Source organism: Ziziphus jujuba, chromosome 8 (genome assembly GCF_031755915.1).
Source record: "Ziziphus jujuba cultivar Dongzao chromosome 8, ASM3175591v1".
Lineage (NCBI taxonomy): Eukaryota > Viridiplantae > Streptophyta > Magnoliopsida > Rosales > Rhamnaceae > Ziziphus > Ziziphus jujuba.
Window position 1 is genome coordinate 14,426,167 of NC_083386.1, and position 72,089 is coordinate 14,498,255.

The window sequence follows — 72,089 nt, forward strand, 5'->3', positions numbered from 1 at the left end:
AAGATTACCAAGGAGAAGTGTTACAAATGTGGTAATCTTGCCATCTTATGCAAGCCAAAGTTCTCTGAGGTTCGCATCTGTTTTTTTTTTCCTTAAAAGAAATATTTTGTTGAATGTCTATAACAAAAAGAATGATTCAAAAAGGACTTGGGAAGCCCAAGATATACAGATTGTAAGTTGGCATAACTGCTCAGATTTCTAGTAGTTAAGGCCCAAAAATTTGAGATGAATTAAGGCCCTGCCCAATTCCTTTGGACTTGGTCTTCTCTAGATTTTATCTTCAATATTTTAACATGCCACATGTAAAAAATCAAACAATTTGGATGAAGATATCCCAACCTTTCATCAAGTCAAAATAGAGAGAGGAGAGAGAAAAAGCTGAGAGAGTGAGAAACCGACCAACCACTGATCACCTTTTTTTGGCCACCTTCTCGCTACACGTGCCTGACCATCACCACTGCCCTTTCATTTTCGACCAACCATCCAAATTTCACAGCCAACCGACCACCGACGCACCCAGATCGAGGCATTTTCTGTTGGTGGTGTCTTTCCTTCCACCACCTATTTCTTCCAAACCAGCCACCCGTTTATGACATTGCCAGTCCCATTGGCATCCTCCGATCTACCTCCCCACTAAAAGTCACGACCGTTACCCAACGGACGCGCCGCTGGTGGTGAGCATTTTCGATGGGCAAGGCGACTTGCCTGTAAAACTTAGTTTCGGTGAGTTTTTGACTACACCACCTATCATTTCCTCATAATTTGACCTCCCTAAATCCATATCCGAGGTCATTTTTCTTCAATTCTTAACGGATCATGAGATTTGTGGACATTAAGTTTGAGACATTTCTAGCGAGATTCTGGCCATCATAGGTCTGGTCTCCGAAAGGTAAGACCTCATTTGTAATCCTCGTATCGTAAGCTTCATTTCAGTATATCATTTGTAATTTTTGGATATCGTTTGTGTTAGCTTCCCTGGATAACTATATATAATTTATCCGATTAAAATATTAATTTAATCGGTTTTATGTGGCATTGATAATTTAGGAGCACATGTGAGTCGTGGGATCGATCTCGTTGAGGATCTTGATTAATACGCGTGCTTGAGGTGAGTGATCCACCTTCAAATTTATTTATGGATGTTAAGTTATATATTTTCGTGATAATTAAATATTTTGATTTGATATTTTATGTGTTGAATAATTAATAAAATTTTGTTTGGAAATTTTTTATGCCAAATTTGGGGTGAAATAAATATATGTGCATAGAAATTATATTTTTGATTTTTGAGAAATTATAAATGAAATTTTTATTAAATTATTGTTAAGTAAATGTTGAAATTATGATGCATAATAAATTTGTTTATATGATTTTAATAATATATGAATTTTATGTGGTTTTAATATTATTTTTTGGTATGGATTGATTTTACAAAGAAATTATTTATTTTAAATTTATTATGCATTGATGAATTTTGGAATTTTACTATGTATAAATTTTACGTGGTTTTAAGAATATCTTTGATTTAAATTGATTTTGAAAATTTGAGAAAAATATTGTTTTAAATTATTATGATTCAAAAATATATTTATGCATTTGATTATTTGTGGATTTGATTTGACTATGGTGAAATTGATGGATTTCCATTCATAGATTTTAAGTGATGAATTTATGACGATGATTTAAAAAGAAATTTGGAATTTTATGGGTTTTAAGGTGATGTGGATTAATGGATTTGAAAAGAGATATTTATGAGATTTCAAGATTTGGAAAATATATTGATTTCATTATTTTTTATATGCACTATACAGTACTGATATTATGTACTGTATGTGTAGATATGATTAGCGTGCAGGTATATAGAGTTGTCCTGTGGGATATTGTGGACTTGAGGATTGAGAGGTATAATGCGTGGTGAGCATCAGCCGCCCTCCATAACCAAGATGACTGTTGATAGCAGTGGCGTTGTAGGACGCCGTGCAACCGTATGCCGGTTTCTCTCTTTAACTTCCCCATCAGGCAGTGTTTGGGACGCTGGGTATCATTGGACACCACTGGTATATAGTTTGGTGCATCAAGTGGTTTTTTTCGATACGATTCTCAAAATAAGGATGATATTTAAAATTAAAATGTATTTAATGGTGTTTTTATTTCAATTTGAGATTTTAACATAAATTTTATGGAATTTTATTATGTTTTTATCATCTATTCATATTAATGTTTTAAAATGCATTTTGCCATGATTTTACTATTTAAATTGATTTGGTGTTTTAAAATAAATTCTATTATATTTTTACCATTTATTTCAAATAGATGTTTAAGTTGGTTTAAATATTTCTTTTATTAATTAATTGATTTATTCTACTTATTTTAGATTGATTGTTTAAATTCACTTTTTCATGTTTTTATTATTTATTTTAATTTGAGATTTTAATATGAATTTTATTGTATTTCTTTATCTATTTCAAAATGGGGTTTAAAATTAATTAAATTATTTCTTTGATTATTTCATTGATCTAATTAATAAATTTTATAATTTATATATTAAGTTTATTTTTGTTTTTATGCCAAATTTCTCTAGTATAAGTTTATTTGTGATTTTATTTTACCTCATGATATTTTATTCTAAATTTAATAAATTGTTTTTAAATATTTCTAATGTAAATTTTAAATTCCAAATTATTTGTATTCTAGTTGCATTTTGTTTATTTATGGATTTCCATGACTTTTTTGAGATATACAAATATTGGGTTTTGTGAAAAATGTTTTAAAAGGAGAACCTTTCCAAAGGAGTGAATTGTGATGATTTTGAAGGAAAATTTTATTTTCAACTAATTATTATTATTTATTTATTTATAATTAATTAATTAAGATTATTATTATATTATTATTATTATTATTACTAATATTATATAGTAGATTGGGTCATTCACTGAGATTGTTAGCATCTCAGGTTTTTAAATTTGTTCTCCTAGGTCCAAATTAGTAGACGTGATCGTCCGGGATGAGCTTGACTTCTTAGTTCGTTGCCATCTTCTGAAGAGTCTCTTCTTTCTTTTCTTTCTTTTCTTGTAATTTTTCTTTTTATTTTTTGTTGTATTAAATTCCATACTTAGTTGTAACTTTAAAATATGCCACGTATGCTATATTGGATGTATTTATTTAATATTGCACTGGTTCCCTTTTTACTTTAGAATGCTTTAACTTATGGGAATAATTTATAGTAAAGTGGGAGAAATAAAGAAATATTGTTAGAAGTGTGTTTTCTGTACAGAGAACAATCATAGATAGTAATGAATGACAATATTGATAATGTCGTCAAGTGATGTTGGCTATTCATATTTATAATTGAAAGATTGTAAATTTAAAACATTGAGATGAAAGGTGGAAATTATTATAATAATAAAAAAACAATGTTATTAATCTCTATTTGCCTCTTACACTAAATACATAATTTGATGACTTCAAGTTCTACCTCAATATAAAAACAAATGGACATAGCCACAAAATAAAAAGAAAAAAACCCAAAAAAAAAAATCAAATGGGCATAAATTAACAAAAATTTACATACAAGAAAAATTAAATTCCAAATGCACACAATTTTTTATGAAAATAAGAACAAAATAGACGCAAATTAATAAAATTTACATAAGAAAGATATAGAATAATAAAAAGAAGGAAAAGGCACGGAGGACCTTTATTTTTCCGCCCTTAGTGGATGACTTTGAATTGATTTTAATTATCGAGTCACTATAAATTTTTTAAATTACCATAAATGACCAACCCCATACACCAAAAATGCTTTGACATTTATTATTTATAAATAGCATTATTTTTTTCACCAATTAATGTGAAATAAGCAAAACTTAGAAGCATTTGAACTAATGAAACTACTTAGCAGTTAAATAGATAAAAACAAATTTAAAAAACGAAGTTGCCAAACGCTTAGTAACCGTGCAGTGTGCACACTGTATATCCTCCTACTCTAGTGATTTTTTTTTTTTTTGGGTCATATAATTTTAATTTTAATTTTTTTTATTTTAATTTGAGTTTGCTTAATGATCAACTCCAATCGAGCTAGTCATAATTTCGGGACCTTAATTTCACTTTAATTTAAACTAAAAACAAAACTTCTGCTTACACTATCCAAATTTTTTATTTAATTTTATTTGATTGTTCAAACAGAATATTTTAAACATTTTGTTGTAGTCATAATAAGTGGTAGTTTTTTCTTTTTTCTTTTTATTTTTAAATTTTTTTTAGTGAAAATAGAGAAATTCAAATTCAGATCATTATCAACATTAGCTTTTACCATTGGACTGTTCCTATAGTAACTTTATATTCAATAATTAATGACTGAATGTATCTAAAGATTTTTTCATATGACTCCAAATAGTTTCATATTATATGGCCAACGAGAGTTGAATAAATTTTGATTGGGTAAAAAGAAAGATCGTTTAACCCAATCAGTATTTTTTTTTTAAAATTATAAGGAAAACGAAAGAAACAAACTACATCACAAGGACTGCTATCTAAAGAAAGCATGAGAGATTTCTGTGGGAGCAACTTCAAGATAATGAAATCCAAGATCATAGCTCAAGTTGAAATTGACCAGATCATCAGCCTGAGTTGCACTCACGGAAAACATGATAAATGGAAAAATCAGCCTCCTGCTTAAGAACATCATGGCAACCATGAATGATTTTTGAACAAGAATAATTACTATCCAAACCTTTTTTTTTTTTTATCCAAAGGACCACAACTGCAAACTCCAACTCAACAGCTACTTTATGAAGATGCATAGTGTCACGGTCCCACCGTTCTAAGCGTACAACGGGGCCGTGCGGTGCTTACTCGCCCCTCGCTGGTAGTAAGCCAACCGTTAATGTCCCTCGCAAGCAAATAACCCATACGATATTAGTATTGTGCATGCACCAAGCAAGCAATAAAATAAAGCATGTAATCACATACTCATTAGAAAAGGGTTCAGTAAATAAGGCAACAATACGATGAATTGGAAATGCGTTCGTTTTATTCTGTCTCGATGGAGAGAACAGCAAAGAGGTTTACAAGCATGCTATTAAAAGTTCTCACCTATGCTAGTCGTCTAGCCCAACAACTCGCCGACTAGCCACCCCCTTCCAAAGAGCTTATCAGGCCATTCTCATTCCGACAAGAATACATATCAAAATATGCGAGGAATCATAATGGCACTATTTCGAATAACAAAAGCTAGAAATCCAAGCAAGTGACCATGGGCTTGACTAATGACCCTGGATGAACTTGGCTTGGTATTTACAATCAAAATGCGGAGGTGTATGCGACTCTTACATCCTCCCACACTCATTCTATCGACGCCCTCGATGACTCTGCTGCCTTGAACTCCTCGATCTGCTGCTTGTAGGCTACCAAGTTGCCTTCCTTCTCCCAGCTGGTTTCTTCTTCTCCTAGTCCCTTCCACTTGATGAGGTACTCTCATACTGGCTGACGATGCACGCTTCTGGTTCTTTCCGCAAGGATCTCCTCCACTTCCTTGGTTGTCTTCGGCAGCTTGGTCTTGACTTCGGCTCTTGCTGGAGTGTTGCGTGCTGGATCCTCCTTGTCAGCGTAGTATGGCTTGAGGTTGCTGACGTGGAATACTGGGTGCACTCTTATCCATCCTGGGGTAACCACCTTATACGACGCCCTCCCTACTTTGGCAATGATTGGCATTGGTCCCTCATATTTCCTCATCAACCTGGGGTCTCTGTCCCTTAGCCAGCGAAATTGCTCTTGAGTTAGCTTAACCATCACCATATCCCCCGCATTGAACTCTAGGGGTCGCCGGTCTTTGTCTGCCAATTTCTTCATCCGATTTGCCGCCTTCTCCAAGTAGGCCCTGGCTATTTACATGTTGTTCTTCCATTCTTTGGTGAAGTTGAAAGCTCTTGAGTTCTTTCCTTGGTACTCATCGACTGTGTGTGGAAGTAAGGGCTTCTGGCCATTAACTATTTCGAATGGGCACTTACTTGTGGGAGATCCCTTCTGTGCATTGAAGCAGAATTGAGCTACATCAAGTAGTTGTGCCCAATTCTTCTGGTTGGCACTAACAAAGTGTCGTAGGTACTCCTCCAACATGCCATTGAATCTTTCCGTCTGCCCATCCGTTTGCAGGTGATAACTGGAGGAAATGTTGAGCTGGGACCCAAGAAGCTTGAATAGTTCTGTCCAGAAAGATCCCGTGAACTTTGCATCTCTATCGCTTACAATGTGTCGAGGCACACCCCAATATTTCACCACATACTTGAAGAATAAGCGGGCAGTTTCCTCGGCCGTACAGTACTTTGAGGCAGGGATGAATGTTTCATATTTTGAGAAACAATCCACAATAACCAAAATACTTGAAAGATCCCCAACCAAAATACTTGAAAGATCCCCGATCTTTGGAAGGTTGGTGATGAAATCGATTGATACACTCTCCCATGGGCGTGACGGGATGAATAGAGGTTCCAATAGCCCTGGTGGTTTCTGCCTCTCAACTTTGTCCTGTTGGCACACAAGACAGGTTCGGATGTAGTCCATAATATCGTCACGCATCTGTGGCCAATAATATCCCTGTTTGATTAAGGCATACATCCTTTGCCACCCTGGATGTCCAGCCCACAAAGTGTCGTGGCATTCTCTCATTAACATCTTTCTTAGGTCTCCAGCCTTCGGGACAAACAACCTATTTCCTTTTGTCCACAGTAAGTCATCTTCCTCCCAAAATTGATGAGTTTTTCCCTCCTTGCACAGTTTGAGGATATTTTGGGCACATTGATCTCCCCCTAAATGCTGCTTTATCAGCTCTCGTATTGAATTCGCGATAGTACTCGCAGCCATGTTAGCCACCACCCTTAGTGCCGCAAGCTCCATCTTGCGACTTAAGGCATCCGTCACCTGGTTCTTGGTCCCCGCTTTGTACTCGAATTGAAGGTCAAACTCCGCAATGAATTCCTGCCAACGAGCTTGTTTTGGGGTTAGTTTTGGTTGTGTAAGAAAGTGACTAACGGCTGAGTTATCAGTCTTTACTACAAAGCTTGACCCCAATAAGTAGTGCCTCCAGGTTCTTAAATAATGAATTACGGCAAGCATCTCCTTTTCTTGAGCCGTATAGTTTCTTTCTGCGGCTGATAACTTCCTGCTTTCGTAGGCGACAGGATGACCATCTTGGAGTAGGACTCCACCTAAAGCGAAGTCAGATGCATCGGTTTGGACTTCGAAGGGTCTTGTGATGTCCGACAGGGCCAACACTGGATCTTTCATCATAGCTTCCTTTAGATCCTGGAATCCGCCCTCACATTCCTTGCTCCACTCCCAAAGCACCTCCTTTTTTAGCAATTCCGTTAGGAGAATTGCTTTCTTCGAGTATCCTTTTACGAAGCACGGTAGTAATTTGCCAATCCTAGAAATGATCTAAGTTCTTTCACATTAGCGGGAGTTTTCCACTCTTGGATGGCTTTTACCTTCTCCATGTCCACACGGATCTTCCCCTCCTCGATGATGTGTCCAAGAAATTTGATTCGTCTTCTGCCAAAAGCACATTTTTCCTTCTTCACAAATAATTGATTTTCTCGGAGTCTCTAGAGTACCATTCTAATGTGTTCGACATGTTCTTCCAAGGTAGGGCTAAAGATTACAATGTCGTCAAGATACACCACCACAAATTTGTCAAGGAAGTCTCGAAATACCTGGTTCATGAGGGTGCAAAATGTTGCTGGTGCATTTGTCAACCCAAAAGGCATCACCAAGAATTCGAAGGCTCCGTATTGTGTAACGTAGGTGGTTTTCTCTTCGTCTCCTTCAGCGATTCTCACTTGGTAGTATCCCGATCTCAAATCAAATTGAGTGAAAAATTTGGCTCCGCTTAGCTGGTCGAACAAGTCAGCTATTAAAGGGATCGGGTACTTATTTTGCACTGTGACCTTGTTCAGTGCTCAATAATCTACGCACAGGCGCAAAGTTCCATCTTTCTTCTTTTGGAATAATACTGGAGCGCCATAAGGTGCCTTCGAGGGTCTCAGGAACCCTGCTTCCAAAAGTTCTCTGAGTTGATTCCGTAGCTCTGCCAGCTCAGGAGGGGCCATCCGATAAGGTACCTTTGCTGGAGGTTTTGCTCCTTGTATCAGTTCGATTTTGTGGTCAATATCTCGTCGAGGAGGTAGATTTCTTGGTAAGTTGTCCGGCATCACATCATTGAATGATTTTAAGGCATCCAGCACCATAGGAGGGGTAGTTTCATCATCTTCACCCTCCCTCGCTACCACCAATGCTATGTAGGAGGGTTCTTTACGTCTTACTCCCTTCTTAAATTGGAGGGCCGATAGAAGTTTGGGGTTGTTCAGTTGCTTCCTTTGTACGGGAACTACTCCCGTTTGTTCCCCCATCATCAGCAGGCTATTAGCGGCGAAAATAGGGATTGCCTTCTTCTTCACTAGGAAGTCCATTCCCAAGATTACATCAAAGTCATCCATTGGTACTACAATCAAATCCACCCGGTCCTCCCAAGTTCCCAACTTGAGAGGCACTTGTTTCGCCAGGCCCACCGTAGATAAGGCTTTGGAATTTACTGCTTTCATTTGCCCCGCATCCTTTTGTAAGCGTAGGCCCAACCTTCGAGCTTCAATCTCTGAACAAAAATTGTGGGTGGCACCTGTGTCCACCATCACACTCTTTGCGGCCTTTCCATTTATCGCCGCATCCACGAACATGAGACCTTTCTCGTTGGTCTTCCTGGCCTGAACGACCTGCCCATTAAGGGCATTCAAGAATCTCAGCGCTCCCACCTGTGCGCCGTCTTCTCCTTCTTCTACTACCTCCTCTCGCCCTCCTTCATGCTCTTGGGAGCGAATAGATGCTTGTAGAGCACTAAGAGCGGTCTTATGGGGGCATTCGCCCACTCTGTGGGGACCATTACATAGGAAACATGTCAGAGGTCAGGGTCTAAATCCGAATGCATTGGGGTTCCACGGTGGAGGCTCTCTCGGGTTCGGAGGTTTCCTATTGTCCCTTCCCTCAGGTCTTGGGAGATTGGCAGGCCTGAAGGGTCTACCGCTATTGGAATTCAAAGGAGACGGTTGGGGCCTTCTATTGAGGGGGCTCTCTATTGAGTAGTCCATTAGGCGCTCCGCTGCCCCTAGCGCTGAGGCTAGGTCTTGTGCTCTCTGTCGTTGAAGTTCTGTCCTAGCCCAAGGTTTCAGCCCTTCCAGGAAGTAGAAGAGCTTATCCTTCTCAGACATGTCGCGTATATCGAGCATGAGTGCCGAGAAAGCTTTCACGTAGTCCCTTACATTACCGGTCTGTCTCAATTCTTTCAAATGTCGCCGGGCAATGTAGTCCACATTCTCGGGAAGGAATTGGTTCTTGAGTTCCTTCTGTAGTTGGTCCCAAGTGTCAATGATGCATTTGTTGTTCTTGATATCTTCGTATTTAGATCGCCACCACAGTTTTGCATCATTGGTTAGGTACATTGTAGCCATGGTCACCTTTGTTTCCTCCGAATCCAGTTTTATTGCTCGAAAATATTGTTCCATATCAAACAAAAAGTTTTTGAGCTCCTTCGCATCTCGTGCCCCTCCATACGCTCGGGGCTCAGGTACTTTCATTCGTCCATAGTCCCCGCCCATTGGGACAGCAGGTCGATTTTCTACCGCTCGCATGGTGATGGCGAGCTTGGTGTTTATTTGCCCCATTTCAATCTTTAGGACTTCCACGGTGGCTCGAAAGTCTTCCGTCAGTTCGTTGACCGTAGACATCAATCTCTCTATGGCCTCTTCCATTACTCCATCTCGCTCGCCCGCAGTGGAGCTCGAAGGGCCGATATTGCCCCACGTGGTTTGATTCCTCTCGAATGCGCTCACTCGACTGGCTATGTCATCAAGTGTCTCCATCTTTTCGAAGGCGCCCTGCCAGTTGTGGCCTCTGATATGTGCATTTACAACGCCAGCAAGCTCCCCGAGCTGCTGGTCGATGTTATCGAACCGCATTTCATTTGTCAACTTCGGCATCTTATGCGAGTGACTCCAACCTTGCTCTGATACCGACTGTCACGGTCCCACCGTTCTAAGCGTACAACGGGGCCGTGCGGTGCTTACTCACCCCTCGCGGGTAGTAAGCCAACCCTTAATGTCCCTCGCAAGCAAATAACCCACATGATATTAGTATTGTGCATGCACCAAGTAAGCAATAAAATAAAGCATGTAATCACACAATCATTAGAAAATGGATAAGTAAACAAGGCAACAATACGATGAATTGGAAATGCGTTCGTTTTATTTGGTCTCGATGAAGAGAACAGTAGAGAGGTTTACAAGCACGCTATTAAAAGTTCTCACCTATGCTAGTCGTCTAGCCCAACAACTCGCCGACTAGCCACCCCCTTCCAAAGAGCTTATCGGGCCATTCTCATTCCGACAAGAATACATATCAAAATATGCGAGGAATCATAATAGCACTATTTCGAATAACAAAAGCTAAAAATCCAAGCAAGTAACCATGGGCTTGACTAATGACCCTGGATGAACTTGGCTTGGTATTTACAATCAAAATGCGGAGGTGTGTGCGACTCTAACACATAGCTTGAGCAAGCTTTAAAACATAGAAGAAGCTTTAAACTTCGGCAAGGACACAACTTGCACTTCCCAGATTAATGGTGAATTCTGCCAGCCAAGCTCCTTGACAGTTTTCGATGTCACTAGTATCACCAACCTGACAGAAGCTAGTTTTATAGCTACCATTTGTATCGAGTTTAAAGTATCCCTTAGCAGGAGGCTTCCAACTAAGCCAAACAATTAAGTGTCTTGAACTTCATTTTGAACTATATCACTAAGCATATCAACAACATAACTCATAATAATGTCATAAGGCTTGATAGGCCAAGTAAAAATGCTATCAAAAACTTTTTTACATCTCCACTTCCAAATTATCTAGCAATCCACAACAAAAAATATTACTCCATTTAATTTGGTAAAAAGCAATAGAAAGTTTGGACTTACTCTTTAAGTTTAATTTATGCTAGTCTGACTAGTCATGAGGAAAAAAAACTAGGATCTCTATCCAAGACTCCAAGAGTGAGCCAAAATCCTTTAGCAGCATGACCATCTCGAATAGCATGGATCAAAGTCTCATCCTTAACATTACAAAGAGAGCATATGGCAGAAGTACACAATCTCTTTTTAAATCTCCTCTCCTTAGTAAGAAGCTACCATGAGCTAGAAACCAATAGAAAAAAAATTCCATGGGAATGACTTGTAGTTTCCAGATACAACTTCATTTCCATTTTTTACCAGCATCTTTAATACTTTCAACAAGACAAGTAGATTTAGCTTAAACCTACCATTAGAGGAAGCATGCAAAGTAACAGTGTTTTAAGAGAATACAAATTAAAAACTAAGGCGTATTTAATTTAGAATTTAAAAGATTTTAAAAATATATAAAAGTTTAAAGATATTCAATTTATATTTTAAAAAAATTCATACAAATTCAATGATATTTAATTCAAAATTTAATGGGTTTTATTAAAGTGCAAATCTAGGTGTATTTAATTAGGATTTTATGGAATTTTTTAAAAGTTTATAAGTATTCAAAAAGTTATTAATTTTAAAATATTTTAAAAAATGATGGATTTTAATAGATTTGAAAGGTTTTTAAAAATAAAATTGTAAAAAAATTGTCAATATAAAATCTAATTTTGATTTCAAAGATTTCGTTGGATTTTTATAAATTTTTTATGAAGTATATATGATTCTATAACAATCCGTCGAATCTTTTAGAGTATATAATTCATTTTAAATCTATGAAAATTAAATACATCCCCCTAAATTTAAACACTTAAAAATGTTAGTATTTTGTTGAATAAAAAATAAATTTTTCTATAACAAATTAATGAAATAAAAAGGAAATTTAGCAAGTGACAAATAATTTTAAGAATAAAATTTTTAAAATATAGTTCATATAGATTTTTTTAAAAATTTATCTACATTTTTTTGTTTAAAAAATTATTTAAAAACTGTAGGAATTATTTAATATTTTTCCTATAATTTACTATAAAATAAATAGTTTATTATATTTAAAAAATTTTAAAAATAATTTCTACCCTGAACCTTAAAAATTAATTATTGATCTTTTTAGTGCTTTTTGCATATAGAATCCCATAATTATGTCAAATCGCGGTTCAATCCCTCTTACTGAACCGAAGTTTGGATGGGTAATGGATAAAAGCGTAAAGAGTGCAAAAGAAACAGAACTTATGGGACAAAAATGCCAAAATAATAATAGTAATAATAATACTAAGATTAAGTGCGTAAAACACGGTAAAATAAGGAACCTCAATTGCAAAGGGCTGCATTTTCTTAGAAGATACAGTCAAATATATTGAATTATGTCGGTCGAAAGAGAGAAGTTGATAAAGCCAGGAATTTAGATGTTCTACAAATTAGCCAGTAGTTTGGAATTATTTTTTATTTTACTTTAAAGACTACTTTCAAACTGGAAAGGCAAAGGACTATTTATTTTGGCCGTCGGTGCAAAACAGCTAAATTTGGATAATGACAGTCAACGCACACAAGTCAACAACGTTTGCATATATAAAGTTAGTTTTGTGATGGCAAAGCCATCTTTACCAAAATGAAAATGGTAAGGCTCTTGTCGGCAACGTTCATAACCTTCATTATTGTTTGTGTTCAATTCTATCAAACAAGCTATGCAAAGGCTGATCTTCAGTACCTCTGCCCCCCTTCTTCCTGCGGCAACATTGCAAACATTAGCTATCCTTTTCGACTAATAACCGATCCACCAAACTGCGGGGACATAAGGTACAATCTTTCATGTGAGAACAACCTTACTTTGTTAAACACATATTCAGGAAAATACCATGTTCAGGCAATCAATTACAATAATTACACAATCCGACTGGTCGATCCAAATATTAAAAGGGGTAATTGCTCCTCTCTCCCTCTTTATTCTTTAACCGATTATAACTTTCTTTATGAATTCAATTTTTCATATTTTAGCCTGATTCGTATTCAAAGTGGAAATCATTTAGAAGTCTACGAACCTTCAAGGACCATAACGTTCTTGAATTGTGAAAATGTGGCGAAATCTCCTCTTTATATACCTACTAGTTCTTGCAATGTCAGTGATTTTTCTGGTTCAAAAGGGCATTCTTATGTTATGCTTGGTAAGATAAATGATTACGAGTTGGAGAACTCTTGCCGTATAGAGCAGATGGCTAGGATGCCTTGGCTGCAGGCAACGGAAGACGAGAACATTTCCTACATAGATATCCACCATCAACTTGCATACGGTTTTGAGCTTTCATGGATGTCAGTTTATGCTAAAGATCATCAAAACCCTCTCGCATGCTATGCTGATGAATACAACATGATCCAGTGTCCATTTTATAATACTGGTATGAAAAAGTAGAGGACCAGCTATAATTGGAATATTTTTAATCTCTAATTAGGTAACAAAATTGTTTTACCTATTCAATTGTTTACCAAATAATGTGACAATTTTTTAATGGCTTCTACGTTTCGAATATCTATCTGCAAGTTTACTTATCTATATTTAGTATATATTATTATTCTTTATCATAATAATATATTGTCACATTATTTGTTAAATATATTTGGTAAACAATTTAGTACCTGTAACATTACTATTAGCTACCAGTGTGAGCTGATATTTTTGTTTATGATTGGTTGGTGTAGATTTTTGGACTATGATTGTTTATGAAATACAAGGTAATTAAGGATCCTCTCAACATCTTATTGTACTAAGTAATTTATGCATCATTTATTTAAACTTCACAACCACTACTAAAAGATCTTCATAAGCCTGTCTTTGTTCTGCTAAGAATTATATCCATTCTCTCTTAAATTATTCTGCAAGACATTGACAGATGCTATGAGTTTTCATTTTGCAGTATAGGTCTTAGATTTTAATCATGTATTGAGGCGACAACATTCTAATGCTAAATTAAAATGGGAGACATGTTCACGTGAAAAATGTTAAAAAGTTGCTAATTCATGCATAAGGTTTTAATTTTTATTAATAGTACCGTGATGACAACATTCTTATATAGTAAGATGCCTCCCGTTATAATGTATAAGATATTTCTCAAAGAAAATAAAATTATATACATATATATACACATATATGATGCAAACTACTTACATACTTCGCTTCCTATATAATTAATTTGTTATCAAATGCCAACATGCAGTTTCTATTTTAAGAATTTTATAAAGATATTTCCTATCAGCCCTTTAACATATAGTTCTATTGATTCTTGCAGGTTTCTTGGTCAAATTCCAGTACACCGGTAAATCGTTAGTTTACACTTCTCTTTTGCCTTTCCTCCTGCTCCCCTTCCTACAGAACTTAAAATGGGCTAAATTTTTCCTCCCCTATATATATATATATATATATTTAATTTTATTTTTGTTCCTTCCACTCTTACTCCAATCAAACAGTCTTAAAAAAACATTTAACGTTAATACAAGTAATATAACAATTTGGTATTATACAAATCAATAATGAGGATGCGAGAATTTGAATACAAGATATATAATTAGTGGATCCAAACTAGTTTAACCATATGGACAAATTTGAGGCCTAAAATTAAATGTCACTAAAGGAAATCCCAACAAACAAGATTTGTATATATTACAGTGACTATAATTATTTCTCTGTGTACCTAGCTTGAAAGCTTTTATGTGATGATGGCAACTGGTGTACCTAGTTTTTATATGCTAACCAAATTTCAATCATTTGGTAAAATTTTCAGTATTGCTATGGACTACTGGGAAAATCATTTTGGGGATTCCATGTGTGATTGCATTTTTAATCTACAAATGGCGAAAACGACATTTATCAATGTACAACATCATAGAAGAATTCTTGCAGGCTAACACTAATCTCATGCCTATAAGGTACTCATACTCAGAAATTAAAATAATGACCAAGCGTTTCAAACACAAGTTAGGTGAAGGAGGCTATGGTTCTGTATATAAAGGAAAGCTTCGCAGCGGTCGTCTTGTAGCAGTCAAAATGTTGGGCAAATCTAAGGCAAATGGGCAAGAGTTCATCAATGAAGTTGCTACAATTGGAAGGATTCACCATGTCAATGTGGTGCAACTAGTTGGTTTCTGTGTTGAGAGATCAAAGCGTGCTCTTGTATATGAATTTATGCCTAAAGGGTCTCTTGATAAACACATATTTTCTCAAGAAGGAATTAACTCCTTAGATTGCAAGAAAATGTGCGAAATTTCATTTGGAGTGGCCTGTGGTATTGAATATCTTCATCAAGGATGCAACATGCAAATTTTGCATTTTGACATTAAGCCCCACAACATTCTTTTGGATGAAAATTTTATTCCAAAGGTTTCAGATTTTGGGCTTGCACAATTATACCCATTAGATAAAAGCATAGTATCTCTTACTGCAGCAAGAGGAACAATGGGATATATAGCTCCGGAGTTGTTTTACAAAAATATTGGAGGAATTTCATATAAAGCTGATGTCTACAGTTATGGAATGTTATTAATGGAAATGGCAAGCAGAAGGAAAAACTTGAATGCAGTTGCAGAACATACAAGTCAAATATATTTCCCTTCATGGATTTATGATCAACTTAACAAAGGAAAAGGCTTAGAAATAGTAGATGCAACAGAGGAGGAGTCCAGGTTGAGAAAGAAGATGATAATAGTAGCATTATGGTGCATACAAATGAAGCCAAGCGATCGACCTTCAATGAATAAAGTCAGAGAGATGCTTGAAGCAGAAGTTGAAAGCTTACAAATACCTCCAAAGCCCTTTCTATGTCCACAAGAGAAGCCTTTAAAGGATGCTGGAGAGAAATCAAATTGGCAATGTTTGTCAACACCATCAAAGACTGAAGATTCAAAAAGCAAATTATGAAACATGTTTGAGAATATTTAAATTTTCAGCTGTCCACTTTGCAGATGTTTTAGCTAGTTTTGTTTTCAGTAATCACAACGGATAGTTCCTTGGAATCCTCCTAGGTATGGTTAAGTAGTTAAATTTTGAAAGATAGTATGGGGCTGGCTTGATCGTCCAGGGATGTAGTTTTGTTTTTAACAAGAAAACAGAGTTGCTCTGGATAATTTTTTATATGTAAAGGGGCATCTTTTGCAGGATTTATTTTTTATTTTTTTTCCCTCTATATATATATATATGTTCTAATTATCAAAGCATTTCTATTAACATCTCTTTTTAGATTCTTTCTCTATTGCAAAAACTCATCTGTGGAATCTTGTTTATTGATTTAAATCCTTAAAGTGCAATCTCCTTTTCTCTACAATGGGTAATTTAAAAATTTAAATATAACCCTATACGAGTCAATGTTGTAAAATGGGAATTTGAATAAAAGCAATACAGGAAGTGTATTAAGATTGATGACTGAACAGCATGGTTAACTGCGTGATATCAATTACTGCCATATGTCAGACAATTTTAATTTGTAATATTGACAACTAAAGTTCATGGTTACATGCTATTCAAATTCCACACCATTGGTAAATTTTCCTGCAGCACTGCTGTTAAAAGCAAGATCCATACATAGGATTCCATTTGTAATTGTGATCTTGATCTATAAATGACAAGGACAGCATTTATCAACATATCAACTTATTGAGGCATTCTTAAAAAGCAAAATTAACTGCGTGTCTATAAGGTACTTGCACTCAGATATTAAAAAGGTGAAAAAGGGTTTTATGGACAAACTGGGTTAAGGAGTGTATGGTTGTTTATATGAAGAAGACTTTGTAGTCCTCATCTTGTAGCAATTAAAATGTTGGAAAAGTCCAACGCTAATAACGTACAAGAATAAATCAGTGAAGTTGCTACTATAGATAGGATTCACCATGTCAATACATTGTAATTGGTTGACTTTTGTGTTAAGGGTTCAAAGCATTAGTTTATCGATAATTTAATGCCTAATGGATCACTATATTTTCTCAAGAAAGAATTACCTCTTTAGAATGCAAGAAAATGATTTAAATTTCACTTGCAGTGGCTTTAGGTATCGAAAATCTTCAATGGAATGGAACATGCATTTCATATTTTGACGTTAAGCCACACTATATTAATCTTCCCACACTATATTATATTCTGAATAAGAATTTTATTTCCGAGGTTTCTGATTTTAGGCTTGCAATATTATGCCCACTGGTTGACATAATTGTGTCATTAACTACAGCAAGAGGAACCACAGGATGCACAGCTTCAAAGTGGTTTTACAAAAATATGATTATAAAGATGATATCTATGATTCTGGAATGATTATCAATAGACATGATGGATAGAAAGTAAGAATCTAAATGGAGTAGCAGAGCATACAAGTCAACATAATGAAGGACGGAACTTTGAGATGGGAGATGAAACAGAGGAGGAATCAAAAATAAGAAAGACGAAAGAAGATTACCGTAATAGCACCGTGGCTTATATAAATGAAGCCATAACCCTGAAGAAATAAGTCTCATTCTAAATCCAAATTGAGGGATTGAATTAAGAGATTGACCATGGTTAATGGTTATAGTAAGTTTCTAAATCCAAAGGGGAAGCTTAAGATCACAAACACGAATCAATTAGTCATTTTCTATGACAAATGTGCTCCATCTTAAATTAGTCTTTCCTAAACCAAATTCTCAATGTTGATCTCATGAAATTGTGCTAAAATATTTTCCTTTTATAAATCAACTGCTATAGACAAAATAGTATTATGCAGGGGGGATATAAAAAATGATCCATAAAATGCCTGAAACACATAAGAATTAACAAAGAAAGCAACTAACACCTAACCACTTTCTATGTTATCAATATATCATATCCCAGTGAGCATAATAATTGGCTAGGACATAATCTAAATTCTTTACTCCAAAGATTACATAGTTAAACTTGAGATATGATGTATGGTTATCTAATTTCTCAGCATTCCATGAACTCAACTCAAATAGAAATCAAATGTAGCTACCTGCTAAGAATGCCCTTGCACACAAATTAAATTAAGTGTCTACTCTGATGAAGCATACCTGTGCAAACAATGCCTGTGCAATTAGTAAAATTACCCGCCATGAACTTTTGCTTTCCTTTCTCAGTACAACTTGGACAACATCATCCAAATGGATCAGCTTTTACCAGTCTTCATCATTTAAGTAGCTTTCACTCAGCATTTCTTGCATTTAAGAACCTATCATAATACAGCTTTCCATTATTACTTGTAAAATCATATGCTTCGAATGGAGATAAAAATGAACATCCGGATTTAGGGATTCAATTCAATTCAGATAGAACAGTTCGAAATCAAGCAAATGATAATGGGAGTCTAGATTCAGGATTCAATTCAACTGTCTGATCTAAAATGGAAAATAATGATAACATGACTGGAATTTCCTCCTCTTTAACAGACTCTCTATGGAATCATCGGCGAGAATCCCAAATTTGGCCATCATTGAATTGACAACAGATAAATTGTGCGTCTCTATAGCTAGTTCTAGAAAATGGATCCAACATAGCTCTGCATCAACATACAGAAATCAAAATCTACTCTACTCACAAACCACCGCAACATAAAACCAAAACCCAATCACAACAACCACGAAGAAAAAATTAGCAAATTCTTATTGAAGAAATGCAACATTGAATGAACATTACATTTGGGAAATTTTACAACCAAAACCATCAAAAAAAATCTCGTTTAAGAGAAAATAAATATATAGAATATAAAAAAAAAAAAAAATTGTTTGGCTCACCAGGGCCGATAGAATTTCGGCTGTGTAGCAAGCAAAGGAATCGGGGTTTCATACACAATTTCTCGAAGCTTTTTAACTTATGCGCCATGAATGGCGTAGTTGCTCAGTAAGCTTGGCTTGTAATGTGCGTTTTCGTCTGCTAATGATACTAACCACCACTTGATTTGGGCTTTTGACTTCTTTTACGTATTGGGCTGTAGTTTTTAACTTTCAGTCCATCACCTATATGCTTTTTTAATTGTAAATGTGGTTGTGGTTCACTTTGCCGATATTTCATTTACATTTATTTTCTAAGATTCTAGGTTTATTTGAAGGAAAAATTTATTTACTTTTTAACTTATTTTTTTAAGTATACTTTAAAACTATATTCAAAATTTTCAGCAAAATAAAATTTACAAGCATGCATACAAATATGACATATGAAACGGATTTTTGATCCTTCATAATAATTTTTTTTTTTTATCCCAATATTTTGAAATGACTTTCAAAATATAAATGAAAGTATTTTACCAATTAACCTCATTTGACATTATACGACAGATGTGAAATGCAAAATTGGACTCATTTCTTAAATCTAGTTTAATTAAACTGAACTTCCTTAAATATCTAGTTCAGTTTTGTCATTTCATACTATGACCACTTGAATCATGAAGTAAGCTTATTATTTCTTAATTTGCAAATAATATATGTATATTATTTTAAAAAAAAAAATGTCGCAACGTTGTGACATGACAAATATTGAAGGGTGAGATATGGTTAACAAATAATTAAAAAAGAAAAAAAAAAAAGTCATATGTAGTACTAGTTATTTATGACAAATGACCTTGTAGCTACCTTATACATCTGGGTTTTCTTCGAAGCACTGGGAAATTTGGATAGATGACCACATCAGAGCTTTCATAAATCATGACCACGGTTTTTTTACAAAATAGGAAAAATGATAATTAAATAGGAAATGTAAAATGCATTAAATACCTTTGATTCATATGGAAAAGAAAGAGTAATAGATGATAATGCGAGGATGGGATTTCTTTTCTATGTGAGTGTGCTTTTGACTTTTCAAAGCGAGCTAATTGTTAAAGAAAATATAAATAAAATGCAAGTTCGTTTTTCATCAGTATAAATTTTTGGAAAAAATGGCAATTTAATTTGATATTAAAGATCTAAGGGGTTTTAGGTTCAAAATTCAACAACTTAATAAAAATAAATAAATACATATGTAAGAACAAAAAAAAAAAAGAAACCAAAAGAGGTGCTCCTATAAGGATCCAAAAAGACAGTCAAAAAAAGATGAGCCTACATGTTGTAATAACTCCTGTAAGGACTCAGAAAGACAGTCTAAAAGAGACGGACCTACATGTTGTAATAACCCAAAAAGAAACCCAAAAAAGGTTTACAAAAAAAACCTAAGAGATGTAGGTCTACATGTGATAAATTGCTCCCGTAAGTACTAAGAAAGAAAGTCCAAAAGAGAGGTAGGTGTACATAGGAGAGAAAGTGTTAGAATAGCTCCTGTAAGGACTAAGAAAGAAAGTAAAGGATATGTACATGAGAGGAAAAGCATTAAAGGGAAAGTGAAAGAAAGTCAAGGATAAATATCTAAAAAATGCGGGTGTACATGGGAGGAAAAGCATTAAAGGAAAAGTGTTAGAATAGCTCCTGTAAGAATCAAAAGAGGTTTACAAAGAAAAACCTAAAAGAGGTGGACCTACATGTGATAAATAGCTCCTATAAGGGGTAAGAAAGAACGTCGCCTACATGTGATAAATGAATCCTATAAAGACTAATAAAGAAAGTCCAAAAGAGAGGTGGATGTGCATACAAGGGAAAGCATTAGAATAGCTCCTGTAAGGAGCAAGAAAGAAAGTCAAGGATAAATATCTAAAAGAGGCGACTTTACATTCGAGGGAAAGTATTAGAGGGAAAGTGTTAGAATAGCTCCTGTAAGGACCAAGGAAGAAAGTCGAAAAGAGGCAAATGTACATTCGAGGGAAAGTACTAGATTAGCTCCTGTAAAAAGCAAGAAAGAAAGTCAAGGACCAAGGAAGAAAGTCCAAAGAGGCAGGTGTCATGCGAGGGACCAAGAAAGAAAGTATAAAAAAAGAAGACTTTGTAAATTTCAGTACAGTAGGAGCGATAATATGATCATTCGAATTTACAATCGGGGTTACTTGCTCAATGATGTTCATTTGTACGTTTATCATTATACCACAAGGCTTGTGATGAAACAATAGCCGGTCCAATAGATGCTTCAGCGATTGTAATAGATATAACAAAAGTTAAGAAAATATTGCCTTTGATTGGCAACTATCAAAAAATAAGAAATTGTTAAAGAGGCGGGTGTACGTGCAAGGGAAATTGTTAGAATAGCTCCTGTAAGGACCAAGAAAGAAAGCCTAAAATAGACGCGTGTATATGCAGCTCTTGTAAGAGCCAAGAAAGAAAGTCCAAAAGAGGGGGTGTACATGAGATGGAAAATGTTAGAGAAAAATATAAATGACATGAAAGTCTTCTTGTTTTGGGCTTAAAAAAAAAAAATCCTAAAAAGGTGAGTTTACTTGTGGTAGCTTAAGAAAAATATAAATAAAATAAAAGCCCACCTCTTTTGGATTTAAAAAAAAGAAGCCCAAAAAGTTGATGGGCCTGTGTGTGAGGGGAAAACCTAAAAGAAGTAGGCCTACATGTGATAACTAGCTCCCGTAAGGATTGAGAAAGATAGTTCAAAAGAGGCAGGCCTACATGTGAGGGAAAGTATTAGAAAAAAAAATATAAACGAAATAAAAACCTACCATTTTTGGGCTTTAAAAAAAAAAAAAAAACAGATAGGCCTACATGTGAAGAGGAGGTGTTAGAAAAAAATATAAATGACTCCTGTAAGGATCTAGAAAAAGACCCAAAATAGGGGAGCCTATATGTAAGGAAAAATGTTAGAGAAAAATATAAATGAAATGAAAGTCTACCCCTTTTGGATTTATTGGAGTATTAGAGAAAAATATATTGAAATAAAAATCGGACGCAAAAAGAAAGTTTAAAAGAGATGGGCCTACATATTGTAATAACTCAAAAGAAACCCAAAAGAGATGAGCCTACATGTGATAAATAGCTTTCGTAATGACCAAAAAAGAAAGTCCAAAAGAGATGGGTGTACATGTGGGGGAAAGTGTTAGAGGAAAATATAGATGAAATGAAAGCCCATATTTTTTTGGCTTAAAAAAAAAATTGTCCAAAAAAGATGACCCTATATGTGATGGATTGAGAAAAATATAGATGAAATAAAAACTCACATTTTTTGGGTTTAAATAAAAAGCCCAAAAGAGGTGACCCTATGTATAAAGGGAAAATCCAAAAGAGGTGGTGTAACACTTCGTTCCGAAGTACAGTATAATTTTTTCACGTTGACCGAGGTTGATCAGGTTTGATCGCCGTTGACTAAGAGGGGTCAAATTTTGACTTTTTGATCCGATTAGAATTCTGCATTGACTAAGGCTCCATTGCGAAAAATGTGTTGATCTGAGTTCGTAGACTAATAGTACATAAAAAATAGAACTACGATTTGAAAGTTATGAGCAGAACAAGTTGAGGTCCGAACTGTCCAAAGGTGCTCGGAGTTGACTCATGTATGGTTGTAAAGTACTTATCGATACGAGTTCATAGACTAGTGGCATGCCTAATTTGGATATTTCGTTGAAAAGTTATGGACTTGCAAAATTTTCCGAATACCATATTATTTTAATAGTATTTTTAACGTGTAAACAGTGTGTGCCACGTGTCAATTGCTGGCCAACCCGTGAGTGCACAGTGCCACCCACGGGAGCCAATTTCATTGGTGGAAAAGAGGGGAAGGAAGAGGAGAGAGAAAGAGAGAGAAAAGGGGGGGGGGGGGGGGGGGGGAGAGGACCGGCCACCGTCCGTTGACCCATTTCCCGACCACCCCTTGCCACACGTGCCACCCCACCTTGAAGCCCACCTGAAAACCGGCAAGCCAGATCGCCAATGACGAGCCTGGATCGAGGCATTTTTGGGTGAGTGGTCGATTTTCTTCTCTAGCCGATATCTGCCAAATCAGATCTCCGTTTGTCTCACCGCTGGTCCCATTGGCTAACCAAGCATCAGATCTACCTCTCCACAAATTTTCACGGCCAATGGCCTCTGGACGCGCCGTCAGCGGTGGCGGATTTTGGTGGCCCCGGTGGCTCGCCAAAAAACCACCTTCAAAGAGTTTTCGATGACACCTCCTACCTTCTCCCCCTAATTTGACCTCCCTGAATCCAAATCAGAGGTCTTTTTTCCCCAGTTCTTAGTGGTTTGTGAGATCCAAGAACATTAAACCCGAAATCTTTCCAGTGAGATTCAGGCCACCAAGGGTTCGATCTCCAGGAGTAGCACGTGTGGATTGTGGAATCGATCCCATAGAGGATCTTGATTGAATTGTGTGCTCGAAGTGAGTGACTCACCTTCAAATTTATTTGGGGCATAAAACTATGTATATTTTGTATTAATTGATCAATTTAAAAATATGTTGTGTGTGTTGGATATTTAAGTTTGATAAAAAAAATGATTATATAAATTATACTGCCCATTTGTGATAATATTAATATATGAAATGCTATCAAATTATATTTTGGGGTTGTGAAAATATATACATACGGTATTAATTGATTCCTGAAAAAAAAAAGTGTTACTTATATTTAATATTTAATATTTAAAGAGATTATTAATTAAATTTTGATGATGATTTATGAGGACTTATGCAGCAAAATTTATATTTAAAGTTATATTTGAAATTAATTTCGGATCAAGTGTGTTTGATAAAAGTGTATATATATGAATTTATGCATATGTGAATTTTCATATGATTTCAATGCGATTTTAGTTGTACTAAATTTGGAGGATTTGAAGAAAATATTTATTTAGATTTATTACGCATTGAAACAATGGTGGGAAAATTATTTTATGATATTGGTAAGTTTTGGATATATATATATATATACCGTTGGATTTAAGATTATGGTTTAATTTTATGCCACTGAGATTTTGGTATATTTGCATGAATGAAATTATAATGGATTTTAACGTGAATTTATGGATGTGGAGAGAGATATTAAATCCAGTGGTAATGATAAGATTTTGGTATTTGAAAATGGTATATATATATATATATATATATATATATATATATATATCTATTTTTATATGTATATATATTTATATGGTTTTTTAAGACGCACTATGCAGTACCGGTGTTCTGTAGTTGTGGATGTGATTAGAGTGCAGGTGGAGTGTGATAAGTGTACAGGTTTATACTTTCCCATGGTTGCAATTGGACTTAGGGTAGGCAAGTTTGATATTGACCATAGCTGCCCCCTTACATGGCCGGGATTGAGGTTTATAGCATCGGCGTTGCTGGGATGACAGGACGGCCTGAATATAGGTTTTTCTCTTTAACCTCTCCGTCAGACGGTGCTTTGGGACACTGGGCACCCGTTGGCCATCACTGGTATATAGTGTGTGCATCAAGTTATTTTTCCGATCCGATTTTCAAAAAAATTAAAAGTTTTCAAAATTATATTTGAAATTAAAAGTATTTAATTGTGATTTTATTATTTATTTAAATTGTATCCAAAAATATATTTTTACCATGTTTTCAAGACTTACATAAATTTAAGATTTATCAAAAAAAAATTCTATGGTATCTCGTATTATTTTATTAAATTATTGAGGATAAATTTTATAAATTATTTATCGAAATCAATTTTATTTTACGTTAAATCTTTTATTACTAAATTGATTTGTTGCATATTATTTGCATTTTATTTATTAATATTCCTTGATTATTACCTTGGCTTGATTAATAAATGTCATGATTATATGTTGAATTGAATGTTGGCTTGATTAATTTACTTGTTATCATATTAATCTCGAAGTGTTAATTTTAGATTCTAAAATTATTTGTATTCTATTTGTTTTATTGGTAAATTATGTTATTGGTTTTTGGGTTATATAAAATGTTGGATTTTGTGAAAGGCTTTTTAAAAGGGGAACATTTCCAACTGAGTGAATCGTAAGGATTTTGAGGAAAAATGCTATTTCCTAATATTATTAATTAGCCAAATTTATTACATTACTATGTGACTATTATTATTATAGTAGATATGGTCGTTTACTGAGATGATTAGCATCTCATGTTTTTAAATTCGTTTTTCTAAACCCAGGTTAGTAGACGTTGATCATCAGGGGTGAGTTCGACGCCTTCGTTTGTTGCCCCAAGCTAAGAAGCTTTTCTTTCTTTTCCTTTCATCTTGTAAATTTCCTATATCGTGTTGTAAGAAATTCTATTTTTTTAATTGTAGATAATGCGATGCTCTGTGTACTATACTGGATTTATTTAATTGATATTTCACTTATTCCCTATTTGTTATTCGAAGTGCTGAAAATTGTGGAATCAAATTGTAGTAAGGTGGGAGGAATAAGGTGGTGCTTATAGGAGTGCGTTCTCTATGCTGGAAATTTTAAAGTAAGTTCAACCCTTAGGGGAGATTCTATCAGATTTTCCATAGTAAGGTCCAGTAGGATTTTTCTGAGATCAAGGTTTTTCTAGAGTTTCGGTAAGGGATATTGAACGAGTCCTGACAGATCGGTCTATGTGTAGGGGAAAAACCCAAAAGAGATAAGTCTACATGTGATAAATAGCTTCTGTAAGGACCAAGAAAGAAAATCCAAAAGAGATGGGTGTACATATGGGAGAAAGTGTTATAGAAAAATATAAATGAAATAAAAGTCCACTTGTTTTGAGCTTTAAAAAAAAAAGTCCAAAAAGGATGACTCATGTGATGGATTGAGAAAAATATAAATAAAATAACAGCACGCCTCTTTCGGTTTAAAAAAAAAAATCCTAAAGAGATGGACCTGTGTGAGAGAGAAAAACCCAAAAGAGGTGGGTTTGCATGTGATTAATAGCTTCTGTAAGGATGAAGAAAGAAAGTTCAAAAGATGTGGACCTACATGTAATGGAAAGTGTTAAAGAAAAATATAAATGAAATAAAAATCCATATTTTTTGGATTAAAAAAAAAAAAAACCCCTAAAAAAAGTGAATCTACATGTGAAAGGGAGTATTACAAAAAAATATAATATCTCCTATAAGGACCAGAAAATGGTCTAAAAAAGACTGGCCTATATGTGAGGGAAAATGTTAAATATATATATATATATATAAATGAAATAAAAGTTTACATCTTTTGGGCTTCTTAGAGTGTTAGAGAAAAATATAAACGAACTGAAAGCCCATTTCTTTTAGGCTTCTTGGAGTATTAGGGAAAAATATAAATAAAATGAAAGCTCGTTTTCCAGCCGTTTAAGCTTTTGAAGGGGAATATCAGAGAAAAATATAAATAAAATAAAAATCCACTTTAAACTCTTGTAACGATTTAGAAAAAAGATAAAAAAAAAGGCGAGTCTACATATAAGGGAGAGTGTTAAAGAAAAATATAAATGAAATGAAAGTTCACTTTAAGCTTCTATAAGGATCCAGAAAGAAGTTCAAAAGAGGCGAACTACATGTGAGGGAGAGTGTTAAAGAAAAATAAAAATGAAATGAAAATCCACCTCTTTTGGGCTTCTTGGACTGTTAGAGAAAATATAAATGAAAAATTACTTTCTATTATCTTAAACTTTTAAAATCAATGTAAAGATGAGTATTAAAGAAAAATATAAATAAAATAAAAAATTATATTTTTTGAATTTTTTAAAATATTAAAAAAATATATAAATAAAATAAAATCCATAAACTTTTGAAATTAGTACTAATTCAACTCCCATCTATCCTTTGTTATTCCAGCTGTGTTGTGAGAAGAAGTACTTTTGTTGACCTGCAGCCAGAAAAAGAAGAACCGAAGCAATTTTAATGACAGTTCAATTGTATTTCTCTTATAACTTTCATTTTTCTAAAAAAAACAAAAATAATATAAAAGTTCCATGTACATATTAGCATATTTTAATGTGAAAATAAATTTACGTTATAGGTAGTGTCGTTAATGAATAAATGAATTTGATTCATTTTTCTGCTTTATTTGAGTGAAACTTGATCTGTTAAATGAATCAAGAAAATGCAGCGTCTATCTTGCAATGTTTTTCAAATTTAACATTTCTGTAAATTACAATAAATTAATTAATTATGAAAAATGATGTGTACGGTGGACAAACAAGTCAACAACAAAAAGTCCACAAAAGGTTTGCTTCATATACATTTTATTTATTTTTTTTCCTTCTTCTTCTTTTTTAATTGCCTTCTAGTAAAATGTTTGCTTTATAGGTAAGTTATCAAGTAAAAGTCCATAAAATTCACCCAAAAAAATAAACTGAAAGTCCATAAAAAGTTTGCTGTCATAGATAATTTTATTTTATTTTCTCGGACTTTAATTGCTTTATAGACTTGGCAATTATAATTCTTAACAAAGTATATAATAAGCTGCTCGTTTAGAATAATCTAAATAATAATAATTTGGTACTAATAATTCATAAGAAAGTATATAATAAGTTGTTCATTTAAAATAGTCTAAAACATAATAATCACTAATGATAACCCTTAAATCTAATAATATATATATATATATATATATATATAATAATTTATTGATATATCATTACTAAAAATAAATTATCATATATGATATATATGTTTTATTGATGTTTAATTACCAATCATAAATGATGAAGTGAATAATTTTAATGGCTGTGCATTTATATCTATACTTATAAATTTTTTTTATAAATATTTTATAAAATAAATATTTTGTTAAAAAAAAATTACGAATCTCAAATGATCAATAATAATAAATAATATTTTTAACTTATATATAATACAAACACTGAATTAACATACAAACTACAGTAGGACAAGTCAACGTGTAGGCTCGGTAAAGCGGACATATAATGCTTTTTTTTTGGGGTAAATAGCGGACATATAAAGTTAAGAGTTACGTGGTTGCAGCAAAAGCCATCCTTTAAACCAAAAAAATAAATTGAGCACATAAAAATAAGTACTGGTCAGAGACCACCTTTTTGTTTTTTTGGTGACGCAGATACCACTTTCCTTGTTTCCATGAATGGGAGATTACTTTTTTCTTTTTCTTTTTTCTCTTCTTTAATTGCTTTATGGTAAAATGTTTACACTATGGGCAAGTCGTCAACTAAACGACCTTAAAATTCACCCACAAAAAACACTAAAGTCCATAAAACATTTGCTCTTTATAGATTCTTTCTTTCTTTTTCTTTTTTTTTCCTTTTTTTTTTTGCTTTAATTGCTTTACAAATTTCATAATTTATAGGAATAACTTGTCCCTTTAAAATAATCCAAATGGTAATAACCATTAGTGATAATTTTTAAATTCATTCACGCAAGTATATATATGATAGTCTATTAATGCATCATTAACAAAAATAAATTGTTACATATGATATTTAAATTTTGTTGATGTATAATTACCGATCACAAATGACTAATAACAACAAATAATCTTTTTTAATTTATATATAATATAAACAGTAAGTCAACATACAGACTACAGTACTATAAGTTAACAATATTATCTCTTTATAGACTTGGTAAAGTGGACATATATACAGTACTATAAGTCAACAATATTATCTGTTGTAGACTTGGTAAAGTGGACATATAAAGATAGGTAGAGTTGTGTGGTTGTGGCAAATCCTTCTGTTAAAACATCCAAAAAATAAAAAATAAAAAATAAAATGATTACATAGAAATAAGTAGTGGTTGGATACGAATTTACTTGTTTTCGTGAATGGAGATTACAGGAAGTTGAAATTTCCGCAGAGTTAATTGACTTTTTGATTTTCCCTACACGTAGGTCAGCAGAAAACAAACTCTAGAGCCTTTCTAGGTTAAAAAAATTAGAACGTGTAATTGAGAAGGAAAAAAAAGAGAAAAAAGAGAGCGAAGAAATCTCAGAGAATAAGAAAAAAGAAAGGGAAAAAGCAAGAAAAAGAAATGAAGAAAAACTTTATAAATGAATCCTAATTATTTCCATGTTATGCAAAATGCTATTGGCTATCCCAAAAAATCTGTTAATAGATTTCTTTTAAGAAATAAAAATATTAGTTTAGCTTTTAAATTTTTTTTTTTTTTTTTTGGATGAAAGGTGGCTTTTGTCATATAATCAAATAATTTTCCAAGCGAAATTATTTCAAAAAAATAAAAACATTTGACATATAACCCAATCAAAATTAATGGGTTGTCAAATAATATATAAAAAGATAATTAGAGTGTCTAATAAAATCAAATAGATTTTTTAATTTAAATATAAATTGGCTTTCAACACTTCAAAATAATGGGCAGCTAATTAAATAAAATTTGGCATATAATCAGATCAAATGCCAAATATATTAAATATCCAATTAATTTTAGAGGACTATTAATTGTCAAATATTTTAATAGTCTAATTAATTAAAAGGATATTCAAATATTTCAAATAATCCAAAAAGGACTTTCAAAATTTATAGTTATATCAAATATATGGCAATTAAATAAGTCATTTTCAAATAAAATTCAATTAATAGAAGAAAAATTGAATTAAAATTAAATAATAACTATGAAATTATTGTTTGGCAAATCAACCAAGTTAAAGGATGCCAGATAATGAATTTAGTAAATTAAAATTATTTAATTATCTGTAAAAAATCAAAAGTGGTCAAGTAAATGTTAAAAGATGTTTGCATATGATTGAGACTTCCAAAGGTGTCAACCTAGTTTGAATAATGTTTTTTTGTTCTTGTGATTCGTAAGTTTTTTAGTCTAAAGTTTAATAATTCATTTCTCCAAGCCAAATAGCCTAGACAAATATTGCTGGTTATTAAATATATCAAAAATATTTTAAGGAAATACAGTTTAGGGGAATATTTGTTTAGGCTATTTACAATTCAATAATTTTAGTTTGGGAAATTGTACTTTCAGCATTTTAAGTTTAAAATGTTACAATTTAGGTGATCAGATTTAAACTTGTTGCATTTTGGTCAAATTAATTTTTTTTCCTTATTAATGGTTAGAGATACTAAAATATAAATAGCTGAAATTAGTGGGCTAAATTGCAAAAAATTAAAATTTGGAGGGTTAAGTTGCAACTAATTGGATCAAATTGCATTTTGATTTTGGTTATTGGGATTATTGCAGTAGAGTTTCGATGGTGTAGTGAAAGTCAATGGGATTTTTTTTTATTTTTGTTAAGACAATATAAATATAATAATCACTTATCCCCTAATTGTTTTCCAACATTTTAAACTTTCGGAAGAATGACAATTAATTTAACTGGATATCGGAGAACAAACTGAATAACTCCTTTGTGCTTTAAACTTGAAAATTCCACGAAAAGCACAAATAAGAACCCAGTTAACCCCAAAAAATAGTTAAACTTACATGTCTTTTATATGTTCAAGTTTTTAATGAGAAGTTTTATCATGTTTAAACCTAATTGAGCCAAAAAGTAATTCGGCCTATATGCAGTGAAAAACCAGCAGGATCTTTAGCTTGGGGCTGCAATGTAAAGGAAAAATAAATATATGTATATACAGACATATAGATATATGTATTTTTCATAATTTATAATGTATAATAATTCAAAATATAAAATGAATAATTTTTTATTATAATAAAAAAGACAAAAATATTTTAAAAAACAATATAATTATCAAGAAAAAAATTTGATATGAAAAATAGGTACAATTTTTTTTTTAAGTATAGAGTTTGTCCTATTTTAATTAATATTAAATATTTTAACAGATTTTTTATGTAATTATTGAAGAAAAAATGTTTTTAAATAAAATTACTTTATACTACTATTAGATGAATATATGTATATATATATATATATTTGGCAACATCCTTAAAGGTATGTAAAAGCACATAAAAATTATATTAAGCTAAAATTAAAAAAAATAAATAAAACAGAATCTAATGCTAAAATTTACCTTATTTTATCACTTTATTATTAAAAAAGTACATAAAATTATTGATTGAATTTATTGTATATTCAAGATATACACTAACTTCTTTCTATTTTTAGCAAAAACAGCTGATATTTTGATTGGAAGGTTTTTCAAGTGGCAATTGATTATAGGAAAATTTATTTGGCATGTTATTAATGGGGGCCAAATTTTTATTTTCGTTTGCTTCAAATAGATTATAAAATAAACTCAAAAGGAAAATTAAAAGAAAATGGGAGGGGGCGGGGGCCCACCTCAGGCCTAAGTATAGTTTCCGTCCCTGGTATGTTTAATCAACTTTCAAAGGACTTTAATCAATTTTTTTTTTTTTTTTTTAAATCTTGTTAGTTACAAAGTTGGAAAAAATTTACATCACTTGGTGAGTACCATATGTACATTAGAAGACCGTATCAGAAATTTGCTTGACAGGTGTACAGAAAAGTAAACGTTGGAGGCGAATTTATGGCGTTTGGTTAGTCGATCAACTAATTAATTTTAGGAATTGGTATTGGAAACGAGTCTTTACTTCCTTGGTTGGCTCATTGTAGTGACTTGTCATTATATAATTGCAGCATGGACGGAAGGTAAAGAGTTGCCAATTTGTGGGCAAAGCATAGAGCTCATCATCTAATCGAAATGGAAAGTACCGGAAGAAGACCACCATGGTCCTCGCTACCAGCCATAGTCATCGTCGGTTTTCTTGTTAGGATCCTACCATTCCATCAAACTAGCTATGAAAAGCAAACTAGTCATCGCTGTCTTCCTTTTTCCTGTGGCAATATCCCAAATATAAGCTACCCTTTTTGACTCAGAACATATCCAAAGCGTTGCGGGGCAAAAGTTATACCCTTTCTTGCGAGAATAACCTCACTATTGTACACTTGTTTTCTAGAAAATACTATGTCTAGGCAATCAATTACGATAGCCTCATGATCCGAGTGGTCGATTCCGATGTTCAAAAGGGTAATTGCTCCACTCTGTTAGGAATGCTGAAGTGATTTTGGACAGCAACCAGGTCCAGGAATAGATGGGTAAGTGGGCTAGAATTGAGGCCTAAGGGGAAAATATCCAAGTCAAGGCTAGAGATGAAATTAAGAGAACAGGGGGTCATTTTGGAGCTGGTATCAAAGAGGCAGCTGTTGAAAATGGGAAGAAGCTTTTTGGAGAGGCAGGCATGCTTCGAAATGCTAGGAAACATGTGAAACCACGCTGGCTCAATGATTTTGTGATGCCAGGGCAGAGTTGAGATTTTTGCGGAAAGCCTTGGTTCATAATCGTTTTTTGTTATCTGATTTCTGTTATTTTTCCATTATTTGTAATTTCAAATATTTGAAAAATTGTGTGAGGTGGAACTATATAGTCTGAGGCAGCATTTTGTAAAGATGTTGTTGAATGAAGAAAAACCTTTAGAGAGGAGTTGGGCACTGACTCGAAGAGTGCGAATTTCCATCATTTTGTATCAATTGGTGCTTTCGTTGAGAGAACGCCATGAGGAATGAAGATATTGTAGAAATCATGAAGATCATGGAGGCAAGCTTCTAACAACACGCCGAAGAACAGCTCACCAAATTTTCTTCCTTACTGGAATAGCATATGACGGCCATCAACCAGCGTCTTAATCAGCTGTCACAGATGCGATGAGACAGGGGTGCTTCACCGGAGTTCACATCAGGCTCACCCAGTCCTGGTGCTAACAATATCCAGGTTGGGAATCCTCAGCACACAATTGACATTCCCCCAGCTGACATCAATTGGTTGCTTAAGACCTTGAAAGTGGATGTCCCTCAGTTTGATGGCGCCATTGTAGAGAACTGGATCTATAAGATCGAAATTTTTTTTCCCTGCATCACGTGGAATAGACAATGCGACTGGCAGTGGTGGCTTTTCACTTGGATGGTGAACCATCAATGTGGTACCAGTGGATGGAGAAAGGAGGAGCTTTGCCAACCTGGGATGTGTTCCATCACGAGTTGTTTAAGTGGTTTAGTGCCTCCATCTATGATGATCCGTTGGGTTGCATATCTAAATTAGTCCAACACGGCAAGGTTTCTCAGTACCGTGCATAATTTGAAGGACTCATGACTTGAATTACAGGTGTATCCGAGTTTATGCTTCTCAATTTTTTTATCAGGGTCTGAAATCTGATATCCGTAGGGAGATTTTGTTAGTTCGTTCAAATGATTTGGCCGATGCTATGGCGAAGGCACAATTGTTTGAGGATAGGAATGAGGATCTGTTTGGGTGTCACCAGCAGGAAGACTATCGCACCTCAGAGTCATCTCCACATGGAACAATGGTTGGTTCATCCATTGGATACCAACTCGCATTACAGGAGCCTATGAATACATCTATTACTTATCGAGTTGGTTCTTCTCAACTCGGGAACTCCAACTTTCTGATTGGTCCTTCCATTGGATACCAACTAACATTACAGGAGCCTCATGATACATCTCTTACCTATCGAGTTGGCTCTTCTCAACTGCAGAACTCCAAATTGCCAATCAAATGTTTGACATCGGCAGAATTTCAGGAAAAGAGGGAGAAGGGCCTAGGTTTTACCTGTGATGAAAAGTACCACAACAACCATAAATGCAAGAAGAGAGTGATGCTTATGTACATGGAAGATGATGATACCGTTGGTCCAGAGGTAATTGCACTGGCCAACGAAGGTGTTACAGAGGAGGATGAACTTGAGTTAAGTCTTAACACCCTTTCAAACTCTGTAAACCCCTGTATCTTTCGACTACTAGCTAAGCATGCTACCAAAAATCTGGAAGTCACCATAGATACGGGCAGTAATAATAATTTCATTCAAGAAGCCTTAGTCGAAAAACTAGGTCTTAAGTGGGAGGGGACTCGAAGGTTTAAGGATACATGGGAAATGGACAACATTTGGTTTGTGACAAACAATGCTTAGGTGTGCAGCTGGAGATGCAGGGGTCACCATTTTGAGGTAGATTTATTTGTATTGCCAATATGGGTCTTAGATGTGGTGCTAGGAATGCAATGGTTGCGCACACTAGAACCATGTTTACATGATCACAATGCACTGACTATGGAGTTTAACTGGAAAGGGCAGCAGGTAAAGTTAGCTGGTGATTCTCAATTCACACCCTGCCAAGTTACTTTTGCTCAATTTAGCACAATGCTTTTAGAAGGTGATGTACGAGGAGTCTATCGGTTGACCACCATTCCGGATTCAGTAGTGGCGGAGCAATAGGCAAGGACTGATGAGATTGCTTTGTTAGAAGTAGCCCTACCAGCTGCAGGGAAGGGCATTTTACAGCAATATCAGAAGGTTTTTGATGAACTAAAGCACTTACCTCCGATCTACAACACTGACCATCGAATTCATGTGCAACCAGGTTCCATTCCGATAAATGTCTGACCGTATCGTTATCCTCATTTTCAAAAAGACATCATGGAAACTTTGGTCAAAGAGATGCATGAATGTGCGTTTATAAGACACAGTAATAGTCCTTACTTCTCTCTGGTGTTGCTGGTGAAAAAGAAAGATGGTTCTTGGCGGTTTTGTGTTGACTACAAGGCACTTAATGGGATTACTATTAGAGATCGATTTTCGATTCCGACCATCGATGAACTTTTGGATGAATTGGGAAGGGCAGAAGTGTTTTCTAAACTCGACCTCCAATCCGAGTCTCATCAAATTAAAATGGATCGTTGGGACATGCATAAGACTGCCTTTAGAACCTATGAGGGTCACTATGAGTTTGTAGTGATGCTTTTCCGTTTGTCTAATGACCCATCCACCTTTCAAGCAGCCATGAACAAGATTTTCAAACCTTTCCTTCGTCAGTTTGTCATCATTTTTTTTATAACATACTTATTTACAACAAAAGCCAGACAGATCATGTTCAACATTTGAAGTTGGTGCTGCAATGTCTCTTGGAGAATCACTTTTTGGCCAAGGGAAGTAAATGCCAATTCTTTCAGAGCACAATTGAGTACTTGGGCCATCGAGTCTCACATGAAGGCGTCCGAGTAGATCCAGCAAAAATTGAAGCAATGACCAGCTAGCCTTAACCGTAGAACCTCAAGCAGTTATGTGGATTCTTAGGCCTCATAGGGTACTATTGTCGCTTCGTTCTACATTATGCGACAATCGCAGCTCCACTCACCGAACTCCTCAAAAAGGATAACTTCAAATGGACAGTTGTAGCTACTGAAGCATTTGTGTGCTTAAAAAAGGTTATGAACGAAACTCCTGATTTAAGGCTTTTGGATTTTATGAAGACGTTTGTAGTGGAAACAGATGCATCAAATGTGGGAATAGGAGGGTTCTCATGCAAGATGGCCACCTTTTGGCCTTCTTACGCGTTGTGGTTGAAGTGGTTGCAACATGGTGACAATACCTGTTAGGAAAGCACTTTGTTATTCATACAGATCATAAAAGCTTACGGGAACTCCTCACTCAAGTTATCCAGACTCCGGAACAGCAGCACTACCTTTGGAAATTGTTGGGGTACCATTTCTCAATTGAATATAAGGTTGGCACTGAGAATTCCGCAGCAGATGCATTGTCCCGCCGCCTTGAAAATCCCTGTCCTTCACTTCTTGCGGCCATTTCTACTCAGAGGTATGATTTCTTAGATGCTTTGCGAAAAGAGAATGAGACATGTCTAGATTTCCATGAGTTACAGCAACAGCTCCTTAATGGCCCCTTAGTTAATTCAAACTATAGTATACGAGACGGTCTCTTGTTGTACCAGAATCGGCTAATAATCAACAAAGACTCACGCTTGAAGCCTTTCTGATGGTAAGAATTTCATGAAACTCCTATAGGAGGTCATGCTGGTGGTTGAACACACCTATTTGAGGCTTAGTGCCAGTTTTTTTAAGGAGGGGATGTGGAAGGATGTGAAAGACTTTGTCGGCAAATGCCTTACTTGTCAAACCATTAACTATTCCACCGTAGCTCCTATGGGACTACTACAGCCCCTTCAGATGCCTGAGAGAGTGTGGGAAGATCTAGCCTTGGATTTCATTGTTAGGTGACCAAATTCACGAGAAAACTCAACGATACTCATGGTCATTGATCGTCTCACGAAATATGCCCATTTCAGGGCTTTACCGGTGCATTACACAGCTTCTAAGGTAGCCGAACTCTTTACTCATGTGGTAATAAGGCTACATGGTGTGCCACGAACATTGGTTTCGGATTGAGATCCTGTTTTCACAAGCCAATTTTGGAATGAACTGTTTGAACTAATGGGAACCAAACTGAAAATGAGTTCATCCTACCATTCTTAAATCGATGGTCAAACAGAAGTGACAAATCGGTATTTAAAGCAGTACCTACGAGCTTTCATAGCAGACAATCCACGACAGTGGAGCCAATATCTTGGTTGGGCTGAATATCATTATAACACTAGTCACCATTTGACCATAGGCATGACTCCCTTCCAAGCTATTTATGGCAGACTTCCTCCCACCATTCCAACTTATATTCGAGGTACCATTTCCATACAATCTGTAGAGGAAGATTTGATGAACTATGACTCCATTCTGAGGCAATTGAAATAGAACCTGGAGCAAGCTTGGAATCGAATGCAACAATTCGCTAACGGAAAATGTCGAGACCTCCATTTTCAAGTTGGGGATTGGGTTTTAGTGAAGCTTCAGCCATATTGCCAGTCAACGGTAGCAAATCGCCTCAATTCTAAGCTTTTTCACCGATATTTTGGTCCCTTTTCCATCGTGGCACAAGTGGGACCTGTGGCTTACACCTTGGTGCTGCCTACAGGAAGCAAAATACACCTAACTTTTCATGTATCTTGCTGAAGCCCTTTAAAGGAGACATTCCTGTTCAATTCTATCCTCTACCAGAAGTAAGTCATGCTAACAAACCGATGCTCAGTCCCATTGCTGCATTGGCTGGTCAAATAGTACAGATGTAAACCTCAAAAATAGGTGTTGGTGCAATGTCTCATAGTTCACTTGAAGATGTTACTTGGGAGGATCTCCAAACCTTCCGTCAGCTATACAAGGTGCCAGACCTTGAGGACAAGATCATTTTTAAGGGAGGAGGAAGTGTTAGTAATGCTGAAGTGATTTTGGATAGCAATTAAGTCCAGAACCAGATGGGTAAGTAGGCTAGAATTGAGGCCCAAGGGGAAAAGACCCAAGTCAAGGCTAAAGATGAAATCAAGAGAACGGGGGGGGGGGGGGGGGGGGGGGGGCGTTTTGAAGCTGGTATCAAAGAGGCCGCTGTTGAAAACGGGAAGAAGCTTTCTAGAGAGGCAGGCACACTTCATAATGCTAGGAAACATATGAAACCTCGCTGGCTTGATGATTTTGTGATGCCAGGGCAGAGTTGAGATTTTTACAGAAAGCCTTAGCTCATAACCCTTTTTTGTTATCTGATTTATGTAATTTTGCTATTATTTGTAATTTTGAATATTTGAAAATTTGTGTAAGGTGGAACTATATAGTCTGAGGCATCATTCTGTAAAGATGTTGTTGAATGAAGAAAAACCTTTATAGAGGAGTTGGGCACTGACTCGAAGAGTGTAAATTTCCATCATTTTGTATCACACTCTCCCTCGTTACTCTTTGGCATCTCATAACTTCAGTTTTCTGGATCGATATAGTATGCCAAAATCAAAGCTTATAATATTCTCGAACTGTGAAACCCCTATAAGCTCTCCACTTTATATACCAACTACCCCATGTATTAATAGTGCTAATTTTGGAAAGTTCCCCCCCGAAGGCCATTCTTATGTTACGGTTGGAATCACATACCCATCGGAGTTGATGAACATTTTGCGGTATAGAGCTTTTGGTTACGACATCGTGGCCTGGATATTCGAAGGGAAAGGGTAACAATTTATCCTTCACATAGATCCACAATAAACTTGCATACGGCTTCAAGCTTTCATGGCCAAATTCTGTGGGGGGAGTGGCATTTGATTGCGATGGTAGTTTTGTTAGCAAGATGGTGTCATGTGAAGCCTGTGGCGATTTATGGGGGCTAATTCCAAATTCCGATTGTAGTAAGGATATATATATATATATATATACACGTAGAACTAGTATAATTGGAAGATCAATTGACTACTTTTGATCGTTCAATGTTATGTTTCTAATCCACTACTAATTAGATCATAATGGTATGAGCTGATGCTTCTATTTCTGTTTCTGTTTGGTTGATATGTAGGTACTTTGGCTGCTCATATGAGGAAAGTTGAACGTAAGAAGCTAAGAACCTCTCAATATTTTAAATGTTTCCAAAATTCAGATAGTTGCTTAGTTTATTGCTTTCAGTTTTGAAAATTATTAAAAAAAAAAAAATTGTAATGTTTACAATATTGATGGAAAATTTGATTCTTTATCTATATTATGTTTGTGAGGAATCATTGATCCATTTTTTACTAGACGTAAAAAATAATAATAATAATAATCACAAATAAATAAATAAATAAATAATTGCCTATTATGATTTGTTTTTTTGGGCTTTGTCCTCCAATCTACCATAAAGACATAAAAACAAAATTCCTAAGAAAATTTGTTTACTAATTACTGTTGCGACTCTTGCAGATTTTTTTCTTTCCTTAAAATTTCATTTTTTTACTATTAATTTTAGTTCCATCTCTCACTAGGTTCATTTTGCTCTTGCAGACTATGTCGACCTTGTAAGGTTCTCAATCTTAGGTAAATACTTAATTTACACTTCTGTTTGTCTGATATGAGTGACATAATAAATCGTTTAATAAGTTAATTGCAATTTGGTATCCTCTAGTGTGGGCTAATTTCATTTTGGATCTTCAAATTTAGAACATTGTAATTTAGATCATCAAATTTTAATTTGTTGCATTTTGATCCAATTTAACTTTTTAACTAATTGTCGTTAAGGCCTTTGTCCCACATTACCGTTATTAAGATGCAACTTAGTCCAATTAGTTTTAAGTTTAAAGTTTCTAATATTAATTTGTTACAAGTTAATTCCTCTAGTTTTAGGAATTTGTATTTTAATACTGATCTCTAATTTAGACCTTGAGTTAATTGTATTTTCTAAAAGGATCTTATTAAATCAAAATGCAACAAATTAAAAGTTGAAAATCTAAATTGCAACATTTTAAAATTTAAAGTTCAAATTGCAATTAACTCTTTTGCATTTCAATATTTAAAGCATGTGGATTTGTAGGAATTTGAACACAAGGAATTAATACAGTAAGTAAACTAAGATTGATGATGCTTGATATATATATATATATATATACACATTAGACTGAAAAGCATATTCAACAAATCTTGACATGCATTGCATTCATTGAAACGTGTACATATCACATGATTTGAGAGTTAAAGTTTGGGCATAATCAAAATTCCATACTTTCTTGTGAATTTCCATGCAGCACTGTTGTTGATAGGAATTAGGATAGTCGGGATTCCATTTGTAATTGCATTTTTAATCTATAAATGGCTAAGGCGGCATTTATCAATGTACAATGTTATTGAAGAATTCCTACAGATCAACAATAACTTCATGCCTATAAGGTACTCTTACTCTGAAATTAGAAAGATTACCAAAGATTTCAAGGATAAGTTAGGAGAAGGTGGTTATGGTTCTGTATATAAAAGAAAGCTTCGTAGTGGACATCTTGTTGCGATCAAAATATTAGGAAAAACTAAGACTAATGGGCAAGAATTAATGAATGAAGTTGCTACCATTGGAAGGATTCACCATGTCAATGTGGTAAAGTTGGTTGGTTATTGCTTTGAGGGATCAAAACATGCTCTTGTATATGATTTCATGCCTAATGGTTCCCTTGATAAATACATATTTTCTCAATAAGGAATTGGCTCCATAGATTTCAAGAAAATGTGTGAAATTTCACTCAGAATAACTTGTGGCATTGATTATCTTCATCAAGGATGTAACATGCGAATTTTGCATTTTGACGTTAAACCGCGCAACATTCTTCTAGATGATAATTTTATTCCAAAGGTTTTTGATTTTGGACTTGCAAGATTATGTCCATCGGACAACACCATTGTATCTCTAACTGCAGCAAGAGGAACAATGGGATACATCGCTCCAAAGATGTTTTACAAAAATATTGGTAGAGTTTCTTATAAAGCCGATGTTTATAGTTTTGGAATGTTATTGATGGAAATGGGGAGTAGAAGGAAGAATTTGAATGCGGTTGCAGAAGAAACAAGTCAAATCTACTTTCCTTCATGGATTTATGATCAATTCAGAAAAGGAAAGGACTTAGAAATAGAAGATGGAATGGAGGATGAATAAAAAATAAGAAAGAATATGAGTATGGTAGCATTGTGGTGTATATAGATGAACCCAAATGATAGACCTTCAATGAACAAAGTTAGAGAGATGTTGGAAGGAGAATTGGAATCACTAAAAATGCCTCCAAAGCCTTTTCTATGTCCAAAAGAGAGTCCTGTAGAAGGTGCCAAAGCTAGAGAGGAGTCAAATTCAAAATCCTTGTCAACAGCATCATATGACTCCGATGAGATAACAAGTTTGAATGAAAATTAATTATTACTATGACTAAAGTCAATTATGTATATATGTTTTTTAAATTTTATATGGTTTTTTCGGGAATTAAGTTTATAAAACTAAGTTTTGAATTTTTAGGAATCTGGTGTACTAGCTGAGCTACATACAATTGTTTTCCCAAGATTCCTGAAATGTGTTTTCTTCTGAACCTCTGTTCTACTTTAATACGAACCTAGTACGATCTGCTCCTAAACCCATATTATATTAGCTCGGATCTCAATTAAGTTCAAGTTCTAATGGAATGGACCTCAACCCCTAACCAACCTGTGGTTAGAAACCTTGGTATAATGTGGACGCCATAATAGGGGATGGAAAACCTATTGATAAGTCAAGCTAAAACAATCAATTCTCTAATGGTGTTTTAGGTGTTCTCAAAGAACAAAGAGATAATTAATCTCACAAGTATTTTCTTAATCAAATTAAAGTTGTATTCTTATTGATAACTAAGCCTTTAAATAGGCTTTGAAAAGACAACTTAAAAACCCTAGAACATAAAGAAAACCGGCCACCACACATAAAGAAACCTAATTGGCCGAAACTATACTTCCTTTCCTAATCTAAATTTAATTAATTAATTCCTTTATATTAAATTAGGAATTAATTAATTTACAATGGAAAGAATAAAATAAAAACCTTCCAAAGTTATTTGTCCATAAAATAAATAAATAAAAACCCAAAAAGAAAAGTCAAATGCAAATCAGAAAACGAGTTGACTAGTTTGACAACTAAGCTGACTTATGTCTGATGTCCGAGCTAACTTATGTCTGCCTGATGTCCGAGCTAACTTATGTCTGTCCGAGCTAACTGATGTCTGTCCGAGCTAAGTTATGTCCGATGTCCGAAGTCCGAGGTTAGATGTCCGAGGCATGGGTGTCCGATATAAAATGTCCGATTTATGGGTGTCTGATGTATCAGCCTCCACCATTTGAATACTTAAAACAGGTCTTTTATCTTCAGGTATGGACAAGCCCTTTTGAGAATGAATTACTTTCTGGATAAAGGCAGCAAGGTTGTCCTTAAACCTCTTAGCTTGAGCCCTAGTGATCGGTCCCACCTTCATTTGTATTGGGTTAGCACCCCAGCGGGTTATCGGTTGAATAGTCTCGAGTCGATTCACATCATTCCCCTCCTCTTGAAAAGGATTTGTCCTCAAATCGAAGTCATCACCTGCAGCAAAAGGAGATAAATTAGCAACATTAAAGGTGGCACTAACACTATACTCACCCGGTAAATCAAGTTTGTAGGCATTGTCATTTATCCTCTCTAAAACTTGACAAGGTCCATCGCCCCTCGGCATGAGTTTTGATTTCCTTTGTTCAGGAAACCTTTCTTTCCTTAAATGCAGCCACACCCAATCTCCAGGTTCAAACACCATTGATTTTCGGCCTTAATTAGCCACCTTTGCATATTGCTTGGTCCTCCTCTCAATATTTGCTCGTGTCTTCTCATGAATCTGCTTTACAAAATCAGCTTTTTGTTTTCCATCTAGATTAGCATGCTCACTTAAAGGTGAAGGTGTCAAATCTAATGGAGTCAAAGGATTAAAACCATAAACAATTTCAAATGGAGTAAATTTAGTTGCTGAATGTAAAGACCTATTATATGCAAATTCAACATGTGGCAAACATTCTTCCCAAGTTCTTAAATTTCTACTAATTAATGCTCTCAACAATGCAGACAAGGTTCTATTTACTACTTCGGTTTGTCCATCAGTTTGTGGATGACAAGTAGTTGAAAATAAAAACTTAGTACCTAAATTAGCTCACAAAGTTTTCCAAAAATAGCTTAAGAACTTAGCATCACTATCCGAAACAATAGTTCTTGGCATCCCATGCAATCTCACAATTTCCTTAAAAAATAAATTAGCAATATTGGATGCATCATCAGTTTTGTTACATGCAATAAAATGTGCCATCTTAGAAAACCTATCTACTACAACAAATATTGAATCCTTACCTGTCCTTGACCTAGGCAACCCAAGAATAAAATCCATAGACAAATCTACCCAAGGATAGGTAGGAATCGGCAAAGGCTTATACAATCCATGCGGCTTCAATGTTGATTTTGTTTTTCGGCACTTCAAACATCTTTCAAAAATTCTCTCAACATTTCTCCTCATGTTAGGCCAATAAAAATGTTCTTGCAGTAAGGATAAAGTTTTTAAAATACCAAAATGATCCATTAAACCACCCCCATGTCCTTCCCGAACCAATAATTCCCTAATACTACAATTAGGCATACAAAGTTTGTTTTCCTTAAACAAATAACCCTCAAATATGTAAAATTTATTAAATCCATGTTTCAAACAGGTTCTAAAAATTTCTCCAAAGTCACTATCATGCTCATAAAGTTCTTTCAATTGTTCAAATCCAAGCAATCTAGCATCTAAGGTAGAAAAGAGTACATACCTTCGGGATAATGCATCGGCAACCACATTTTTCATACCTTTTTTGTAGCGGATCACATATGGAAAGGTTTCAATAAATTTAATCCACTTGGCATGCCTTCGGTTGAGCTTTCCTTAACCTTTGATATGCTTCAAAGACTCATGATCCGTATGAATCACAAACTCCTTTGGCATGAGATAATGCTACCACGTCTCCAAAGCCCTCACCAAAGCATACATCTCCTTGTCATAAGTCGGGTAGTTTAGGGCAGCTCCATTTAATTTTTCACTAAAGTAGGCTATGGGTCTTCCTTCTTGCATTAAGACAGCTCCAATACCTACACCCAAAGCATCACACTCAATTTCAAAAGTCTTAGAAAAATTTGGCAAAACTAACAAAGGTGCATTACACAATTTTTCTTTCAACAAATTAAAAGATTTTTCTTGTACTTCCCCCCATTTAAAGCCGACATTCTTCTTGATAACTTCATTCAATGGTGCTATGGTACTAAAATTCTTGACAAATCTTCTATAAAAGCTTGCCAAGCCATGAAAGCTCCTCACTTGGGTGATAGAAGTAGGAACCGGCCACTCTTGAATTGCTTTCACCTTAGCTTGGTCAACTTTGATTCCTGCAGCACTTAGTACAAATCCTGTTTTTGCAGCTCTTTTGTTTCTTCGGGATTGCTCCTATAAGCTGGTCTATTTGGTATGGCAGCCCCTGGAACAAAGTCAATTTGATGTTCTATCCCTCGAATAGGTGGTAGTCCACTTGGAATTTCATTTGGGAAGACATCTCAAAATTCCTTCAAAAGAGAAATCATTGAACTTGGCAATTCAAGTTCTTCAAAGTTAGTTTGATCATTAAAATAATTTTCTTTATAAATCATGACTAGCAAAGGTTTCTTACACTCAATAACCTTATTAATATCCCTTAAACTCAAATAAAAGTTGCTACTTAACCTTTCTTTTCTTTCTTTTTCTTTTTTTCCCTTGGATTGGCGCAAACCTTCAGATTTCTCTTCCTTCTCCAAGCTCTCGGGTTTGCCACTTTCTTTCCCCTCTCTTTCAGTTTTTCCTTAATCTTTCCACTTAAGATGAGTCTTAGAAACCTTACCTTGATCAGCAACCTCATTCTTACCTTCTTGAAAGGATGGTGAAGCCGTTGGTGCCATACTTGCTTTTTTCTTGAGCTTTTTCTCTCCTCTGTTGCATTTGTAATTGGTCTTTGTAAACCTCTTTAGGAGATAATGGTTCCAGCTTGACCTTCTTCCCTTTAAACCTGAAAACAATACTATTTTCTCGACCAAAATGAATAGCATCTTTATCAAATTGCCATGGCTTACCTAATAGTATATGTCTAGCAATCATGGGTACAATATCATATAAAACTACATCCTCATATCTACCTATATTAAATTTTACTTTGGCTTGTTTGTTTACTTTAATCTCACCACTATCATTAAACCATTGTAATCTATATGGTTCAAGATGTTTTATTGTTTTTAAGTCCAATTTATCAACTGCAAGGTTACTCATTACATTAGTACAACTCCCACTATCTATAATCAGGCTACAAATTTTACCTTGTATTTCACAACGAGTGTGGAAGATGTTCTCACACTGAATTTGTTCTTCATCCTTGTAAACAGCAAGTACCCTCCTTGAGACCAAATTTAGCTCAACATTTGATGTGTTTAATGGTTCGGCCTCATCATCAAGTCCTTCATCTTCTTGTTCGATTTCAGCCTCACTAGCCTCACTTTCGGATTCCACCTCTCCATTACCCCTAATTACCATTATCCTTCTATTCGGGCATTAGCTGGCTATATGTCCTCTTCCTTGGCACTTAAAACAAATTATTTCTCTGGATTTTTGAGGTTTAGGATCAGATTTTATCTCACCTCTAAGTGTTTGGACAGATTCGGTCTTGACCTCCCTTTTTGACTGATTGGTACTTTCTTCTTTGACTTTCGGCTTTGGCTTGCTTTCATAGATGGGATTGTTCCTCCAGCCACTTGAATTTGACCTTCCATTGTTGGAAACACCTCTAAACCATGAGCTTACACCCCTCCTCTTGAATTGATGCTCTAATTTAATAGCCACATGCAACATCTCCTCCAATTCCACATATTGTTGCAAGTCTAGTTGATTGGCTATTTCACGATTCAAACCACCAAGAAACCTTGCCATGGTTGCTTCCCTATCTTCATTCAAGTTCAATCTCATCATAAGAATCTCCATCTCCCTGTTATAATCCTCCATGGATCCATGTCCTTGAGATAAAGATTGAAGTCTTTGATGCAGCAACCTATGATAGTGTGATGGTACGAATCGCTTCCGCATGGCTCCTTTCATTTGTCGCCATGTAGTAATCAAGTCATCACCAACTCTCCTTCGGGTGTTTTAATATTCGGCTTTCTTCTTCTTTTTTTCCTTCTTTTTTTTTCACTCAATGAATATCAGACACAACTGCAGTAGCAAGAATAAACAACACATTTGCAATTCCAACTCCAAAAATTCACCAAACCCGTGACCTCCAAATAAACACAAATGTGCAGTTTTTTTTTTTTTTTTTTAATCTTGCCACAAACCCGTGACCTCCAAATATTTAAGACTAAAACAGCAAAAGAAAATCAACAAAATCCAAAATTAACAAGAACAATGATGAAAAACAACCAACAAACTAGGAAACAAAAAATACGGTAAAACTAGAAAATCCTAATTCAACTAGGAATGAATTTTTTTTTTTTAATGCAGAACGTGTATGATGATAGAAGCAACCTTAACCTAATGCTAAAATTGCAGATTAACACAAAAATAAATAAAGCAAATAAAGATAGATCAAACTTGAACAAAAATTTAGCTCTGATACCAAATGATACGAACCTAGGACGACCTGCTCCTAAACCCGTATTATATTAGCCCGGATCTCAATTAATTTCAAGTTCTAATGGAATGGACCTCAACCCCTAACCAACCTGTGGTTAGAAACCTTTGTATAATGTAGACGCCACAATAGGGGATGGAAAACCTATTGATAAGTCAAGCTAAAACAACCAATTCTCTAATGGTGTTTTAGGTGTTCTCAAAGAACAAAGAGATAATTAATCTCACAAGTATTTTCTTAATCAAATCAAAGTTGTATTCTTATTGATAACTAAGCCTTTAAATAGCTTTGAAAAGACAACCTAAAAACCCATATGCCCACTTTTCTTAATAAAAAGTTATTTGAAAATTCAAAAAGATTTAAAATTAAATTCAATAAAAAACCACGATATAGTTAAAAGTGGGATCGGCCATAATGATCATTAATGTTATAAATAGCAACACTCACTTAACTATGAACTTTTGACAAATGTGAAAACTAACATTAACGCATAATTATAAAACATGAATACCTTGCAAGTATAACTGAAAATACAGATGTTGAAGCTTTGACACTAACAGACTCCATCTCAAATTAAGGATTCCAATCAAATAGAGAAAAGTTTAGATTATAAAGAGGTTCCATACGATAAGGACTTTATGTCCAAAGAATCACTCAAGTATAAAGCTATTTGTAAAACTAATGTTACTTGTATCGGTCACAGAATGATCTCTATCTATATGAATATTGTATTAAGTGTTATTAATGAATTACCAAGGTAAGTATTCTAAAGTTTGTATTCTTTTTCTTTTTTCTTGCTTAATTACTTTGTTTTCTGATTTCATCATGGTACCAAAGCAGGGAACACTTCCACGCTTAATCTGAATGTGGTTGAACTGAAACTCGCAATTTATTTTTTTAATTGAGATTCTATTCTTACTTCAATTAAGCTTGATTCGACTAATTATCTTTAATTTGTTGTGTTATCAAATTCTACCTCTTCTTCACAACCTTGACATCTATCACCATTTACTAGGTGCTGAGAGACCACATATGAAAGTTAAAGACAACAATTATACCTTGATCATAGATCCAAATTAGGTTCGGTAAATTGGTAATAATGGACCTTCCGGTTACGTAGTTACTTAGTCCAATATCTATTGATGTTTTGAGTTTTACTTTTTGCTTGAATACAACTTTTTTATTTTGGAGCAAAATAGAATAGCAACTGTTGCTAGCCATCAAGGAAAAGGAAAACTTCCTCATTAACAATCTGATGGGCTTAAAGAAAGCTACTTCTACCATGGATGATTATATCTAAATGTCAAGATTTTCTTCTAGCCATACTTTCAAAACCTCAATATTTCACTTTCACTAAATCTGTCTCAGCATTAAGAAGCCACGAACAAGTGCTTCTTAATAATTAAGCTGAAGAAAAACCACATACTGATCATCATCAAGATTATGCTAGTCAATGAAGTTAAGCAGGGGCAATGGTGGTGGATGATTTAATTCCCGTGGTTGAGGGTCCACTCTCATTGGTCAAATTGGTTCTTCACGTAGGTGACAATATATAATGGTTCATTACATCTAGTCACAAGAACAATCTGCATCTAATTCACAAGAATTCTCATCAAAATCAGTTTGTATCTCATAGTACTACTGTTTCTTAGATTTGCAACGGGCCTTTCCATTCAGTTGCAAAATACTGGAACTGGTATCACTATTTGGAAGAAGAAGATCACAAACAACAAGCTTTTGTTGCATAGAAAAAACCTTGCGATCCAAACTTCTATGCTGACTTGGTGCCTCGGTGCCACTGCTTGTATGACCACTAATCAAGGTATAAAAATACTTCTTATAATTGATCAAACATAATTTTTATAGGAGATGGCACTGATTTAACTTATTACACATATAATATTTATAGGAGACGGCACTGTTTTACCTATTACATATAATGGCCAAACCAGTTCATCAATAGGTTCTCGAAAATTGCATCTTAACAATGCTTTGGTCATTTTGCAATTAAAGAAAATTTTAATCTGTAGTAGTTAGTCAAACTCCTATAATTTTTGTGTTGCTGAATTCTCTTCATCAAGTTTTGTTATCGAGGACTAAAATAAAAAAAATACTAATGGAAGGGCATAAAAAGGAAGACCTTAAGCTTTGTACAAAGGTTACCCAGCTACATTGTTGTAGTCAATCAAGAAGCAACATGTTAACCAAAAAATTAGGAAAAATAAAATGAATAAATAATTTCAGAACCTGTATGAAATCGGGTAAGTGATTTGGATTGATCCAAGACTTGTGTGATACCACAGTATCTTTAAGATGAATTTCACCCCACCGATGTAGATGGCTCTGTTATATTTGTCTCCTAGAATATAACAGATGGTTAGATCTTGGATACAACACAACCAAATTTTTTCACAATGAACTATACATACCTAAGCTTTACCTCACTGACATAATGCAAAATAATTCCTCAAAATTAGCTCAAGAAAAAGAGTTTGCTCCGTTCTTCCAGATGCTAATTTTGTCAAAAACCCATGTAACTTCAAAAACCACAAGGTAAAGAAGATTAAAAGATAAACCATAAATTCCCATTAAAATTCATAAAACACTTATTAATGAAAAATCATTAACATCATTTATTTTAAAACGTTACAATCCCCCACATGAATGATTTAACGACTAGGGACAATCCAGGACTCTAATGGTAAAGATTTACGGTTAGAATCTACATAGGATAGGTAAATGTTGCTCATTGAACCTTCCTTTGTGAGACTATATTTACTTTACTGACTTATGGTGGATACAATATCTTGTAACCATTTCATCATTTATGTAAATGATAATATAGTTCACACATGATTCATTCATGGTATACTTTAGTTCTCACTGTTATGTTCATTTTGGCCATAAACACCTTCCTAGTTCCGCAAGAGTTTCTAGAAAATTGTGCTCTTATAATTCTCCTTTGAAGGGGCTACTTTTCTCTCTTATATAGGTGATACTTACTTTCAATGTAATTAGTATGATTATACATAGATTACCACACACACACATATAAGAATCATTAAAAGCATACTTTATTCTTAACCTTCATCTATCACTATTTTATCATACGAATGGGCAGAGGATTAACCTCCCACAGTGATCCTTACCAGCCTTTACAATTGTGTTCTCCCATTTAACCTAAATCTTGGGATCTTCATCAACTAGGTTGGGTTTCCATTATATCGACTTTCCTTGTGGGCTTCAGTCTCATTCCCTTTGATAACTTCTCAACTAAATCTCTATTTAACCTTTTGGTTAGCTGATCTGGTATGCTATTTTTCTACTTTACATACTCTATCGAAATAACTCCAATTGAGATTAACTGTCTAATAGAATAATGTCTACGATGAATGTGTCTAGACTTCCCACTATATAAAATATTTTATGCCCCGCCAATTGTAGATTGACTATCACAATGTATACTTATAGTTGACACAAATTTAGGCCACCTTAGAATGTCCTCTAAAAATTGACATAGTCATTCAGCCTCTTCACCACATTTATCTAATGCAATGAACTCAGATTCCATTATGGATTAAATTATAACAGTTTGTTTTGAGGACTTCCATGTTACGGCTGCACCTGAAAATGTGATCACATAATCATTCGTGGACTTTGAATTCTTGATATCTGATATCCAATTCGTATCACTGTATCCTTCTAATATACTAGGATATTTTGTATAGTGCAGTCTGAAATCATGAGTATATTGTAAATGTCTTAGTACTCTAACGATTCCTTTCCAATGATCTTTATTTGAATTACTCGTGTATCTACTCAGTCTACTTATAGTGTATGCTATATCTGTTTTTGTACAACTCATCAGGTACATTAGATTTCCAATCATCCTTCCATATTCCACTTGAGATACACTCTCCCCTTTATTCTTGGATAAGTATAAATTCATATCTATGGGTGTTCTGAATATATTAGTATCGTCTTTACTAAACTTGACCAGTATTTTATACACATAACGTGTTTGACTAAGAATGATTGCGTTCGAAGCCCTAGTGATTTTCATTCCTAAAATCACATCGGCAAGCCCTATATCTTTCATGTCAAATTTAGATTTTAACATGACTTTTGTAGTTTGGATCATATTGTCATCACTACCTACAATGAGTGCGTCATCTACATACAAACAAAGAATGATGTATCCATTCTCTGTATCTTTTACATAAATACATTTATCACACTCATTTATTTTAAATCCATTATTTAGCATAGCACTATTAAATTTTTTATGTCACTGCTTTGGAGCTTGTTTTAGTCCATATAAGGATTTCACTAAATGTAGATCTCTTCATCAAGTTCATTTGATGTACTTCAAGATCCCGCAAAGCAGCGATCACCAGTACCATCCTTATAAAATTTATTCTTGTTACTGGTTAATATGCATCAAAATAGTCAAGGTTTTCTTGTTGCTTGTATCCCTTAATTACAAGCCTTGCCTTTTATTTATCTATTGTTCCATCTGCTTTCATTCTCCTTTTAAATATCCATTTGTAACCTAACAGTTTACAACTTGGAGGAAGATCTACTAACTCCCAAGTGTGATTCTACAAGATAGAATCAATCCCATAAATTCCCTTTAGAAGAGTTTACACCTTCTTAGAAGCTCTGAGGTTCACTTTCTAGCATGTAAGTAAGAAAATTCAAACCAAAGGATTTTTCTGTTCTTACTATCTTGCTTCATCTAAGATCAACCTCGGTCTCAACTTCAGTCTCTTATTCTTGATCATTATCATGATTATCTTCATTGTTAGCATCATATGTTTGTTTAGACTACCTTGGTCGTTCTTTGAATTTATATGGAAAAATGTGCTCAAAAAATGATGCATTTCTCAATTTCATTATCGTGTTCTTGTGTATATATGGAATTTCAGTCCTATACATAAGAAAATGATATGCATTACTGTTTTGAGCATATCCTATGAAGATGCAATCAATTGTTTTTGGACCTATTTTCACTTTCTTAGGAGTAGGTACCATTACTTCGGCCAAATACCCCCACACTCATAAGTATTTATAGGAAGGTTATCCTCTTTTTCAAAGCTCATAGAGCATCTTCATTTGACTTTTCTGGGGCCACCTTATATCAAAGGTAGTGCGCTGACAAAATGGCTTTCCTCCATAAATTCTGAGATAATCTAGAACTTATCAGTATTGCATTCATCATATCTTTATCAAGATACATTTTTTCCGTTTAGCCACACCATTTGACTATGGTAAATATGTGCAATAACTTTATGCCTAATACCATGTTGAGCACAATACTCACCAAATGGAGTTACATATTCACCAACATTTCTTATTATTTTAATATTTTTGTTTAGTTGATTCTTAACATCGATTTTACATAGAATAAACTTCTCTATTTTCTCATCCTTGCTTTTAAGTAAGTATTTATAACAACATTTCATGCTATCATCAATAAAGGTGATAAAATACTTATTACATTCTCTAGTTGGTACAAATTTCAAGTCATATACAACACTATGGATTAAATCCAATGCTTTGGTATTTCTTTCAATTGTTTGATATGATAATCTCATTTTTTTTTTATCTCTACATAAATTTTACATTTATGTTTAGAATCAATTTCAAATGTAGGAATATGATTTAAGTTAATTACTCTCCGCAGTGAATTATAATTAATATGACCTAGTTTACCATACCACAAATTGAAAGACTCAAATAAATAAGCAAAAGAAGTACTAGTTTTATCAATCCCATTAGGCTTTACAGTCATTACATTTAGCTTAAACAAGCTCTTGACTACATAGCCTTTTCCCCGCAAACATTCCATACCTAGACAAAACAACCTTATTAGATCGGACACCAAATGAAAACCATGCTTGCTTGGAAGCAATCCAAACACGTGATTTTTATGAATGTTCAGGATATACAGCACATTGTTGAAAGTCAGATTCTTTCTAGAGGTCATCTTCAAGACTACCTTGCCATCCCTTTGGACTTTAAATGTGGCAGAATTCTCCAGTAACAATTTCTCACCATTTTTGCTTGGTTCGAAGGAAGTGAAAAAGCTCTTGTTTGATCATATGTGGCAGGTCACCAGTATTAATCTACCACTCTTTAGGGTTTGATCCCATCTTGTTCACTTCAGAGACAAAATCATTGAGTTTGATGTCATCAAACTCTCGAGTAATCTGCTCCACTGTCTGTGCCTCTTTGTTCTTCTTCTTTTTCGACAGCCTACAGTCCGTCGCTCTATGACCCATTTTATCAAAATTGAAGCATTTACCTTGAAATTTTGCCTTCTTGGAGATTCCTACTTTAGGCCCTAACTTGGAATCTTTTCCACTCTTTTTCTTAATGTTAGAGCTTTGACTATGCTCCACAATATTGGCCTTAACCTCGGCCTTCAAAAATCTTTTATCAGATCTCCTATTATCATCTTTGATACGAAGTTTGCCAACAAGAGTCTCCACATCCATTTTTTTCCTCTTATGTTTAAGATAATTCTTGAATTCTTTCCAACTAGGCGATAGCTTCTCAATTATAGATGCTTACTTGAAGGCTTCACTAATTGTCATCCATTTAGAATGAATCTCTTGAATGAGCACTTGTAATTCATATACTTAACTCATCAGTGGCTTTGAATCCACCATCACGAATTTCAAGAATTGGCCTACTATAAAATTTCTGGAACCAGCATTCTCAGTTATATATTTGCGGTCCAAAAGTTTCGTACAACTCTTTCGCTGTTTTTGTACTATAGTACATCCCATACAAAGCATCTGAAAGGCCATTCAAGATATAATTCGGACATAAATAATAGGAATGCTTTTATGCATCCACCATCATAAGTGTTACTCTATCACTTTCATCATTACTCAGACGTGCATCTTTAGTTGAGAACCTCGCAAGATTCAGGGTGGTAAAATAAAACAACATCTTTTATTGCCATCTCTTAAAATGTGCTCCATGAAATTTCTCTGATCACTTAGCATGATTTGTAGGCATAGCAATCGGTGCAGGAGGAGGCATTTAGACCACAGGAGTTGTAGTTGGCTCATGTGCAGCATGCATAATTGACCTAATATCAAGTTACATTATCGGATCCACTTGCTATTTCTCTGAAATCACAAAACAAAAATCAATTAATTATTGCTCTAGCCCCCAAAAAACTAATTAGACCCAATTTCAAATCAGAAAATATAACAATACGATTTTTTTAGGTTTCTTTTTATACACCCACAAAATGCTGTATACACTAACAAAATTTCTGTATACACCAATAAAATTTTTGTATTATACCACACCACAAAATTATTGTATACATTATCAATGACATCATAATGACATAATCCATCGATGTCATGCTAACATGGCACATATGCTGATGTGGCAATCAGGCTAACGTGTCACCTTAATGTGTCATGATCATGTGGTGATCAGGCTAACGTGTCACCTGACTCATTGTGTTGACATCATCATCTTGTGTCACATGCGGCCTGCCGCTACACGTCACGTATCCCTGCCATGGCACGACACGTGTCCCATGCTAGTGACTGACACATGGCTTATGCCACCGTTTGACACGTCACCATGCCACTGCATTACACATGTTCCATGCCAATGACCGAGGCGTGGCTGTGTCACTACACGACACGTGGCTCATGACCCTGCTGCTCACGACAATGGTCCTGCCACTGTGCCACGTGTGGCATCCCAATTCTTTTGGACAAAATAGCTCACATGCTGGGTTTGGTATTGGGGCTTGCTTTTCGATTGAAGCATCAGCCCACTTGCACATGGGGTGAACTTTAACTTGCGCCAAACCCAGCAAAATTTAGGCTCTTTCCCACATGTTCACAATTAGGCCCATTTGCCCATTTTTGACTTGTTTCCCTCGTAAATGGGTCGGTTGACGCGGTTGGATTTTTTTCCACATTTTGGAGATAAAAAATCATTGAAAAAGCATCAAAATTTTTATAAAAGCATGAGTATATGATTATGAGTGACAAATATTGATAAAACAATGGAAGAAATTAGTCTAAATAAAATAAAAAGGCATGGGTAAGGAAGAAAATTTTTCTTTTTTCAAAACAAACAAATACATATCCACATATACATAACAAACTAAATAACAAACATATATATATAAACAAATATAAATTTGTCTTAAGATTGTTAACAAAAAAATTAGGAAAAATAAAATAAATAAATAATTTTAGAACCTGTATGAAATAGAGTGAGTGATACGGATTGATCCCAGGCCTGTGTGATACCACAGTATCTTAAGATGATTTTGGCACCACCCATGCAGATAACTCTGTGATGTTTGTCTCCCGGGATACAGCAGATGGTTAGATCTTGGACCTCGCACCACCAAAATCTTTCACTGCAAACTGTATGTACCTAAGCTTTGCCTCACTAACACAATACAAAATGATTCCTCAAAATTTCTCTTTATACTCAAAAAGAGCTCAAGAAAAATAGTTTGCTTCATTCTTCCAGATGCTCATTTTATCAAAAACCCATGTAGCATCAAAAACCACAATGTAAGGATGATTAAAAGGCAAGCTATCAATTCCCTTAAAATCCATAAAACACTTATTAATGAAAAATCATTCACACCCTTTATTTTAAAACGATACACAACAACTTCAGGGTTGTGGCATCAAAGGCTAGGTAATCTCAACCCTAGATTGTTACATGTTTTAAATAAGAATAATTTAGTTATTTCAAATTGGCTTAAATGTTCTTCATTATGTGTTAGTTGTCAAAAGGGGAAATATTGTAAATTGGATTTGAATGGTTCTAGTAGTTTCACTGGTTCTCCTTTGGAGAAAATTCTTTAGTATTTTGATAAAAGTCAATTATGTGTAATTAAAGGACAAACAAGACGATTTTGCTATCTTGTTACTCATTGTGTAAAACATGATCTCATTATTTGCAGGATGAAATTATGTAAATTATTTCCAATTGTATAAAGCAATACAAAATAAAATTATTTTGGTGGATTGCTATAGCTAGATCAAATTTATTTCTGTTGGTAAGAGAGGGAAGTAAATGTGGCAGCATATTGGATTGAATTGGCTCGGAATAGATTGAATTGTGTTAAGGTGATATAAAATATATGATGACTCACCTTTAATAATCTAAGCGTTTGGAAGAATTAGTAATTCAATTGATTGTAAAGCATGTTCGAAAGAGAAATTAAGTTATGAATTTTTAGGAATCTAGTAATGTCAGATGATCTGCATATAATTCTTTTACAAAGATTCCTTTTTCTTCTTAACCTTTGTTCTGCTTATAAGCATATGACCGAAAAAGGCAACAAAATTAAAAGTAACTCATAGAGGTGAAGAATTTTGTTAATGAATAAAACTTATTAATTAGTTTTGAGATTCTTTATGCTTATTTTATCCTAGTTTTTGAGTAAAAAATTGGCCTCAAATAAATGAAAAGAAGGAATTGTTTCTTCAGGTAAAAAATGTAGCAAGTCATGATCAACATCTAGTTTATAGCTATATCTAAAATTTGCAATATATAATTTGCATTCAAGATTTAATTTTTAATATAATTCCATATTAAAATTAGCTTCTCAAATATGTTAGTGCTAATACACAATAACTTAACCAAACACGCTTTAATCATACATATTAATATAATTGTAGAAATGTATTTAATCAGATTACTAACCTCTTTAACGTAGCTACCATTGATTCATTTGTACCTTTTGAATCTCATTATTTGCCAATAATTAATAAATAGTAAAAGTAATAATAATAAAACAGGGAGTAAGCCCATTGGTTATTTAGATAGAATAGGCCATTCAGTTCAGTGGGCTAACTAAAAAATATTATAAAGAGTATGTTCCTAAGGGCCATATTGCAAAAGTCAGCAAACATGCTAATTCATTATTGGCATAAATAAGCCCTATAAATCCCATGATTATGGTTGGTGCATATATAAAATATCTAAAATCTCTCATTTAAACTACATAATCATCATATATAAGTACAGACTCGCTAATTATATAATCTTCCAAAAGAAAATATCATTTCATCTAAGCATATCACATGCTTACAGGGCATGCCAACATACTAGACTAGGCAGTAGAGATTCTTTCAGTAAATTTTTGAAAGCTAGATAATATTTCAACTAAGTAGGTTGCATGTCATGAACTCAACCTAGGTGGTAGAGATTTACCTTATCATATGCTATCCCCAAGTACACGATATCATTTCATTTGAGCATATTGTGTACCGATAGGATACAATAAAATACTCAAATTAGGCAGTAAGAACTCACTATGTTACCAGTGGATCTATATACACATATGCGGACTAAAAGTTTTAAAAAGTCTACAAGTACAAAAAGCAACAATATATGTAATAAACATCTAAGATATAAACAATGATCCACATACATACATATATTACTCACAAGACAATACTCAATCATATACAACATATAACATGGATATTACTGCATTATTATAAACTCTCATTAAGCCACAATAGTCTCAACTATTCCACAATCTCATACATAATGCATGCTCCTCAAACAAGTTTATAGGCTAGCCTTTATTAATGGGTTTGCCACTATGTTGTAATAGGTGCGTACACAAAAAAATGAAACTCTCAATAAAATGATATAGCTGCAAAATTACCACAAAACAACATTATTGGCCATATAAAAAACGTGCATCCAAAGCATGTATCATAGTCTTAAAACATGCTACATATTCTGCCTCTATAATCAACAAATCTATACATGTTTGTTCAACACTATTTCACAAAACACTCATATTATTATGATAAAAAATATTCCACGTATTGAACTTTTAATTATCTATATATGGCCAAAATATTCATCTCATAAAACCCTATTACAACAAAATAGTAGTGCTATAATCTTAAAATAAACAAGACTACGCTACCACCATAATTAGCTTTCGATATCCCTACTAAATCTAAGTAGTGGTGCAAAGATTCCAAAATAAATATGATATTTCATGATACACATAACTTGGACTACTCAAATGTTTATGAGAATACACCTATAACAAAACAACACTAGATAATGTGCAAATTTAAGTATACATCAAACTACCAAGTGCAAAAAAATTTAAGACTACACTCACTTGTCCTTTTGTCACTCTCTCATTTCTAAAACACTAATCCTTAAAAAGCATGTCATCTTTAACCACTGATACCAAACTAGGAGAATTATTATGCATATTACAACTTTTCATGATCCTATCAATATAGGCTTTCTAAGATAACTGCAATATGCAATTAGCCTTGTCTCGAAGAATCTTTGTTTCCAATATAAATGAAACCTTTTTAGATCCTTCATATAAAAAAAAAGCTATACAACATTTATCACTCCATCCTTCATTTCATAGCAAGGTTCGGTAGGATTTCCCCAATCGAGGCTTATCTAGGGTTGTGGTAAAGAATCTTAAATGAGTCCTAACAGAGTGGTATCAGAGCTTTAGATTTCTATATCCTTAAGGGACTGTGCATTGTTGTATATCCCATTTGCTTTTATTCTTTTATTTTGATTGTGCTGAAGTGTCATTCCTTTGTTCAAGAGAATTCATCGCCCGAGTTGGTATAACTTCAATCCCCTTAGGGTGTCAATTAGAGATCGTCACCCCTATAGGAAAGTCCCTATAGCCTTATTAGATGGTCAAGGATTGCCTTTTCTATATAGAAAATCAAGTGATGGAAGTAGATCTGATTTTGTTAGACTTTTTGAGCTTGATGTGATCCTAAGAATGGATTGGTTAGCTACGAATCATGCCTTTATAGATTGCTATAGCAAAGAAATGATATTTAGGTGAGCAAACCGACCAAAGGTGGTGTTTCTTGGAGAAGTTAGGAGGTATTTACTAAGGTTAATTTTTGCCCTCACTGCTAAAAAGCAATTTGAAAAAGGTTGCCAGGGATATATAGCTCATATGGTTAATACCTAAGTAGGTGGTATTAGGTTGGAAGACATGCTCATGGTGAGAGACTTTTCGAATGTGTTTCCCGATGAGTTACTTGGGTTACCATCGGAGAGAGAGATCGACTTTGCCATTGAATTGGTTCTGGGCACTGCAGCTATTTCTTTACCACCGTATCATATGGCTCTAGCAGAGTTGAGGGAGCTAAAAGTTTAGCTGCAAGATCTAGTGGATAAAGATTTCATCAGACGGAACGTGTCACCTTGGGGAGCATTCCTCTTGTTTGTGAAGGAGAAAGATGGTAGCCTAAGGTTGTGCATTGAGTATCAACAACTTAGCAAGGTGACCATCCCTAACCATTACCCATTCTTGTTTGATCAACTTTAAGGTGCCAAGGTGTTTTCCAATATTGACTCAAGTTTTGGATATCATTAAGTTAAGAATCCAAGAGTTAGACATCCCTAAAACTGCCTTCAAGATGAGGTACAAGCACCATGAGTTCTTAGTGATGTTGTTTGGGCTTACCATGCCCCAGCATCCTTCATGGACTTGATAAAACGTGTGTTCTGCCCATAGAGGGGCTTGTGAAGCATTTAAAGAAAGTGCCTCGGACCTTGAGGTAGCACTAGCTTTATGCTAAGTTAGATAAGTATGAGTTTTGACTAGACCAAGTGGGTTTTCTCATGCACATCGTATTAGCAGATGGAATTTATCTAGATCTCGAGAAAGTGAAAGCCATGTTGAATTGGGAATGCCCTACTACAATAACAGAGGTGCAAAGTTTTCTTAGCCTAGCTAGATACTGTCGCCCTTTCATAGAAGAATTTTCAAAAATAGGAAGGCCACTCCATTACCTAACTCGAAAAGGAGTTAATTTCAAATGGACGACAGTTGTGAGCAAAGCTTCTAAGAGTTAAAGGATGGTATTTACAGTTGTCTTAACTTTACTCGATGGGAACGAAGGTTTCAGATGCTATTGTGACGCATCCTATCAAGATCTAGATTGCGTATTAATGCATAATCAAAAGGTGGTTGTGTATGCCTCATGAAAATTAAGGCCATGTGCCAAGTCTACACCAACCATAAGAGCTTCAAGTACACCTTCACCCAAAATGAGTTAAACATGAAACAAAGGAGGTGGATGGAGTTGTTAAAGGACTACGATTGTGTGATTGACTATCACCTAGGCAAAGCGAATGTGGTAGCTGACACTTTATGTAGAAAAGCTATTGGATCCTTTGCTAATATACAATTGATCCAACTTCCTCTCATGGTTGAGTTGAAAAAAATGGGAGTGGTGATGCACATGCATCCTTCTGGAGTCCTCTTGGCTAGTCTTCTTATGCGACCACTATCAATGGATCGCATATTAGAGAACCAAATGGAAGTTCCTAAGTTGAGGATGATTAAAAGTAAAGTACAAGAGGGTTTTTATCCGGAGTTCTCTATAAGGAAGGATGGAGTCCTTATGTATAAAGGTAGGATCTGTGTTACTAACATCCCTGAGGTTAAGCAGGAGATTCTAGAATAAGCGCATAGTTTGATGTATGTGATTCACCCCAAGAGCACCAAAATGTATCGGATGCTGATAAAGTACTACAGGTAGATTGGCGTGAAAAGGGAAGTTGCAGATTTTATGTCAAAGTGTTTGATGTGCCAATAAGTGAAGGTAGAAAGGTAGAGACCTTCAGCACAACTCCAATCCTTAATTATCCTTATATGGAAGTGGGAGCAACTCAATATGAACTTTGTGTTCAAACTTCCTCCCATAGCAAGAAGGTATGATGGCATTTGGGTGATCATTCATTAACTCACTAAGTTAGTGAACTTCCTGCCTGTTCGAGAACGTTTTTCACTAGAGAAGTTAGCCGAGCTGTTCATGAAGCATATCGTGAGTCTACATGGAATACTTGTCACCATTAAATCTGATCGAGACCCATACTTTACTTTATGATTATGGCGAAAGTTAGCATATGCGCTTAAAGCAAGGCTTAATTACAATATCGCTTCCATAGACCAATGGACAAGCATAACACACCATTCAGACCTTGGAGGATATGTTGAGATCGTGTATCATGCAATTACAAAGGAGCTGGGATAAGCAATTACCACTGGTAGAGTTTTTTAAATAATAACAGCTACCAAGTGAGCGTCGGGATGTCCCCATATGAGCCCTATATGGAAGACAGTGCCAGATCCTATTGTGTTGGAGTGAAGTGGGTGAGAAGAAGCTCCTTACAGAACATGGACAAGGTGAGAGTCATTCAAGAAAGGTTGAAAGTTCCTAGGACCAATAGAAGAGTTACGCCTATGTACATAGAAAAGATCTTAAGTTTGAAGTTGGTGATTGGATTTTTTTAAAGCTATCTCCATGGAAAGAAGTTGTGTGCTTTGACCGACAAGGGAAGCTAAGTCCTTGTTGGATAGGCCCGTACAAGATAATCGAGAGAATTGGCCCAATAGCATACAGGTTAGTACTACCAAAGAAGTTAGCACGAGTAAAAAACTTGTTTCAAGTTTCGATGCTGCAGAAGTACATTACGAACCCCATCGTACATGTTTGAGACTCCTAACATCGAGTTGAGAGAAGACCTATTATACCTGGAGTAGCCACTGTAAATCTTCATTAAGGAGGGGACGTGGTAGTCCGAGGCATAGATGCATAACCAATACCCCTACCTGTTCCAGGGATGCACGAAATTTCGTAGTAAAATTTTTTACCAAAGGGTAGATTGTAACATCCCGTCTCAAAGTATACAGAAATGTTTCAGGTGTTAATTGAATTTGACCGAGTTGATAGGCATTGATTGAGTGGGGTACATGTTGAATTTTTGTTTTGGATGGAGTTTCACTTTAACTAAGGCACCATTGTGAAGTATACATTGCCTCGAGTTCATGGACTAGTATCACGTCAAAAACGGAGATGTGGTTCGAAAGTTATAAGCAAAACAAGTTATAGTCTGATCTGTTCGAGTGGTGCTGTGTTTGACTTTTTATTCTTGTAAAATTTGGTTTTGACTCATACATGGTTGTAAAGTACTCGTTATTACGAATTCATAAACTAGTGGCATGCTTAATTCAAATATTTGGCTAAAAAGTTATGGATATGCGAAATTTTTTTTAGAATGCGGTTACCTTGTATCAATTTGTGTGTTTATGAAAACTTGTGTACAGCACCCACTGACATTGTGCCATGTGTCAAAAATCTAACCAATCACATGAGTGCATAGTGGCACTCATGGGTGGTTTGATTGGTGGAGAAGGATATGAGAGAAGAGAGAGAAGGAGGAGAGAGAAAGAGGAGATTGGAAAAACAATCTATCACTATTGGTTCATCATGCGAAGGTCACCGTCGTTGTGCAAGTGCCGGACCACCAGGTCAGTCGCCTCAAGATCGATCTGTTAGCTAAGTTTCATGGCTGGTAAGCCGGTGATGCACTAGGATCGGCCAAATTTTTTATGGCGGCACCACCTGCTTTGCCAATTGCTTTGTTTCAATCAAGCCATACTCTTGTTGCATCACCCATGCCAACATATTACGCACCGTCCAAGTGACCTCTCCACCAATTTTCACTGCCAGTGGCCATCGGATGTGCGTGCACTGGTGAGGTTTACTGGCAATGGAGGTGGCTTGTCGGAATCCTTGGTTCTGGCAAGTTCCAATGTGTCCACTGACCTATATCCTTTGTTTTGACCTTTCTAAACCCAAATTCGATGTTTGTTTCATCCAAATCTCAACAGATTAGGACATTCAGGGATAATTAGTACCCAAGATTCTCAGTTAGATTGCAACCACCACCAGCTCAATCTTCGAGAGGTAAAACTGGATCTTATATCCTCGTATTATAAGCTTCATTTTGGTATATAATTTGTGCATTTTGGACAATGTTTGTGTTGGCTCCCTAGGTAAACCATGTATATTATACCCGATTGAAATATTATTTTAATCGATATGGTGTGTTGTTGATATGTCAGGCATCTGTGTGAATTGTAGGACCGATCTTGTGGAGGATCTCGAGTGATCCACGCATTTAATGTGAGTGATCCTTTTTCAAAAATTATTTTTGGGCTATTAAAAATATGTATTGTGTTATTTGAATTTCTGAAAAATATTGTAAGTGTTAATATTTAAGAAAAATTGCTATTTAATTTCATTGTGCAAATTTATCTAGATTTAAATATATGTGTTGCATAAAATTTATATTTATGGTTTTAAAGAAAATTATTGTTAAATTTATCATGCAAAATAAAATAAATTTATGTGAATTTAATTATATGTGAATCTGTGCGATTTAATGTAATTTTTGCATAAATCAATTTTAAGGTTTTGAGAAAAAATAATTGTAATAATTTATTGTGCTCAAAAATATATTTGTGCATTTAAATATTTATGAATTTGGATGTGTGGTGGTAAAAATTGAATTATTTTAAATTGTTGGATTTATGATGATGGTTTAAAAGAAAATGTGAAATTTTATGGGTTAGAAAAATGTATAAACCTGGTGGCATTTTATGAAATTTATGATATTTGTAATATTTTTTATCTTGCAGTTTTAGATGCATCATATAGTACTAGTTTTTTGTACTATATTTGTTAATGAGTGAGCAAATATGTATGATCATCCTGTAGGAGGTATGGACTTGAGGATCAGCAAGTATTTTGCACTATGAGCATCAACTAACTCTTCCATGGTTTGTGTAACACCCCGTCCTGAACCATGTCGGAATTTTTGCACGTTGACCGTTGACTTTGACTTTGATCGTTGACCAAAGGGGTCAAAAGTTAACTTTTTGACCCGGTTGGAATTCTAGGTTGACTGAGGTACCGTTATGAAGTACACGTTGGCATGAGTTCGTAGACTAGTAGCACGTTGAAAACGGAGCTGCGGTTTGAAAGTTATGAACCTGTAGAGTTTTTCAAATACTGTATTATTTTAATATTATTTTTTAAACATGTAACGATGTGCCACGTGTGACTTAATAAACGTGACCATGTGTCACCATGTTGAGATGCCACATGTCAACCATGTTTAATACCAAATTATTTTATTGTTATTTTATATAATAATATTATTTTTAATATTATTTAATTATTTTTATTTTATTTTGTTTTCTTTTTTCTTTTTCTTTTTCTTTTTCTTTTCTTTTCCCCACGTGGGAAAAAAGGGCACGGGCCCTTCTTCTTCTTCTTCTTCTTCTTCTTCTTCTTCTTTTCTTCTTCCTTTCCCTTCCTTTCTCCCTCTCGGGTCTTGCCGTTTTTTTTAATTCCGGCCACCATAAGCTACACGCGCCGGCCATAGACGTAGCCCAACCGCCGGTGAGCTCACCAGCCAAATTTGGCTGCCGGCCGGCCGGCGACGCGCCCAGATCGGGCCGGCGAAGTCGAGGCGGCGGGTTGAAATTTTTCCGGCGATTCTCGCCGTTTCCGGCCAGCCCAATCCAAATTACCACTCCTCTCCTCCTATTTTGGGTCCTCTAAGTCCAAATATGACCTCCAATCTCCAAAATTCGAAGCGGTTTGCGAGATACGAGGAATTGAATCTCGGCCGAAACTTTCCGGCCACCTCCGGCGAAATTGGGGTCGATGGGGACTGGTAATGTGATCCTCGTTCCACGAGCTTCAATTCGGAGCACCAGTGAGTCGTGGAATTGATCCCATGGTGGATCATGGTTTAATTCCATGCTCCAGGTGAGTGACCCACCTTGAAAACTATTTTGGGCAATTAATTATATTTATGTGGTGTTGAATCGATATCTGTAATTTGTGCTCATGTGGCGTATTTTAAATATAATCGGGAAAAATATTATTTTATATATATTTACCCATTAGTGCTAAACGAAATTTTGGGTTACTAAGAAATTTCCGATTATTATTTTATTGTGATTAAATGGTATTTATTACACATGAGCAAGTATTTTCAGTAATTAATTGTGTCTGGATTTTATATTATCTTTGGGCATAATTGGTTTAAATATTTTAAGGAAAATTATTTGTTTAAATTGGTGGTTTAATTTTCATCATTATGCCCGTGGTATATTATTTGTTGAATCGCGTGTTGTGAGGAAAATTATTTTTATTGGTTATTGGTTATCGATGTTTTCGTACCGGGTTGTTAAATGAAAATATGCGGGATGGTATTTGTGAAAATTTGGTATATTTCCCATGGTAAATTTGGAAAAACGGTACGGTTGATTTAATAATTATTTTAGACGCACTCATACAATATTGGTGTTCTGGTGTATGTACACGTGGTTTAGCGCGCAAGTATTATGTGGTTTAGCACGCAAGTATTATGTCTCCCGTGAGTTGCCATTGGACTAAGGGCAGGCAAGTCTTATATATTGCGCATCAGCCGCCCCCTTCCTTGGCCGGGATGACGGTTTCAGCAGCGGTACTGTCGGGACGCCGAAGTGCCGTTTGCAAGTTTCTCTCTTTAATCTCCCCGCCAGTCGGTGCTCAGGACGCTGGGTATCGGAGGACATCACTGGTATATGGTGTGGTGCGTCAAGTGTAAATTTTCAGATAAAGTTTCAAACCCCAAAGGTGTTCAAAAATTATTTATTATAATTTATTACATTTTATTTATATTGGGGTATTTATTTATTTATTATTTATCAAATGGTTTGATCCCTTGGTTTTCGGGAGGTACGAATATCGGGTTTTGTGAAAATGTTTTAAAAAGGGGAACATTTCCAACGGAGTGAATAGTGAGGGTTTTGAGAGAAAGTATTACTTCAAATGTTTATTTATTTATTTATTTAATTGTTCGGTATTGATTAATTAAATCCCTCTATTTGGTATATTATTAATATTAAAGGTGTTCAGTAGTTAGGGTCACTCACTAAGATGATTAGCATCTCACGTTTTCAAATTCCGTTCCCCTAGGTCCAGGTTGGAGACGTTGATTGTCCGGGGCAAGCCCAACGTCTTAGTTCATTGCCGAAAGTCCAAAAAGTATCTCTTCCCTTTTTCCTCTTCATCTTGTATTGCTTCTTCTCTGTCATTGTATTAATTCCACATTTATGCACTGGGTTGCTGTTATTCTTTGGAGTGCTGTAAATTTGTGGAATCAATTTATAGTATTGTGGGAGGAATAAGGGGATGCTTTTAGAAGTGTGTTTTCAGTGCAGGAAATTTTTTATTAGTCCTACCCTTAGGGGAGGTGCTGCCGGATTTTCCGTTGGAAGGTTCGGTCGGTAGTATTTCCCTGGGATCAGGGCTTGTCTAGGGTTCCAGGGAGGAATTCTAGATGGGTCCTGACAGTTTGGATGACTGGTTATAGTATCGGTATTTTGGGATGCCACAGTGACTGTTTACAGGTTTCTCTTTTTAACCTACCCAACAGAGTGATACTTGGGTGCTGGGTAGCACTGGCACCACTTAGTATTTAATGTGGTGCATCAGGTTGTTATCAAAACGAAGTGTTTTAAAATGTATTTTATTGTATTTTTATTTTCAAATTTATGTTTTAAACTAATTAAAATATTACTTTTATTATTTAATTAATTAATTTAATCAAAATTTTATATATTAATGAAAATCTTAACTTTTATATTAGATTTCCCTAATATAAATTTCACCTATGATTTTGTTTTATTTTATTTTATTGTAACCTTATTTTATTTTATCCTAAATTTAATAATTGTTTATCAATTATTTTCAATCTATTTTAAATTTTGGGATATAAAAATGATGGACATTGTGAAAATAGTTTTAAATAAGGAAACTTTTCAAATTGAGTGAAATCGTGAGGGTTTTGAAAAAAAATTCTTAATTTTATTTTTTTGTTATTTTAATTTCTTGTTTATTTATTTTATTATTAATCGCTTTTATTTTATACTATTATTATACTACTATATTTTATGCAGTAGTTGGATCACTTACTAGGAGTTGTTGACTATCTAGAATAGAGCCTAGTGCTTTCATTCCACTGCCGAGTTCAATGAAGACCTTTTCATTTCCTTCTTTTCTTGTAATATTTATTTATTGTTGTGCCTATTCCCTGTATTGTTTTATTTTGAATATTACATGTGTGGAAATATTTGTAGTAAGGTAGAAGGAATAAGGTGGTGCTCTATAGAAGTGTATTTTTTATGTAGAAAATTTTGTGACATGTCCAACCCTTAGAGAAGATGCTGTCAGATTTTCCGCAGGAATGTCTGGTAAGGTTCCCCTAGTTGGAGTTTATTTAGGGCTCCGATAAGAAATCTTGGCTGAGTCATAACAACATTTGTCATGTCACAGTCAATAGGTCAGTTCTAATGGAAGCCAAAACAACATTCTTTTCAAAACTATTTTAGGTGACAATTTCATCAAAATTGAGATACTACTACTCTAATGCCTGTTTAAGACCATAGATGGACTTTTTAAGCATACAAAATAAATTCTCATTTCCTACTGATTGGAAGCCAATTGGTTGAACGATATATATGTCCTTATGAAAATATCAATTTAGGAAAATAGTTTTGGCATCCATTTGATGCCACTCCAAGTCATAGTTAGCCATAATTGCTACAATGATTCTTAAAAGAAAAGTTTCTGGATACATGAGAGAATGTCTCTTTATTGTCAATTCCTTTTTTATGGCTAAACTCTTTGACAACAAGTCTAATCTTATACATCTCTACTTGACCAATAAAATAATCATGTAGACCCATTTGTATCCAATAGGTTTGTTACTTTCAAGTAACTCTACTTAATCCCATACATCATTTGATGTCATGGATGTCATATCATCTTACATTACATCTAACTAAAAGTTAAACAATGAACTACTCATGGCTTCCTTATAAATGATTAGATTCGACTCATCATTTACATCAAATTCATGTTCTAGTAAATAATTCTCATAAACATCAGGTATAATGGATCTTCAAATCCTTTGTGACCTTTTTAAAAGGCACACTAGCAATGGCTGCAACCAGAACATCTCATTCTATCTTAATAGGTTCAATCCTATCTAAATAGTGGTTCCACAACTATTGTATCAAACAAATATTTCTAGCAAGAACATTGACAATGGGAATAAACATAATTTCCTCTTTGAATTCAAGCTCCCTTTTTTACCCATGCTTGCTTCAATGCTGAAACATCCTTAAAATAGAAAACTCTATTTGACTCAATATCATTCTAAGTTCTACCCTACCAAAACCAACTCTATTTGACCCATCTTAGCGGCACGAGACGGATAATATAAACTAGAACCTCTAAATCCTTTATAATAATCAACCAAAAAAAAAAAAACCATCAAAGTTTATAGGATCTAAAGTCTTGATTTGAGAATTATAAATCACAACTTTAACTTTATAACCTCTCACATAAGAAAGGATATGAACTAGGCATAACTTATCACACATAAAACACGCCGCACTATATTCACAATGGGCAATCCTCTCAACTATGTCGTTTTGCTGAAGTGTCAAATATTGAATAGCATATCAATGTCATACTCTCATAAATTATTTTTGAATGGTTGTAGGTTTCACCCAGTTTCGTCATACCTACCACAGTATTTACAATCCTTTATCAGACCATATAGCCTTCAACTTCTTATTTATCGAAGCTCTATCTTCACCTTGAACTCTATAAATGCAACCAAAACATTGGACTTCTAATAAATAAGCACCTAAGTAATAATAAAAAAAATAATGAAATCTAACACAAGCAATAGCCTATAAGTCAAGTTACCACAAAATGCCACATAAAGTCTCACAATTGCTAGTCTCAATCAGCTTAAAATTTCATGTCATCTCCTGATAAGCCATCAATTTCTAATAGTTAACCAAATTGTAGCCAAGATTGCACCATATAGTAAAAGAATTCTTTCTTTCCATCTACTGATGACAAATCACCTTTTGTACCAATGAGATTTGGCATCGAAACCCTTCTTTTTGTTGGGCTTTAGATTTTTTCATTTCTTAAATCATCTTGAATTTATCTTTTTGATTGGACGTATAACAAAATAATTATATCTATTCAACTTGATGTCATCCTACTTCTTAAAAAGAATAACAGTTAAATCCTCCAAAACCATATCTGAAATTCCTAATGTGTTATGGACCTAATATTGTCAAAAATTAGACACAAGGCTCTTTATTATTGTGTAAGTTGGATAGGTCCCACCAATGCCCTTACCAAAATCTATAAGCTTGTTATAGTAAGAGGAAAGTGTCCAAAGTAAGTTTTTTCTCACAACTAACTCTATCATATACAATAGAATTCAATAAGTCTAAATAGTAATGTTTTACATTTTTATCAAACTTGATAAATTTCATAATAATCTCACTCATAGTATCCATCTATGAAATACTTGAAAATTTAGAATTGATCATGTGATTCTCCGTGATCATCGTATAGCACTTACATATGTGATTTCGGTCCTTATATAGCTTATTAAACTTGGAAATACTATAATTATTTGGTATCTCTGGTGGATTAATTTCTAATGTTACATCTAGCTTTGTGAGAGTCAAACATTATCAGAATCTTTCACCTTTTTTCATAATTAATATATTAAATTATATCATTGCATTTATAGGCAGAATACTAGGAGTACTCCTAGTTGTGAAAATAGCAAAAAATAGCAATGTGTTACATCACAAGGACTATGCAAATGCTATCTTCTCAACCCTCTCATTCATAACAAAAATAATATTACTAGGGTCCTCGTAGCACAAAAGATACCTATATATGGGTTAGGAACAATCAACCAGATCACCACAGCCAAATGAATTGGAATAAGTCATTGATAGAGTAAATCAAAACCTGCAATTCATGGTATTCAATCAATTTCAACCATCATTCCAAGCATTTTACCTAGTAATTATACCAAGGACAGGGTAATTTAATCACATGTATGGACCATGGTTCATAAGTGGTAGAAAATGAGTTACATTGGTAACTTCATAAAATAGTTAAGGAAAGTATTTTGATAGACAAGTACTTAGGCATACCACTCACTATGCCAAGTTCACATTTACACATATATTGGACAAATTAAATCTCACGATAGAGTGAGTACCCAAAATTCCATTTACTATGTCAACCTTTTTATTTTTTATTTTTTATGATCTAGGATTTATAATGGCCATGTTAATATTTTATGCTTTGATACCAATTCTAAATCTGATACATAATAAATCAACCAAACATGCTTTAATCATACAGATCAATAAAATAATATGACACTATATTCCTAGGATCTACCCACAATTTTAGAACTGTATTTAATCAGATTATTAATCTCCTTAACATAGCTACCATGGATTCATTTGTTGCTTTTGGATCTTTTAACCTACAAAATAGATGAATAAGAACATAGAAGTAGTGCTTAATGGACACATTCCTTCCTAACCTTTCTCCCTTAAGTTTTTACCAAGTAGACACTCTAGACGTCTCAAAGCCCTAACATGATACCAATATCATATGTATTGTATCTCTCTAACCAATGACTTATTACCAAATAAATATTAAATAGTAAAAGTAATAAAAATAAATATTAATAAAACTAAGAATAAGTCAATTGGGATTTTTAAAGCTAATATGTCATTCAATCTTATAGGCCAGCTAAAGTGTTATAGAGAATGTATGCCTAGCGGCCCTACTATAAAAGTCAATAAACAAGTCAATCTCATTACTAGCATAGTAAACCCTATAAGTTAGTAACATAATTATGTCTAATTTATATAAAATATTTGACAAATATTCATGTGTTCCTTATGCTTCTTGCTTTTGGCAATTAGTAAAATCAGCCAGTATGAACTTGCTTAATTAATTAATTTATTTATTTAGTACAAGTTGGACAACATCATGATGGATCAACCTCTACTTGGTCTTCATCAACAAAAACAATTTAACTTTTCAATATGGTTTTGTTTTAGTCTCTTCGATTGAATTTATAGTGAATCAAGATCGGATTTTTTATTTGTTTTTATTTGGATCCTTATAAGGTCATAAAGTATAACAGAGGAAACGATAAAAAGAAACACCCTTTCTATTCATAGGATAATGTAAGGTACGGTAGATTAATGTAATTTATCATTTTATCTTAGCTGGTAGGAAAAGTATTAGTATCCTATAATTGAAAATCTTTCTATTTGATTATAATAAGAATACCTATAAATAATGTTAGAGATACCAAAATAACAAACGATATGGCTAATATGTGACAATATTTTATTAACTTGTATTTGAATTCACTTATTCCTTTAGTGTTCACTTATATATTTAGGTTATATGAATTTTTCAACCTTATTATATGGTCACGTCATTTGCCAAAACTAAATTATTTAGTAAACAATCTAATTTCTATAGCTAACATTATTGAAATGCAATTAACTTAGTACAATTATTAATTAGTAGAATTCTATGTGCCCACTTGTTCTTCATAAAGTTGTTATTTTAAAAATTCAAGAAGATTTCAAGTAAATTCTATCAATAACCATGATATAGTCGAAAATGGAGCCGTAGTAATAATCATAAATTATTAGAAAAGGCAACACTCACTTAGCTATGAATTTTTGGCAAATATGAAAACTACAAAAAATCAATACATAACTATAAAATATGAATATCTTGTAGGTTCTCAGAGTTTGAAGAAGAAGAAAGAGAAAAGGAGAAAACAAGATAGAGAAGGAATAATATTTCATTCATGCCTATAACTAATACATACAAAAGTACTAAGATAGTAACTATTAGGGGCGAGCTCGATGCGGGTCGGTTCGGTTTTATGTACCTTTTAAAACCGAACCAACCAACTCAGTTTGGGTTAGGTATGAAACCGAACGGAACAGACCGCCACGTTCAGTCTGAAGCCGAACCAAACCGATGGTCATTGGTCAGTTTGGGTTGGGTTAATGGTTTGGGCCTCATATTGGACCTCGGCCCAAATTTTTTTATTTGTGCTATTTTGAGATAGAAATTGTATACATTGGGCTCAAAATTGTATAAAATTTTTTTAGGCCTTTTTAATTATCAATCTTCAATCATATTTATGCATTATATTTTGAATTAAGTATCTTTTTCAAGCTATTATCTAAATTAAATAATATCTAAATTAAATAATTTTAACATACATTCACCTAGCAAAAATACCAAATAAACTAACTATTAACTACAGTACAACATAAAACCATACAACTACAATACAGGTGAAATAATACAATTACAATATAAGTCTACAACTACAACCTAATTATACAAATACATCATACACCAATAAATAAATTCTACAACAAATCTACAACCATTATTAATTATAAAATAGAACACAACCCATATTTGAACTCTTAAATTTCAAAATGAACTTATAATTAAATAAACTAACAATCCATAAAAATGAAAATTATTTTAAAAAGTCTTCTTCCACACTCTTCAATCTCACTCTCACAATAAATAAAATAATAGTTTTATTTTATAATTATATACTATATTTATATATAAAAGTAAAATAAAATATTATTTTAATTGATGATCGGTTTGGTGCGGGTTGAGTTGGGTACAATTTCATCCAACCTGCAACCCGAACTGATTGTTTCGGTTTTTTATATATTTAACCGAACCAAACCGATTAATAAGTTAAAACCAACCCAACCAAACCAAATATGTCGGTTTGGTCGGTTTGGTCGATCCAGTTTGGTTTTTACCCACCCCTAGTAACTATAGATCAGTAGAGAATAAGGAAGATAACTAGTTATATAATTGCTTGTTAAACTCATACTGTACATCTAAACCTTGGCACCCATGTACCCTATTTTAAGTATTGAATCCACATGTGTTCATGTATGGCAAGGTCCACATCAATATCCCCACCTCCCAATGACACGAACCTAGGTCGACACATGCCTAAACCCGTATTATGTTAGCCCGGATCTCAATTAAGTTCAGTTTTTAATGGATTGACCTAACCCCTAACCAACCTGTGATTAGAAACCTTGGTATAACGAAGATGCCACAATAGGTGATGGGTATCCTATTGATCAGTTAAAACTAAAACACTCACTTTCTAATGGTGTTTTAAGTATTCAAAGAGAACAAAGAAAAATTCAATCTCACAATTAATTTTTTGTATGAATAATATATTGCATATTATTGATAAAACAAGCCCTTAGATAAGCTAAAAATTTACAAAATAAATCCTAATTATCTAGGTAAAACCGGCAACCAAAGAATAGGAAACCTAGCTTGGCCGAAATTTACCTACTTTCCTAATCTAATTTTGATTATATAATTCCATTATTTTGAATTTGGAATTAATTAATTTACAATGAAAATAATAAAATAATAACATTTTAAAGTTGATTTGTCCAGCAAACAAATAAATAAAAACCAAATAAGGTCTCCAAAAAATAAAAAAATAAGAACCAAATAAAAGACTAATTTCCTAAAACAAAAAGTCAAAATCAAATTAGGAAACTAAAATACTATCCTTTTGACTAAGCTATCTTTGGCCAATCTTTGACCAATTTAAGCTCCAAATCAGCTTCCATACCATGTAGGATGCCAAATAAGATTATC

General features: G+C 34.3%; 2 protein-coding genes and 1 pseudogene across 5 annotated transcripts; all 3 read left to right on the forward strand.

Moving 5' to 3' along the window:
- Positions 1-12,642: 12,642 nt before the first annotated feature.
- Positions 12,643-16,262, forward strand: LOC107413605 (rust resistance kinase Lr10-like). 4 transcript variants are annotated; one of them, XM_060819608.1, is made up of 5 exons: positions 12,643-12,830; positions 13,029-13,426; positions 13,728-13,760; positions 14,315-14,341; positions 14,807-16,262. In XM_060819608.1, the coding sequence occupies exons 1-5, from the start codon at positions 12,643-12,645 to the stop codon at positions 15,937-15,939; spliced, it is 1,779 nt and encodes a 592-aa protein (XP_060675591.1). In that variant the 3' UTR covers positions 15,940-16,262. The 4 variants fall into 4 exon arrangements, with proteins under 4 accessions (XP_060675591.1, XP_015877088.3, XP_015877089.3 ...); XM_060819609.1 differs by having other exon boundaries at positions 12,811-12,952; XM_016021602.4 differs by having other exon boundaries at positions 12,643-13,426.
- A 17,945-nt stretch (positions 16,263-34,207) lies between these two features.
- On the forward strand, positions 34,208-35,802 carry LOC132805069 (uncharacterized). The gene is made up of 4 exons (XM_060819830.1): positions 34,208-34,598; positions 34,916-35,149; positions 35,191-35,471; positions 35,590-35,802. Exons 1-4 carry the CDS (start codon positions 34,208-34,210, stop codon positions 35,800-35,802), a joined length of 1,119 nt encoding a protein of 372 aa, XP_060675813.1.
- Positions 35,803-36,728: 926 nt separating this feature from the next.
- Positions 36,729-40,306, forward strand: LOC132805070 (rust resistance kinase Lr10-like; annotated as a pseudogene).
- The last annotated feature ends 31,783 nt before the right edge of the window (positions 40,307-72,089 follow it).

Coding starts and splice junctions, on each gene's coding strand:
- LOC132805069 (XM_060819830.1), top strand. CDS start 34,208: ATGGAAACTTTGGTCAAAGAGATGCATGAATGTGCGTTTATAAGACAC. Junction 35,150..35,190: donor GTTGAAGTGGTTGCAACATG/GTGACAATACCT, acceptor TTATTCATACAG/ATCATAAAAGCTTACGGGAA. Junction 35,472..35,589: donor AGCTCCTTAATGGCCCCTTA/GTTAATTCAAAC, acceptor AAACTCCTATAG/GAGGTCATGCTGGTGGTTGA.
- LOC107413605 (XM_016021602.4), top strand. CDS start 12,643: ATGAAAATGGTAAGGCTCTTGTCGGCAACGTTCATAACCTTCATTATT. Junction 13,761..14,314: donor GATTGTTTATGAAATACAAG/GTAATTAAGGAT, acceptor TGATTCTTGCAG/GTTTCTTGGTCAAATTCCAG. Junction 14,342..14,806: donor GGTCAAATTCCAGTACACCG/GTAAATCGTTAG, acceptor TAAAATTTTCAG/TATTGCTATGGACTACTGGG.